This window comes from Strongylocentrotus purpuratus, unplaced genomic scaffold (genome assembly GCF_000002235.5).
Source record: "Strongylocentrotus purpuratus isolate Spur 01 unplaced genomic scaffold, Spur_5.0 spur5_scaffold_13, whole genome shotgun sequence".
In the NCBI taxonomy this organism is placed as follows: Eukaryota; Metazoa; Echinodermata; class Echinoidea; order Camarodonta; family Strongylocentrotidae; genus Strongylocentrotus; species Strongylocentrotus purpuratus.
The window spans coordinates 29,987,526-30,048,473 of NW_022145598.1; the positions used below are offsets into that span (position 1 = coordinate 29,987,526).

At 36.3% G+C, this 60,948-nt stretch overlaps 3 protein-coding genes across 6 annotated transcripts; 1 reads left to right on the forward strand and 2 right to left on the reverse strand.

Moving 5' to 3' along the window:
• Positions 1-3,787: 3,787 nt before the first annotated feature.
• On the reverse strand, positions 3,788-8,510 carry LOC575564 (retinol dehydrogenase 8). Of its 3 annotated transcripts, none has more exons than XM_003727039.3 (5): positions 8,430-8,510; positions 6,523-6,838; positions 5,518-5,697; positions 5,099-5,192; positions 3,788-4,301 (listed from the first exon to the last, which is right to left on the reverse strand). In XM_003727039.3, exons 2-5 carry the CDS (start codon positions 6,785-6,787, stop codon positions 3,974-3,976), a joined length of 867 nt encoding a protein of 288 aa, XP_003727087.2. In that variant the 5' UTR covers positions 6,788-6,838; positions 8,430-8,510; the 3' UTR covers positions 3,788-3,973. The 3 variants fall into 3 exon arrangements, with proteins under 3 accessions (XP_003727087.2, XP_781050.2, XP_030839173.1); XM_775957.5 differs by having other exon boundaries at positions 8,328-8,433; XM_030983313.1 differs by lacking the exon at positions 8,430-8,510 and adding an exon at positions 8,083-8,309.
• Positions 8,511-14,979: 6,469 nt separating this feature from the next.
• LOC755338 (protein SLG1) lies at positions 14,980-49,847 on the reverse strand. 2 transcript variants are annotated; one of them, XM_030983315.1, is made up of 7 exons: positions 49,533-49,846; positions 33,847-34,206; positions 32,192-32,566; positions 23,542-23,829; positions 22,364-22,448; positions 17,636-17,916; positions 14,980-15,305 (listed from the first exon to the last, which is right to left on the reverse strand). In XM_030983315.1, exons 1-7 carry the CDS (start codon positions 49,600-49,602, stop codon positions 15,289-15,291), a joined length of 1,476 nt encoding a protein of 491 aa, XP_030839175.1. In that variant the 5' UTR covers positions 49,603-49,846; the 3' UTR covers positions 14,980-15,288. The 2 variants fall into 2 exon arrangements, with proteins under 2 accessions (XP_030839175.1, XP_030839174.1); XM_030983314.1 differs by lacking the exon at positions 14,980-15,305 and having other exon boundaries at positions 16,539-17,916; positions 49,533-49,847.
• A 2,940-nt stretch (positions 49,848-52,787) lies between these two features.
• Positions 52,788-59,881, forward strand: LOC105444397. The gene is made up of 4 exons (XM_011678600.2): positions 52,788-53,314; positions 58,324-58,509; positions 58,692-58,779; positions 59,345-59,881. Exons 1-4 carry the CDS (start codon positions 53,248-53,250, stop codon positions 59,757-59,759), a joined length of 756 nt encoding a protein of 251 aa, XP_011676902.2. The 5' UTR covers positions 52,788-53,247; the 3' UTR covers positions 59,760-59,881.
• The last annotated feature ends 1,067 nt before the right edge of the window (positions 59,882-60,948 follow it).

Genomic DNA, 60,948 nt, shown 5'->3' on the forward strand with positions numbered 1-60,948 from the left:
GGGCAGGTTTGACCGATTCGAATAATACTTCAGTGGCGGATCCAGGATTCCTTGGTGGATGGGGGGGGGGGGGGGGGGGAAGAATGGGCACAAGTCCAAGATTTCTGTGGCAAGTTATTGGTAAACATCCCATCATCATTTTGTACCTATTAAAACCTTCTCAATAACGAACCGTACTTTCATAATTGGAATTCTATACATTCTATCTTTCAAGGTATCTTCTCCAACCTCGGACGTTGATTAGATAGATGAGATAGATAAATGGTATTTTATTGCATCTTTCATGAATGGCAGTTTCACAACTGAATTGCACATGAATTACACGAATTGGATATATACATTGTAAAAACTTACATAACATTTAGTTTAAAATTATTTAAACGTGTCACGTTACTAGTGCCTAAATACCATAAACAATTAATCAAAAAAGTTAATGATTGCAACATGTATCCACACATCTCTGTTTTCTGCCATCCTAGTACACCCTTGCAGTGTCATTTGAATATGATATGATATGATATGATATGATATGATTCTACTCCATGTCTTAATAATGTTTCCCTCTTGGGCTGGTACCTTCTACTTTTGCTGCCAAGAAATCTTTTAAGATTCATCGGAATTATGAATGCAATTTCATTTTAGGAATTACCAGCTTTTTGAATTTGAACCCTATTTCATTTTCCGAATCATGAACCTTTGGATAAACGTACCTTTTGAATGTAGGAAAAAAGTATGGAATTACGTAGTTTTAAAATCACGATTTTTTAAAAGGAATTATGGATCTTCGGAAAAACGACTTGTAACTTTTACAACTTGTGCTTTTGTTTGATTTTTCTCATCTGGATCGTTTTTTTTACAGGAACAAATGCAAGGTGGACAAAGCGTTTTCTAGGTCAAATTTTGAAGCATAGCTGGCTTTCAATTGAACGAAACTTGTATAATATGTTTATTTATCTCCATAATAGGTCCATATGATGGCTTTGCCTGACCCAAATATATTCCACAGTTCAATGCATTCCGAGAAATGGGAAGGTTTGACTGATTCGAATAATAATTCAGTGGCGGATCCAGGATTTCTTGGTGAGGGATGGGGGGGGGGGGGGGGGAGAATAGGCACAAGTCCAAAAATTCTGTGACAATTTAATCAAACAAAGCAAGATATAACAATAAAAATAGCTGTGGTCTATCAAATACACCAGGGCCCTGTCTTACAAACAGTTGCGATTGATCCAAATCAATCGCAAGTCCTCCAATCAATCGCAAGTTTGCAGTCTCCTATCTCTCATGTACATATTTGCTATTGATATCAATCGCAAATAAGTTGTGATTGATATCGACTCTTTGTAAGACGGGGCCCAGCGCTCAAAAACAATCCCGCCATCATGTTGTACCTATAAGTATATATGTCTAGATAATATTCAAAACACTTTATATCAAATTACAACTACATTCATTCAATCTCCTTATTAATTTCACTACTGGTCATTTGAATATGTTTTCTTTTTTAATTTAAAATGTGATATTATATCTTATGTAAGATATCGATAGATTACTGGATAATTTGTTCTGAATGGCTACATTCCATGAAACTGTCAATGACAGTTTAGCGGGCCTTCTGAAACAATTTTTGAGGGTACAAAGAACCAACGGCCAGCGAGTCCGACAGCCTACTAGACCAACAGCCCATGGGACCGACACTGTCGGTTTCGTGGGCCTTTTAGCCATTTTTAAGAGGTTTCATCAGACCGATTGACAACGAGACTAACATCATCCTGTTTACCCTTGTGTTTTTCTAGTGTTCTTTCGGTCCCATGGAAGTTTTGTCGATATCGTTCTCGTGGGCTGGCGGTCTAGCGGGTTGTCATACTTGTATGTTAAGTGAGCTTTATGTCAGTGTCTGTCTAGAGAGTTGTCGGTCTAATGGGATGTCGCTGTTATGAATATTTTGTTGTTTTATGGTATAAGAAAAAAACAAAGGGATTTTTAAAAACAGAACTTGTACATATATTATGTGGAACAATACAAATAAATTAAACTTTGAATTTTATTTGATTTAACTCATTTATTGGTTCCTCCATTCATAATTTTCAAACATATATTTTTATGAACACGTAAGTCGTCTGTTCGTAGCAGAAAGGGCATGAACTCATTTAAATCAACACAAAAATAACGCCCTTTGGCTCAGAACAGACAATGCATTAATTCGGAACAACGATTTTGCGGATACAAAGATGGAATGAAACAATCACGTTGAATACATACACAGGAGGGCTACAGCATATAAGTGGGTAGCTTGACGTCATAGAGATCTCTATTAGATCTCTATGCTTGACGTGCCTGCTGCCCCCAACGACATTGCATTCGTTCAAAATGCAATCAAATGACCAGTAGCCAATTTCGTATTAAAAACTTCCACAAAAAAAGCATCAAAACACCGACTAAAATATTTAAATCCACATGACTTATCGACGTATTCATGAACGATTTGAATTGATTATTTAACAACTCTTTCATTGATGACTGTACATTTCAAATTGATTATTTAAGCTATGTTGGATATGTAATACATTGTACAGCTTTTGGAGAGTTTGAATGACAGTTTGCATGAAGCTGGATCTCAGAAAACAGTCTGGAATATTTCATCAGCTCATGTATCAATTAGTATGATATTCGAAGAAGTGAAATTTAGTTGGGTCTAGCAAGTTTTTATTGTGTGATTTACATAATACAGTTTGTGAATATAAAGGGACCCTCTCAAGCGCAATGCAACTTTCTAGGGGAATTCCCGAGCGCTCTTATTTATGATCAATATATTTTCTCATTTTAATATGGAAATGACCTTCCTCATGTATACCATGCAATCTATAGGCCTACTTCAACTTATAATAACAATCTGGATTTATAAAGCTATAAATACATCTCTACGCGTCTTAACAGATATTAGTGATACATTTTTTTTTTTTTTTGGTGAAGTAATCCAGAATGATGTATACAATGAATAAAAACAATTGTCGTCTGTCATTGCTTTTAAGTTTGATTCAAAACAACCCCAGGGTGAAAACGAATATAGGCCACGTTCTGTGAAAGGACTACATTTCATTAGAAATTGTGGTATCCTTAAAATATTCTGATATTATTAAAATCATTGGAAAAGCAACCATCGTTGTCATGCAACTCTCTTAAAGCGTATCTGCAATATTTTATAGGAGGGATAAGACCGCGCTGGAAGGTTACTGGACAGGTGGTTATCTCATCAACTCAGCTCGCAATTAACATACGAAAAAGAGGATCATGGGGGACCAATGGTCACCGATTAGGCATTGTTTTCTATATAGAGGGAGCAAGTAGCTACAAGTAGGACAGTGTGGCTTCAATATGAGAACCTTGATAATCTCAATTTGACATTTTAACAACTTATGTGATGGGTATTATTCACACAGAATAATGTACGTCATTTGCTTGAAGTTGAATTGCGTCAATGACTAATGCGATCTCTGATGTGGCATGTGAGATTGATGTTGGTACAAAAAGTGCTTGCAAAAGAAACAGATCAAACAATGCGTTCATAACTTGTGCATCAGAGCCATCTTTACACAGAGTTTGGCCAACGCGGTTCGAGTTGGACACGGTGGCCCGAATTCACAAAGCAAGGTTTGAGCTCAAACCTCCTTTTGTTCCGCCAAACCAGGTTTGTAAATAACAAAAGGAGGTTTGGCGGAACAAAAGGAGGTTTGAGCTCAAACCTTGGTCTGAGCTCAAACCTTGCTTTGTGAATTCGGGCCAATATGGCGACTACTGTTTTGTTGGACAAGCACAACACAAAAGAATATACGCCATGTTGGGACACAGTGAAACCAAGTTGGCAAACTATGTGCATATATGGCTCTGATGTGCATGTGCTAATTGCGCCCTCATAGTATCGATTATCCCAGGCGATAACGCAATGGTACTGATCCTTTGTGTGCAGAGGGCATTAGTGTCCCAGTTGTTGGCGCATGAAGGCTACCCCGCGTTCTCCCGTCAGGTCCGCCAATACCTCGGTGGCTTCTTTCATAAATTTGTCTTCCAGAAGGAGGTGTCTAAGCACGGGTTCATCCACGTCCAAACACCGCGTGGTCAGGTCCGCTGCGACGTCATCCGCGCTTCGGGTTTTGTCCATGTCGGACACGTCACGATTGAGACCGACGAGTTGGCGATGGTCGATCTCGTTGACGGTTTCGTCGTTTATCAGCCTCTTCATGTCATTTTGGAGACCTCCTAAAAGCCCGGTAGCGATGGGACCTGGCTCGACTAGACACACCCTATAATAATATCATAATAGGAAAAGAAAAGACAAGGGAGGAGACCAGGCCTCATTCTACAAGACGAAGAATAAAAGGTGCCTATGAGAATAGATGATACACATAAAATGTGGGAAAAGATGATTTCGACAAGACATTTTGAAAACCTCTTGTTCAGTCATCCGGGAAAGGAAAGGTAGGAATAAGGTAGGAATAAGGCCTCGTACACATATATTACGCAGTAAAACTGCATCGTTTGAAACAAAACAAAAAATTTGTTGCGCGTAGTTGTCATTCATTTACACATTTAAAAAAAACCGCGGTGAATTTTTTGGAGCAGCAGTTTACCGCGTGATATCTGACCGAGCCTTTATTTTCTTTCTCCTTATTCTAAAATAGAGCTTAAGTTACAAGTTCCATTTATACATAGGTTTCAAAGTGGGGCCCTTTTTTTGGACGCACGTTGTAGAGCTCTTGCCTCTATACCGATTTTTGTTCTTCTTCATCATGAACTAAATGTCATGGGAAATATATACACGCTCCGTTTGTGTATCTTTTTTTAATTAAACTCCAATTCATGTATTTAGACTTGTTTGGTTTTTACTGAACGTCTGGTTAAATACAAACAAGTAATTACTTAAAACTCATCACTGTTGCATATGAGAGCGTCATTTTCGATCGTATTTTAACTTTCACTCATCGGTTCTAACTCAATATCACTATCACATGCCGCGGTATAGACCGCATTATAGTAACTGACGCAATCGGGCAAATGACGCCTCATGAGTATTAACGGGCTCTAGGTATATAGTTCTTACCTTATGCTGAAAGCTCTCACGCTGGCTGCTAGAGCTTCGAAAAAACCCTCTACGCCGAACTTTGTTGCACTGTAAATATCGAAGTATGGCCAAGCTGAGGACAAAGAGGGAAATAAAAAGGATTTTATTTTTAAAGAGTAAGGGGGAAAGAGAGGGAAATAGTGATAGAAAGGGAGTGCATGGCGAATGGAAGGAAGATGAGGGAAGAGAGTTAAAAAAAAACCCATAGGAGTCAAAGAAAAATGAGAGACAAAATAAAGTCCTGTTAGAGAAAGACAGAGCGAAAGAGAGAGAGAGAGAAGTAGAGACAGAGAGAGAGAAGCAGAGAGAGAGAGAGAGAGAGTGTGTGTGTGTGTGTGTGTGTGTGAGAGAGAGAGAGAGAGAGAGAGAAAGAGTGGGGGAGGGGGGGGGGGCGTTACCTTGCCTAGACATGTCGCTCGATACAGTCACAATTTTCCCAGCTTGTCTTTCTTTCATGTGAGGCAAGACCGCCTGCGCGAGTCTGATAGGTCCGATTGTATTCACATTGAACAATTTGTCGATCTGTTCCCGCGTGACTCTTTCGGGAATCTCGTTAAAAGCAAGTCCTGCAACGTTGACTGCAAAAAGGGGGAGAAAAGACAAGTTGCAGTTATTCTAAACTGTAAATTACTGGCCAAGTTTAAGTTCGTGTTATTCTATTTACTTCTACAGTCTACAGTCTATCAAATGTTTGGTTTTGATCGTACACGTGACCAGGCATTTATTTTTTCTAACACGTAATTTTATTAATTACCGGTCATTAGCCAATAGTAAAATCATGTTATAAAACATACTTTTTTATAAACATCATCTTATAAAACAAATAACACACACAATTTTGTTCGGGTATTAGTAAAATTACCCACATGCTGTACCTTGTGTGGGTAATTCGTACTTAAATGCTCCCACTGCTATGTATTATTTGTATATTATATACCTCTCTGCATAAATTTTGCTGAGATCCCCAATGTGTTACGTGTAAAAAGTTTCTTTGTGCGAGCGCGGATACCATACAGTGCTTTTTGTCTGCGATTCCCGAATGATCGAACTATTCAGGCAACTTTCCAGCGAAGATTTACTGACATTGTTTCATAATTTCTGTAATGTTTGAACCAGTCTTTATTAAGAAAAGGATAAGGTAAGAATTATTTGTAGATTTGATAGTGAATTTGGTATATAAAAGATACATCGACTGCTTTAATATTCAAAGCGTAGCTGTTTCTATTGTGGCTCTCGGGGACGTTGCATCCTGATATGACCCCGACGCGCGCCGGGGCGTCCCTTAAGCCTATAGAAAAAGCGATGCCTCTCATAGCAGTCAATATATATATATATATATATATATATACTAATAAATTGTGTGCATGCGCTAAATATCTTTAAATCCGAAAGAAATGACTTACTTAAGATGTCGATTCTTCCTTGCACTCTGATGACGTCACGAACCACATCTGAAATATTTTTATCGTTTGTGACGTCCAACTCCCTGATGAAAACTGTTTTGTCAAGGGCGTCGCCTACGGCAGCAACTAATTCTGCCTTTTCCGACATCACGATCACGGTGGCGATGACGATGTACCGCTGATCGACGTCGAAGGCGAGGCGTTTGGCCGTAGCGAGACCGATGCCCGCCGAACACCCAGTAATGAGTACGATTTGAGGAACCATGTTTCGTGCGGGAAATCGGTGATAACGGGAGACGTAGCCTAATTGTTAAGACTGCGGTAGAAAGGGAGAAAGGGAGAGAGAGAGAAAGAGAAAAGAATTTGACTTACAATCATTTTAAAACTCTAAATTGTTTTTGGTTCCCCTGAGAAAGAAAAGCATTTTAATTATAATTAATTTAAAATTCTAAATTGTTTTATGGTACCCCTGAGAAGAGTAAGTGTGTGTGAGAGAGAGAGAGAGAGAGAGATAGAAACAGAGAGGGTGTGCGTGTGGTTCGTGACGTCATCAGAGTGCATGGAAGGATTGACATCTTGTACTGCTAATAATTTATCAACGAAATTAAAATCAAATAAAACTGGTAATTTTTTTTGATTTTTTAGATATTTGTACATCAAACTGTAAACGTATTTTTTTTGAGAGATTAGAAATTTCTTCAATAAAACTGTAAATTATGGGTTGCTTCATTTAAACTCTTAATTAGCAACATATTGAAATCACAGTCATTGTGTTTATTTTTAACATAGACCTTAGCAGTACTAGAGTCCTAGAGGCTGTTCACACCGGCAGAGATAGCGCGCGCTAGACCGCGCTATCTCTGCGGTTTGGAAGGTACAACGTCGTTTCGGTCCGCCCAACAGCGAGCCACGGCGAGCCAAAACGGCGTGCCACTGGAGCACCTCTTGGGGGTGGTCCACGAGAGATAGCCCGGTCTATCGCGCGCTAGAAAAAAGGGGGTGCTACGATAGACCGCGCTATCTCATTGCGGTGTGAACAGCCTCCTAGACTATCCGCTGTGCCAATAGTCGACCAGATTATGCCGATATTTGAGAACTTTGAAAAGTAATTCGAGCAATCAATTTGAGAGGTTAACTTGTATGACAACGCACAGCAGATTCTCAGCGTAAGCTGGTTAAGACTGTCAAAAAGTTTTAAATGGGGGGTTAAAGTCCAATAAGAAGCTAGGTCACTGACAATTCCCAAGACAAATAACAAACAACATTAATGAGACCCGCTCAAGGTAAGAGCATGATAAACTCTCATCTTCCTGATAACACATCCCGTGATTTGCATCATACATGGAACGTATATACATGTATACAGTGCGTCCCAGAAAAAAACGAAACCGAGAATTATCGATGTTTAATCATAACTTAATCACAATTATAATAAATAAATGACACATATCTGTAAAACTTAGATCCCCCTCTTTCATTTGATGCCACTCATATTTCACGCGTGAGTGATTACAAACAATTTGAAGAAAGAATACCAAAAAGCCATTCGGCGAACAGTACCTGAATTTCAAAGAGAAAATCTCACTTCCAGAAAGTTCATTTTCTGCCGTTTCATATGACAACCTTTGGTCTACTGAGCAAGGCGGGAAGATTCGCCGGCAATTCGCTCTTTTCGCAAACAAACACCTCACCACTTATTTCTATTCAGAGCCAGAAAGGCGTTAATTAAATTAATTTAACTCAGATAACACCCCCTGGCTCGAAATAGAGGTTTTGCTACAGTATTTACATTAGAATATAGTTACCAAAGGATTCCAGTAACAAAGACAGCGTGTACTTGAACGTCAGTAGTATTAGTAGAAAAGACTTGTATGCGTTGGCTGTAGGTGTATCACGTATGAACTTACCGGTAGCCGATTCTATTATGGATGCATGATTCTACGTAGCGATACTGGTTGAACTCTGGCACACGTCTGAATAGTTGTATACATGGGTGTCGATCCTTACGTAATACCTATTCATCAGGGGGGGGGGGGGTGAATGAATAGATCATCCCCCCTGATGAATAGGTATCAGTTACGGATCGACACCCATGGTTGTATTATTATACCAAGGAGTTTTAAGAGCTGGAGATCCAACTGGCAACACATTTTTCAAAGCAGCTGCCGTTTTCTAAGATTGCACAATAGAATCTATTTTTGTTCTGTTACCTTTGATGTCCGAGGTTCGAATATCATTGAAAAGCTTGAGTAGTGATTTTTTTCAGAAAGAAATATCTTTAAATATTTCACTTCTTATTTGAACGAACAAGGGGAAAATCGAACAGATGAAAAAATATGAATACGAAAGCCAAATTGTGTCAAGAAATTTGCTTACATTGTATGATAACAGCCAGTGGCGTAATGAGCGAAAACCCGACTAGTTAACGCTAGTGATAGCAGCTTTCAATTGTGAAAATAGTAATATTTTACAATCCTAAAACCTGCAATTTGTCACTTTTCCGATTACTTTCGGCTCACGAAAAAAAAAAGTGAATTTGTTCATGTACAGTTCTTTACAATGTTATATGTCAGATTGGTGCCAACACGTGCCCAATCGAGTAATTTTGATTAATATTTCAGGAAATTTTCCTCCATTTCCTTTCGCTTGCCTCCTGTAAAGGTAGGCACTGTGTACTGCTCGTATTATCAGACGAGTGGTAGCGAAAGGTAATTATCATTACAAAAGCATATTTCCTTTTGAAAGTGGCCCCGTTAGTTTGCAGCTAGGCAGGAATCTTTTGTTACGTATCTGCAAGGAAGATCCAGTTAAAGGTACTATGTCCCATTTGCAGGCCAAAAAAATGAAAAAGTTAAATTCCAACTGCATTTGAAAGATAATACTAATTTAGAACTTCTCTAAAAAAGGTGGGGCTTGAAAATGTCTTCAAGTGGGAAAATAACGACTATTAGTTGTGAAGTTGACTTTAGGGCTATAGAGCCCAAACGTAATAGTCTTGATTTTCAGACAATTGTACCGAATGGTCATACGTTTTATGCTGCACAAAGATTCAATCAGTTTAATCTTGGCCATCACAAGAAGTGGGTTATTGATGTAGAAAAATGATGTACCCTTTACAACTCTTTTCATGTATGTTATTACCAAAGAAGAATCAAAGCCAGTCAGTCACTCAATAGTGTCTGACAGGGAAGTCTAGCAAATAAACAGATTTCCTTGCATAATTTGAATATGAGGACACTGCTCACGTTTAAATTTCACAGATAGGACATAGTTACATGACATATTCATAATTCCTGCAAAGTTCTACAGCATTTGAGGTTGGCTGCAAAAGGGACATAGTACCTTTAAGCACATGTATGCCTGCATATTTTCTCCTGGTGGCATCGAAGATGGTACAAAGCATGGGTATCAATCAGAGCTTGAGCATGGAGGAGTGGGGACACAATTACATGTCACCTTTACAGTACTGTTACTTTCTAACTTATACCACGTTATGTTGCTACACACACACACACACACGCACGCCAACTTTTTTTAATTTTTTTTTAACAATTTTGTTTTATTTCTCCAGATGTGTAATACAAACCATAACATACAATTGAATAAAATAAACGTGTTCAATATTGATGCTTTTACATAAACATAATTAAACACAAACTTATTTGCAGTATAATATAACTTAGCAACAAAGTAAACGTATAAGTACCTAAACATAATATGTCAATTGTAAATGTTATTTACTTATATATTACAAAAAAACAAACAAATCTGGAGATAATTTTACTGAAACAATCCTGCCCCCTCCCTGCCCCCTACATCACACAGACATACTCTCCCTCTATCACACAAACATACTCACCCACTCACACACATACTCACCCACCCACCCACCCACCCCCCCCACACACACACAGTACTCACTCAGTGGATGTCTGCCAACATTCTCAACTTAAGAAAAATATACTAAATAAGTTATCCAGGCCGCAAAATCGAGTTACGCTTTTAACAAGCTCACGGTGGAGAAGAAAGCAAATCTTAATTAATCTTAAGCTGCTCCCACTTTAAAAAATGTGATCCTAGCTTTCCCATTTTAATTGCTATTTTCTTTTCCTCATCCCTATACTTAAAAATGCTTTTTTTTCATCTTTTCTAAAGTTAGTACTCGCCCCCCCCCCCGATCTTGACATAAATGTAACATACTTCACCATGAAAATGATAGTATTACACATTTTTATTCTATATGAACTACCTACCAACCCAACAAATATATCTCGCCATTCTAAATCTTTAATTTCATCTAACTCAAAAAGTTGTATTAAAGTCTGCCATAACCTTTGAACGCTCCCACAAGATAAAAATAAATGTTTGTATGTTTCTATTTCCTGCTTACAAAACGAACATAAATTATCACCAACAAAACCAAATCTATGAAGATGCTCATTAGTGTATATGGCTCCATGCAATAATTTAAATTGAAATTCACGTTGTTTTCTAATGAGTATAGTAATTCTTGGTCTAACAAATATTTCTTTTAATTCTTTATCTATAAAATCATAATCATTTTGCCCATCCCTTACCTGCAAATCATACGTTCGTTGCAGTGCTTTTATGACACACACGCACGCACACACACACACACACTCACACACACACACACACACACACACACACACACACACACACTCTCTCTCTCTCTCTCTCTCTCTCTGTCATTATTCTGTTTCACGCAGTTTACTTTCATTGATGATCGGGTCATTTATTGTCCTTTTTTATCAGCATCTAGTCAAGGTTTATCGATCTTTAACTGCTACCATATTTTTTATTTGCATGTACGGCATCTGCTTATTTCTATCAAGAAATTATAACAATATATAAACATTGAGGCCCGAATTCACAAAGGAGGTTGGTCGACAAACTTAGGCTTGACGCGTTTCAAACCAAGGTTTATCGACAAACTTCATTTGTGAAGTTTGGCTTTTACCATTTAAATGTAATAACACAGGATAGACTTTGATGAACTTGAGGATTGTTGAATTTAGATTTTGGTTGCTTGTATTTGTATCAATATTAATAATATCTCTTATAAATGTAAATGGCCACTCCACTTATTTCAATGATTTTATATCATGATATTCCAGCTAATTTGCAGAGCCAACATCGATGGAAATTATTATATTTCTACACATCACTCCAAACATCCAAAATGAAATTTGATGTTTCACTTCATCACTTTGCACGTGCTGAAGGGACACAGAAAAGTTAAGATAGAGGCTGTAAGCAAAATTGTGATGATAAAAGCATTTAATTGTGTCATTTATTTCATATCTTATCAGGCACTTGCAGACGATAATACATTGATTACGTTAATTTTGCTTAGACAAACAAAATATACAACATCCATTACAAAATTTAGTTATGTAGCACATTTCAAAAGCTTTTTAAACGCCGTGATGACATCACGTATTTACATGATATAAATGCTGTCTCTATCAAGATGTATATATATAATTATACAAATTTCATCATCTTTCATTCTAAAAATATTAAACGTGCAGTATTTCATACCATATAGTATTTATGATAAACTATACAAGCAACATCGTTTGTATCTTAAAGGCAGGATATTCCACTGACACTACTTCATATTAACGTGTACTGCCATCTGCTGCTCACAATGTCCCGATGTATCGACATCCATGTCCAACAATGCATCGCCACCTGATGACGCGCGCATGATGATGCCTGGGTACAGGAACCGGAAATCGCTCCATGCACGCCATCGCCCTAAGATGGCGCAATTGAAAATACATTACACCAGTGGTAGCGAAGTCGGTAAAATACCCTGCTTTTAATCTTAGCAACATTGCTACACGTATTGACGATAGAACAAGGTGATGTCAATTGAAAGAACGAAAAGTAATTATTCAGCTATAATGACGTATAATTTCAGATCTAAAATCGAACAATGATACATAACATCCTGTTTCACCAAATCGTCTCGGCGTTATAATTAATTATGGCATTGAATTTTTATATGGCTAATACATACCTCATACAATATTTCTAAAGGTTGGACAATAAAAACAAATAAAATAAAAGGTTATAAAAATGATATTTCACTCAGATTGTACAAGGCGACAAATGGTAAAAAAAGAATGCACAGTCTTTTCAGTTGTTATTTTTTGTGTGCAAATACAGTTTTCAATTTACTTGAGGAGCCGAATTTGTTCGTTAAGACTTTAAAATTATTTAAAATAATTAGTTTTTTGGTAAAAAAAAAATTCGTTTAGAAAGTGACTAAATGAACATTATATAGTGAAAAGTTGAAAACAAACCAGCCCGGTTTTAAAAGAATTGTCATTAATTAATAACAAGTTCTGAAGCAAAATTTCAAACAGTCAGCTGTAATCCTAATATCATATGTATCAATAATAGTTTTCATGTATTGAGCCCCATATCTATACGATACCGAAACCCTTAATGCCTTACCAAGCATAAACAAAAATATTATACAGTTGTGGCGTCAAATAAAATATTCAATGAGCGTCGGATATTCCAGACATTCCGTTGTCAAAACATTTTTTAAAATGTCAAATTGTGCTAGTAGGTATAGATAGAAATCAATTTGATGATCCTTTCTGCTTGTCAGAGAAGGTTTTGCGTCTTCTAGATCCTCCCATCGATTACCAGGGTATGAGGATGTATCACCGTTTGCCGTAGAAAAGATGGAAACCTGAAATCGTTGACCTTTTTGGCAAATTTTATTGCCCATGCCCCCTCTTTCTACGTGCATAATAGTGATTTGGGGGGTTTTAATTTTAGTGGCATGTAGTACAGCTAATGTCACAACATTAAATGTAAACCCTTTAAGTTAAGTCTTTCTACTTGAAGTTAGCTTTTTAATTGCAATAACAACACTTTATTATATCCGTACATGACAACTATGACATCGGAATCTTCACTTCATCTGAAAATCTGCACTAAATGAAATGAATTAACGGTTAGTAAACCTGGTGTAGTTATGTTGAGAGCAATCGTACAAAATTGATACTCTATTCATAACCTGATTATCTTTTGATTGCTTTCTCCCTCATCTCCTTTGTTTGCGTTAATAAATAAAAGCAAAATGTGGAGCCATAAATCCCTCGTAGCTTAGATCCCACGCAGAGCACTATTTAATACATGAAATTAATCAAAGTGTCGCACCAGGCGAATTCATATGTATATATACAATGAGAAAGCCACACTATCATCATATCCAAACGCCTTACTAGAATATTTAAATGTGTATCTTTCCATGGTTACGTGTAAATCAATACAAGTCACTAAATACTACATTTATTTCAGTCCAGCTGCAATATTAATAATTTTTTCTTATTCGCAAGGTGATACATTACATATTTCTTGATGTTAGAATATATATATATCGTTCTAAATGAGCAATTAACCCATTGTTTACTGGAACCTGGTGGTCCCTGTGTTAAGTCTATGGGAATTAGATAATTCAGTAGTCAACGGGTTAAGATATGACGTATAAAGGCAAATAACAACAAATGTACATTGTACACTGCAAGCAGTCTCTAGTCTTAATGCATGAATAGTTGACCAATTGAGAAAGTGTTAAAGAAACAATGAAAATTAGCATAAGATATACGATTAATAATGAGTTGCGATAAGTATAATTAACAATTTCATTTCCAAAGACTAAACAAAAACACCCCCATATCAAATATCAAATCATATATGAAGTTGGAAACAAAGCATGTGTACATGTTCCTATATCATCATCCTTAGCCCTTTGTTAATGCAGTCGTAAATGTTATCATTATCTAAAGTCACAATTGGAAGGGTCATTCAAATGAACGCCAATAAAAAGGTAAGAGGGGTTATTAAAATGATCTTAATTACTAGGTCCCATTGTCTGTCAGATCGAAGTCAAAGGCCGAATTTGGGGTGGTTATATACATGTCAATGGAACATAAGAGGGGAAACAAATCGCCCTTTGGAATAATGATTGGAAATGATTAAAAACATAGATGATACAAAATGTATTAACATAAATATGTTAAGACCTAAGACAAATACAAACTGAAAAATAGTATCCAGAGAAATCCTTTAAAACATCTTTTTTTTCTGTGCAAGATTGGATACAAAACATAGTAATTGCAATTAGAAATTAGTTTCTATCAAAGAATGTAATCGAGTAGGGTGGGGGCTGTCGATGGGAAAGGATGCGGGAGAGGGAGAGAGAGAGGGAAGGGGGGAGGGGGGGGGGGGAGTAAGGTGGTAACATTGATATAGACTAATGGAAGGGGGTATGGAATCAATTACTGAATACATGCCTTGGCAGGGTGAGAGAGTGGAAGAGAGATAATACAGCTTGGAAGAGAAAGAGAGGGATAGATAAAGGTGGGGAAGGAAGAAAGAGAGAAAGATATAGAGAAAGAGAGCGAGGGAGAGAGAGAGAGAGAGAGAGAGAAAGAGAGAGAGAGAGAGAGAGAGAGAGAGAGAGAGAGAGAGAGAGAGGGAGAACGAAGGGGTCGTTAAACCTGATGAATGGCGAGGTGAATTAAAGATCATAGACTTCCCTTGACTATACAAGTACATGTATGTATTACATGGGCACAATGTCCATTGCCTGGTGTTAGAATGCTAAAGACAACCATGACAATTATATGACGCAAAGTCTAGGCCCCAGTAAGATAAATGGTGCTAAGAACTTGTATACTAGCATGTTACCATTTTGTTGGACTTTTCAATTTTTTTCTATGGTTCCTCTGAGTCTGCAAAGAAAAAAAATGGGATGACATTCATTTTATTCTCCTTATTTATTCTCATTCTTGCACTTCGAATCATTTCTTATTTAGACATCTTATTACTTCATTTCAACTAATGATAACTAGGCCTACTTTTTTGTCAATTTTTCTGTCAACAGTTATTCAGTCCTTAACCCTGCAAAGACTTTGAATATGAATCAACATTTAAAAGTGAAAATATAAATGATACTGCAAATTTTAAGATTAGCTTTAGGTTCAGGCTTAAAGGAGCAATGCCCATGCATTGTGTATTCTTCACATGGCCATTTTTGTCACGGAGATATTTTCTGTTTAATGTCTGAGGGCGTCTTGCAAGTAACTAAAAAACATTTTGAATGTTCACCAATCATACAATGCGTTTACATAAAAGCATTGCTGATTACGAACACGCTTATAATTATTCATGTCAATTCTAAGGCGGCTTGTGAATAAAGGCATGTCGGAGAGTATACAAAAAACTGATCTGACAGATAAAAATCCAAGTAATAAATGACCAGAGATATTGCAATTATCTAAATTGACAACCCCTCAATGAGTCAGATCATGTAAAGCAATCATATTTCATTTGAGGTTTATTTGCACTGGTTTGATTAACGGTTTGAAATTGAACCCACTTATGGGTTATCTATCGCAATTGTACAGTTAAAGTATCCTATCTTGGTTTGAAAAAAAGTATTTATAAATGTATAGGGACGAAAATATGTCTCATTGGAACACATTTCATAAAGGCGTGAGTGAAATCGGTCTACAGGCATAGTTAATTTGGTCACATCCGGCTAGTAAGAAAACCAATGGGGTGTGCCCAATAAGGCACAGAAGAGTTGACCACTATGAACAGGTTGTCTTTCAAGACAGATTTCTATAAAGAAAATTATTATAATCCTAGAATGAATTAAGTTATAAAAAGGTAGCCTCTACGTAGAATTTATCAAGTAAATTAAAAGATAGTAAATAGATAGATATTGAAATAAATAGATATTGCGATATTATACATTTCATTGGTAGAAATGAATTTCGCTACGATTTTAATTGAAATATGTACATTACTATATTGTTTTACGTTTTATATGAAATATAAACACTTTAAATGAGATATTCCACAACTTGACGATTACTAACTTGCATTTATATTTGTATTTAAATGTCTTGATTCTGTATAATCATATATATATATATATATATATATATATATATATATATTCTTTCCCCGTAACTGTACATTATTGTCTAGTTTTATATTTGTAAAACTATCGCATTTAGGCCTTCTGGAGGCAAAGATATGTTTTAAAAATATATATATATAATCAATCTCTTGTATCATCGTGACGACTGACAGAAATCACTATTTGAATGTTTAATCGTGTAAGACAATTTTTTACTCTGTGGACATTTGCTCTTTTTGCACTGGTTTGATTAACGGTTTGAAATTGAACCCACTTATGGGTTATCTATCGCAATTGTACAGTTAAAGTATCCTATCCTGGTTTGAAAAAAGTATTTATAAATGTATAGGGACGAAAATATGTCTCATTGGAACAAATTTCATAAAGGCGTAAGTGAAATCGGTCTACAGGCATAGTTAATTTGGTCACATCCGGCTAGTAAGAAAACCAATGGGGTGTGCCCAATAAGGCACAGAAGAGTTGACCACTATAAACAGGTTGTCTTTCAAGACAGATTTCTATAAAGAAAATTATTATAATCCTAGAATGAATTAAGTTATAAAAAGGTAGCCTATACGTAGAATTTATCAAGTAAATTAAAAGATAGGTAAATAAGAAAGGAATTACAAAATCAGTCAAAAGTATGTTGTTGTGCGGTTTTCATTGTCAATTATATCGTCTATTAAGAAATCAGGGAGGCTGCACCTTTTCCTATTTTCGTTTATAAACCCTAACTGATACAAATCATTTGTTTTGGCACTAATTCGATCGTCATTGTTTGTGAAAATATCAAAAGATTCATGGGAGGATTTTTTTAACGAAATACAAAAAGTTATTCATAATGTTATATTATTCACAAGAATATGATACATTTTGATCTCCTCTATATACATTTAGGCACCATTAAAAACGTTGAAACTTAAATCAATCAATGTCCCCCATGGCGTGACCATTACAGAGGTGTCGCCAGCTGGTTAGTTGGATCCGTGTAATATGCGTCACCGTACGCGTTCTCATTCACCAAAGGCGAATTGCTGTTGCCTTCATACATATTATTAATGCCATTGTTTTGATGCTGTGGTATGGAAGTGTGATTAACCCTTTGGTCATCAGGTTTGAAACTCGTTAGACTACCTTGGCGATTTTTATTCACGACCGCGTACGTCGCATCATCCGTCCCATCAGCCTCAGCGCCCGGTGAATCCTTCCCGTCAGGCGGATCCCTGTTATTCTCGTCGACGACCATGGCGTAGTCCGACACGCCGACGTCGTACGTCTGACTGTCGCCGTAATCGTTCTCCTGCACGAAGCCACGCCGTGACTGCTCAGCTTCGTCTTCCTCGAAAGCGGGGTTTCCGAAACTGGTTCCCAAGGCCGGGTTAAAGGGTATCTTCTTCGTCTTTTGCTTCCGCTTTCTGTGTTCACAATGAGGTTTCAATGATAAAACGGGTATGATTTATTAGCAATTCTAGAACTTCAGGACAAAAATAACCACATAAACAATTTAACAGAAGTTACAACAACAAAACTGGAAGGGGAACAAACAGAAAATAAGAAATTTGAATCCATTCGTCTCCACAAGCTATTCCGGGTATGGAATTCACAATGTCTTTTGTTCATTTAATTCAATAATTTAAATGCTCATATTGATCAAATTATACCCTGACAGTCCAAATTGTTCAACGAGCCAACAAATCGTTACTGTTTATATACGGAATACCCATGTCATTTCAAAACGTTTATGTATTCAAAGCGTTCCGGGAACTTTTGAATTCCATTTATACGTAAGGTCTTACATGATTGAACGTGGAAAGATAAACAAATTATATAATTTTACCTATTCACGAAATAGCGTGAAATTGAGAATACATTTTCCTAAAATGTTTAATAAAGTTCAAAATCAAAACAAATTTTGTGTTGGACTCGAACATAATTATGTACAATAATATTCAGCTCCCACAACACAAACCTTCACAGACTATGAAACATACGCAAAAAAGTATGGATGTAATAGAATGTAATCATATATAAGTATTAAGTATTGCGCGAACGATGTACCAACAGGTGACGAAAATACAGATAGCTAAGCAAAATAAATTAAGAAGGTTTCTAAACTATATGGCACAAGCAAAATTGCGATATTACGACTCGTGCAAATATACACAATTACTTTTATGCAACAAAAAATACAATAGCACAACAGCGATTACGTTTTCTATCCAGTGGACTAAAGGGGCGACTACAACATAATTATTATGTGCCATTTGAGATATTGCGATATTGTACATTTCATTGGTAGAAATGAATTTCGCTACGATTTGAATTGAAATATGTACATTACTTTATTGTTTTACGTTTTATATGAAATATAAACACTTTAAATGAGATATTCCACAACTTGACGATTACTATAACTCTGTGGACATTTGCTCTTTTGATTTCTTTGGAATTTGCCTTTTCTTTCGAAGTTTCATGCATATTAAAAACAACGCTGCTCTACAAAAAAGGACTTTTTGATAATTTGTATAATCTAGTTCCATCAATATCTTTTTTTCTAATATTTTCCTCATAAAATCACACAATAAATCACGTCATATATTTCCACCTCGATGGATCGAAGATGAAAAAAAAAACGGTACGACTACAGCATGTATATCACACAATGCATGCACAAATAATTTCAGGGGCGATATACGTATCATATGCACAGTAACATATTTTATTCATGAATAAGCAAATGAACATCGATTGCTAAAAATTCTTCATATCAAACGTGTCATTGCATGCATATTCACAAACATACTACATTCAGTATACATTAAGCAGAATATAATAGAAGATCACACACGGAAACGGTGAAGTGAAACAAGAAAGGCAGTTTCACTCTGAAAACGTACACATGTGCACGTACATGTAGACAGCATACATGTTGTGCAGATAAAGTGACTTCTAGTCGCGAAATTAAATCGAAAATAATGATAAATAACTAAGTGTGGTGTCTTTACATTCACGTTATTATTTTCTGCATACTTTTTCTCCTTGGCTGCTTTTCGTCTGCTTTTTGTCAATCGACGAAAGAAAAGTTAGAGGAAATGGAAACAAACATAATTTGATGTTTTAGTTTGCACATGCATAAACTACAAAGAAACCTGGGCTAGCTAGTTTACAATATAGCCCATTAATAACAATGATGATAATTATAATTCGATTTATTTAGCACCTTTTTTTTAAAGGAAACAAGGCAATGGCACTTTGTCTTTACACAAATATGCAAGAAGAATTGTAGAGGTACGTTTTAAGATGATTTTGAAGAAGTCAAATTAAGTACTATTTCACAGAAATGCGGGGGGGGGGGGGGGGAGGGGGTTATTCCATATGCGTTATGCAGCAGCAACGGATTGAAAGATTTTCAAGCCAGCCTGTTTTTATTTGGGGATTTCGGGGTTGAGAATGAAAAGAGCTGAAAAAGATTGAAGTAAATATGATTTCCCCTGCGGCTGAAAGAGTCAGGAGATCCATAAAGGAAGTGCTGTTGATATAATTATATTTGAAGGTTTCAACAAGTACCCGGTATTGTATTCCATCGGTAATTGGAAGCAAAATGTAGTTCATTGTAATTCCAATTGATGTGTTCATTTATTTAGTTCTGTGGAGGGGGATTGAGGCAACAGTGCTCGAAATGATTAATTAATATTTAAACGGGGGAAAAAAGATTAAAAGCTTGGACACAATTCAGCTTGTTAGATTCAATGAGAAAGATGAGGAAAGGACTATTGGACTCTTTTCAGCGCCCAAATGCACCGACTTCATTAATCACCATTTCATACATCTGCTAAAGTCGGTATACCAAGAAGGAGTTATTCTAGATGGGGGGGGGGGGGGAGGACTTGGGGGCTCAGTCCCCGCCAAATTTCCTCAAGACTCAAATTTTCTTGATTTTAAATAAATCTACGTGAGGTACATGTACACATGAATGCAAGACCACCATCCCCCAAACTCCAAATATTCTTCATTACAACCCATGCCTCACCCCTAGGATACCTGGGTTCCTAATTGGACCCTTGCTACGCCACTGCTACGACAATATGAAGAAGAAAAACAAACAAGACGAAACGAATTTTTTTCACAATCAAACCCACTGGCAACAAGCAGTCATAATTACGAACACCACCACCTGCGCCATCACCAGCCATTTCGGTTTCCATGGTTTCCAATCAGCCTGTAAACACCCCCCCCCCCCCCCCTCGCCACAAAAAACAAGCTTCCCACATTGGACAGAACCATGACTGCCATCAATATAGCTTTGGTAATACGTAACACTGATATTCAGAACAAAATGTCATATATTACTAATTTAAAAAAAAATAAAAAGTTCCAAAACGCTGACTATCACGAAGGTGCCATTAAAATCAGTAGCTTGTACTTTTTATCAGAATAAGCTGTCAAAGTTGAAATGATTTTCACCAAAATAGAAAAATAAAAATAGGAACGTCGCCAAAATAATAACTATCAACAGTATTGTCAAGATAATCCGGAACTTCTGCCGATATTCAGAACAAACTGCCAAATTTGACAGATTTTATAGGAAGGAACGTCCCAAAATACTTATCAAAAGCGCTGCCATTGTAATCAGCAATTTGTACAAATATATTCAGAACAAATTGTCACATCTGACTGATTTTGTAGAAAAGAACGTCTCCAAATACTGACTACCAATTATAGTGTTGCCACTTGCCAAGGTTATAAGCAATTTGTACAAATATTCAGAACAAATTGCCACATCTGACTGGTTTTGTTGAAAGGAACGTCTCAGAGCACCGACTACAAACAGTGTTGCCACTGTAATCGGGAATTTGTACAAATATTCAGAACAAGTTGCTACGTTTGAAGGATTTTCTGAAAAGGGACGTTCAAAGACACAAGCAATATATGTTCCCCTTCACATGCATCTGCGTTAGCGTAGTTTCGTTATAATCCCACATTTCTTGATCGATCTAACACACTACCATCATGCACGTTACACAAGAGGCGTTATTTTAGTGACGTTTCACTGCGTCAGCATCTAGCTGACGTTTTCATTGACGCACGCATGTAAACAGTGTAATCTTTCCATTGCATTACTGGCATATAAACTGACAAACCTTATGGGCTACATAAGGGGAGGTAACAACGCTTTTATATCGAGGCCTCGTATGCAAAGAGCATCCCACATTCTTCTATTAATTTCATCTAAGTTCCCTGATATAACGCATGCTGCTATTCATCTTGATGTCATGCCGTCAATGCTCCGCTTCTGTATGTTTCATTTACTTACGTCATAGATTATGCCACACCTACTCTTATTGATGACTTGCTTTTGGTGAAAGAGGATGCATGGATAAAAGAACTGTAACATAACCCGTTTCACACTACGGTAATTGTAATCGAATGAATTAATCATTTTAATTGTGCACAGTTATGGAGAGCCAATCAATCTTTGGAATAGGAAACTATAGATGGATAACAATGAAATTGTAATGTTACACAAAACATTAGTGCTGAATTAAGAAATGGAATAAAATGGGAATGTTTTAAAAGCAGCTCTTTGCCGTTCAAAGAATTTTCTTTTGACATGTCAGCTTTACGTCTGTAAAATGGCGACAAGCTGGAATGCTCACCAAAATGTGCACAAGAGTAATTCTGGGTAATAATGACAATAATACTGTGAGCGCTATAGGCACTTAATGGTACAGCGCTTTATAACAACCAGGTATTATTAATATTACTACTTTGAATCATTAACGTTAATAATGTATTCATAGTTAGAGAGATATATGGCCAACATTCGACGCAAGGGACGTAAAACGACGTCGGTTATCTTACCTTGAGCAGCAGACGGATACGATGATGATTAAGAGAATGACGACTAGTACTCCAGCTGCGGCACCGATGATAATCGGAAGCAAATCTAGAGTATGAAGTAGAAGTAGTGATGAAGATTGTTAGATAACGTATGTTTCATGTTACGGATAACTTTATAATAAATATATAATTTTGTATTTTATTAAGTAAATTCTAGCTGTAGTGTATTTTTTATAGCCCATTCTGTCTCAGTCAATAACATTTGGGACGAAATATGCAAAAATTAATAGGCGAGTACTCGTCAACTCGTGCGAAATTGTTTTTTCACCACATATATGATTATCAAGTATAATGTATACTGTATATACCAGACTATAGTATTTACAGATATCTACACTTCTAATCACCAGCGATTCAATCAAAACTTGATTTGAAACAGCGATAGCCCACTGATGCATGGGACGTATCATAAAGATGCTATAGATATCTGTCCCACCAACTGCATCGATTGTCTGTCGCGGGCAATTGTTTATACAGCGTCTTTCAATCGAAGAGGCATAGCTTCTTCTGTTTTGGTAGTCCAATTACAAAAGCACGATTGATATTACAATGCTAGTATAAGATAACATTCCTTTACGAGTGGCAATTAGAGGCGTTCACACCTACAGAAAAAAGTGAGATTTAAATATCGATTTTTGCATCGCGATCGAAAAATCGGCTTTTTATTTGGGTGTAGCAGAATAATTTCACTAAACTTTGCGATTCGCATCGTGATCCAATTTGCAGTAAGTCTTACGATTTTTCAGCGGATGGTATTGAGAATTAAAAAGAAAAAGAACAAAAGAAAAAAGAAAAACAAAAATCGATTTATTTAATCCCAGGATTCCAAGCGCGCATACTTCGCACGCGGAGTTCGACGCTCTTGCCGTCGAGCAAGTATTCTCCCTGTGTGCGAATGGTCGCCAAAAATAAAGTCAATCTTTGCATCGCGATCCAATTCGCACTAAATTGACATGTGTGAACGGGCCTATGTAGATCTGATTCATAAATGAATGAATAAAGGTGAGTCATAATGCCACAAAATTCAAAAAGATATTTACCACTATGGGAAATTGAAATTGCGCTTCAAAATCTTTGCGATTATTATTATTCTAGAAATAAGTAAATTAACACCAAAACCAAACCAAGTTATCTCATACCCATTTCGTCGCCCTGGTTTCTACCACTATCGGCGGTTGTCTTCTCCCCACCATCTGTAACAGCGGGTGTCGATGAGCCCTGTCCCCCCGGCGACGACGTCATCGTGACTGTCGGTCCCGACGTGCTCGAGTCACTGCTTGTCGATGATGACGGGCTCGATGACGGAACATTTGGTGACGATGACGACATCGACGCCATGTTATCTGTTGACTGGGACGGTGTCGTCTTGGATACTGTCGGTGGCATTGTGGACATCGTCACTGTGGACGGTACTAAGGTTGTAGGGCCTGGGAAAGGTAATGATAACAAAACAATTTGATAAAAAGGAAATTCCGTAACAATGGCTTAAAATGTCCCTTTTGCAGCCAACCTCAAATTCTGTAGAACTTTGCAGGAATTATGACTATGTCATGTATGTCCTATCTATGAAATTTAAACGTTAGCAGTGTTCTCATATATAAATTATGCAAGGAAACCCGCTTACTTGCTAGACTTCACTGTCAGACACTATTGAGTGACTGACTGGCTTTTTTTCCTTCTTTGGTAATAACATACATGAAAAGAGTTGTAAAGGGTACATGAGCATTTGTCTACATCAATAACCCACTTCTTGGGATGGCCAAGATTAAACTGATTGAATCTTTGCGCAGCATAAAACGTATGACCATTCAGTACAATTGTCTGAAAATCAAGACTATTACTTTTGGGCTCTATAGCCCTAAAGTCGATTTGACAACTAATAGTCGTTATTTTCCCACTTGAAGACATTTTCAAGCCCCACCTTTTTTAGGGAAGTTCTAAATTGAATTATCTTTCAAATGCAGTTAGAATTTAACTTTTTCATTTTTTGGCCTGCAAATGGGACATAGTACCTTTAAACAATCAGGAAGAATACATGTAGGAACACCAGTTGGAGTGATAGTGAGAGAGATATAGAAAGGGAGAGAGAGAGAGAGAGAGAGAGATAGAGAGAAAGGGGGTAAATAGAGTAAATACGGAAATAATAGAAGAAGGAGGATGAGAACTACAAGAAGAAAGTGATGGAAAAGGAGGATGAGAGGGAGAAGATGAAAAAGAAGAAGAAGAAGATGAAGAATAAGAAGTAGTAGAAGTTATAGTAGTAACACAATAAGATGAAGGAGAAGCACAAGATGAAGACGTCCGATCCGATTTGGTTCCCTAGTTATCCTGATTGTTCATATTCACTCCTTTTACGGTACAGGTATAACATCACACAAATAGAAGACAAGAAAAGTGAGATGAGAAAGATAAAATAGGAACGAAATAGAAATTTTGAATGAAGACAGAGAAAGAGGAAGATGAAACACAAGAAATAAACCATTAGATTTTCATGACGTAAAAGTATGCACATAAAAGCAGCTTCTAAGCATGTACATAAAAGCAAACACATAATATAACCATACAATCCACAAAAAAAAAGAAAAAAAAAAAGAACAATGGCTTTATTATAAAAGTATTGCAATACCTTTTGTTTAATCAATAGGAAGAACGGATATCTTATTCTTTGCAAGCGTAAAAAGGTGAACAACATTATTGGTGAAATGCTAAAAACAAATTCATTCTGGCAAAAGAAAAACGAGCTTTTGGCTACGTGTGAGTTTCCTGAAATAGCAAATAATAGACGTACATGTATATTAATATTTATTGTACCAACCAAGTATAATGTTTGTCGCTCTGCAAAGCCCAGGCTGCCAAAGAATGGAAGTGTTTTTTTTAATTCAAGAGACCACAGATGATTCTATAATTCGAAGGCATCGATGAACTTAAAAAAAAAAATAGGATAGGTCTTTATATTAATTTTATGGGAAATCTTAACTTTGGGGACAACGCACATCACCTAGTATATACCCGATCAAGATCGTTTTGTATAAAATGTGGCAAATCAATTACAATAAGTAATAAATGGCACACATGCATATTTCCTAGTTTCCTGTGACATTTTCGAAGGTTTTTTTTAATGAAAGAAAGAAATCGTTAGGGGGAGTCAAGAAATGTTCATTTCCGAATCGATAGAGACGCGAGGAAAAGGAATATCTAAACGACATTCACCATTTAGACGCCAGGTGATGGATATCTTTCTCAGTAAAATACAGTGAATAAAGATAAAATTAGAAAAAATCAACATAAATCTGTACTGGAAAATGAGTGAATAAATGAGAAGGCTTCACAAATGTAAAAAAAAAAAAAATCACTAATTTGATGCCATTTTTTTTCTTTGCTATTGTGCATGTTGATGAAATAGTGATGGTCAACAAACTTTTTGTGGGAAGGAACAGCTTTATTAGCAGAGCATGTTTTTTTAGACAGTACTGAGGCAAGATGAAAACAAATTCAATGGTCTGTATGCAAAATGAAAAACCATGCTGATATTTTTATCCAAAGAATTTCGTGATGAAAAGCGACATTCTTTTTCAACACTGAATGTAATGACTTTTATATAACTTGTGATGTCAATTCACTTTCCCTTTATTTCTTTATCTTTTTATGTCTACTCATCTTCATTTCCTTTTCATTATCTTAAAATTCCGAATTTACCTCCTTTTTCTCTCTCTTCTTTTCCTCATCAAGCGGTCTTTTGAAAATTACACAAATCTAAACATCTACACCATTACACACACGTGCGATCAAACATCATGCCAGGTTTTAGTGTGGGTTCGGCACAGAGAATGTTAATGTCAGGTTGCTTAACCTAATTCAGTCGGGTAGAAAGCTGGTAAAGCAGAATAATAGCACATTGGAAAACTTTAACCGGCAAGCGCACAACATAATGATTCAGAAAAACTGACAAGAGCATGAAATTGCAAATGACAAAATCATGGAAAGGCAGGAAAAAGGAGCAATGAAAAGAGTTGTTTTTAAATAACAAGTATCTGGGGAGGAATGGTACACGGCGAGGTGGAGGAAAGGCAGTAAATATTCTGATTAGACCGTCTTGTCGTCATGGAGACGGAGCTTGGCTGACGCGGATGCTAACAACACCAAACAGCCTATTAGGCAATCGGGCGTAAGATGGAGATGGAGACGATATATTGGGATGGGAGTGAGAATGCGAAGCAAAGGAGTGAGTGTATATATGCTTGAGAGAAAGCGATGAGAGAAGTATACCGGAAAGAAAAAGGAGGAGAGTATAGAAGTGAGGAATAAGAAGGAGGGGAGGTGAAAAAACTGCAGGGAGAAGAAGATAGTAAGAATATAAGTGAATTAAGACATGATAATTATTAGGCTGTATCATATCATAAAGAAAGAGAAAAATATAAAGGGGGGGGGAGAAGCAAAAGAGTCAGAGGGAGACAGAGAGAGAGAGAGGGGAGAGAGAGAGAGAGAGAGAGAGAGAGAGGAGAGAGAGAGAGAGAGAGAGAGGGAGAGAGAGAGAGAGAGAGAGAGAGAGAGGGAGGGGTAGAGAGAGTTTGATTATATTTGCGTTACAAATATACTCAAGGAGATGGAATTTTGTGAGATCCGAGGAGTAACTGAAAATGAGACCAAACGGAACTCTACCATCAAGCATTGCTAACAATTATATACGTATCGTGTGAAGGAGCACAGTGGGAAGTGGCACACACTTCTTAAACGAAAGTAAGAAAGAATATGCAGTGGAATACGAAATAGGAATGTACATTGGCAGAATAGTTTGCTTTTCAAATGGATATACATGTACATGTGTGTACTAACATACAATGTTTTAACAGCAGGAGCAGAATAGTAACTTATACTTCAGCAAAGACAGAATGAAATGAAATTGCTTCTTAAAAGAAACGAATGGGAAGCAGAATAACTACTAGTGAATATTTGAGCAAAGACAGAAAGCAAACAAAAATAATGCTTCAAGACAGAAGAAGCTAAGCTCTTAAAATAGATCATGGAAGAGCAGAATAAAGGTGATCGGAAGATCAACTGAAGTATTTTCGATATTGGCTAAAGATATATGAAGGTTGCTGTATTCGTTCCCTCTCAGTACAAAAACTTAAAGCCCTTCTGCACTGTTTTGGCCTGAAGGGATTAAAAATCCCTGCATGGTCACAGGGAGGTGGTTTTCTCATCAAATCAGCTCTCAATTAATGTAAGGAAAAGGGGACCATGGGGGATCAACGGACACCGCTTAGTCATTGTTGGCTATACAGAAAGCGCAAGTACCTACAGGTGGTGCAGTCCCGCTTAAAGCAAGCGTGGTATTAAACGGCTCACTATAAACTTGTAAACTGATGCTTCAGCCATGGTTTGATATATATTTTTTTCTAGTACCATCACAGCTTCATCCATTTAGATATTATTGTACAAGCTGGGTGCAAGCAAGCCACTCGGTCCTGAATACATTGCAAAGCTCATTATATTCAATACCTCCTGAAGTTGAACCTGTTGATGTTTCTGTTGTTACTGAATCATTTGTTGGAGTAGTTGTTGAGATCGGTGCTGTTTCTGGAGAAACCGTCGAATAAACGAATTGTTACGCCACAATGACGAATATGAAACATGTAATACAAATAATTATAATAACGATGATAATAATAATAATAATATCAATAATAATAATGATAATAAGTATAAAAATGATAATAATGATTGAAAAAATTATTTTCATTCTTTCATTCATTCATAATGGCTTATTAGATTTAAAAACAATTCAATGACAGCCATGCAAGGTTGAATTGACGAGGCGTACAGTATAACAAATTGTAAAAATTGACAACTGACAATACAAGTAATACAAAATCACAATCAATTATGGTAAAATAATCATGATAAAAACATGGAATATATAATTTATACTAATAACAGAAAAAGAACATGACCCACATGTAGTACTGAGGATGTTAGAGAGGGAAAGAGGAGGGTTAGTAATGTAGTATAGGGAGGGATGTTTATAATCAGAGTTATCGACTAGTGTTCAGAAGAGTGGTGAGAAAGGAAAAATATTAATTAATCATAGAGATCCTAATCAGAGAAAAAAATTATTGAAGAGGAGAAAACAAGAGAGAGAGAGAGAAAGAGAGAGAGAGAGAGAGAGAGAGGGAGAGAGTAGAAGAAGGAGGGGAGGACGAGGAGGTAAATAGTAGCCATTTTCTATTTAATGGTAATAATACTAATAATAACATGTCTTGTATAACCCGGGCAACATAATCATATCAATACTACATACATCACATTTAAATGGACATAAGGATGCATATCAAAACAATGAGAAACTGGGAAGGGTGGGTGGCAATACAGGTTTTTTTGTTGTAGGTTTTCAAACAGGGAGCCTACGCCGGCTCCATTTTATAACTAAATACGTAACTGGAATTTATTCGGGTATAACATGCAGGAGCGTATAAATTTCATCCATTGACGATGTTGAACATAGGAAAAAAAGAGATAATATTAGTCAGAATGAATAGATTAAGGTTACATGCTATATTTACACATGACAAAAGAATTTGAGGAATCAATAGTACCAGTACTATTAAGATTGAATAATTCAGATATTCTCAAATCTGACTACTACTACTGCCTTGATTGCTACTGATGTACTATTACATATATTTGAAAGGTTATGCACAATGTAGTAAACCACGGACAACGTAATTCACTATGATCGGTCAAGAAGAATGAAAACATTGACGTCATTAGCCAAGATATGCATTACGAAGTTAGTAAGGTTAGGACATATACTACAGACAAATGAAATGGTGGCGTGGGAATTATCTACAACCGTATACAGGCTTTTAATGTGTGGGTGTGTGGTGTGGGGATGGATGTTAACATTAACACAATCCAATAAATCAATCAGCAAGCTGATGATTTTGGATATCTTGTTTAGCTGTGCCAGACAGAAATCCTCGATAAGGAGGATCATTTTGTCTCGATCGTTTGACATTCCATGATTTTCAATTGATCAATCATTGGAATTATTGTCAAATTTCGTTACATGTTTTGTTCATCAGAAATTTTGCTTTAATTCTAATAACTATATGTTTATCGTTAATTGCCGCATAATTTAAGATCATAGTATATTGTTCAATCCACAATGTTTTCTGAAAAAAAATGGTATGACACGGAACTCTGCCTTTATTCGAAATGGTTAGTGTATTTTCCTTAGAGAAAACAGTTTCAACACACCCACGCGTCCCCACCCACACACACACCATTCCAAACATACAGCCATAGAAGCAGGTTGTGGAGAGGAAACAGATATTGTTAGTACCTGTCACCACAGTTGGAGTAGTAGTACTACCACTATCCCCACCTCCTGTTGTAGGAGTTATTCTTGAAGGGGTCGAAGGCAACGTTGTTGTGGGTTGTGGCGTGGTGGTTGGCTGTGTTGTTGTTGGCTGTGTTGTTGTAGGTTCTGGTTAGTTGAAGGGTTATCCAATATGTTATAAACAGAGTACATTGGTATAAGTGATTTGATGAAATTAGTTACATCGCCATGAGTGATAAAAAATGCTTTCAAAATATTGATGAAATGCATCGGAAATTTGAGCAAATACAAATTTAATGATAATAATAATAATGGTGGCTTCTTATATAGCGCACATGTCCGTCACGTTGTGACGCTCCTGGCGCTGCCCCGACCCTGGTTTTAGCAAGGCAGCCACTGCGGCGCACTAGCATTTCAAGGAATTAATTCCTGCCAGGTACCCATTTACATCACCTGGGTTGAGTGTGGCAAATGTAGATCAATGTCTTGCCAAAGGACATTAGTGCCGCGGCGGGACTCGAACCGCGGACCATAAGATCGACAGTCCGACGACGTATCCACTCGACCACGACATAAATCAGAAATGTATTATTTTTTAACCGCATGTTTTTGCAAACCGGATGTTCAGAACTCGAACGCACCCCTTTAATTTGTATGATTATAAAATAAATTACCTCATTTAAAGAAACCCTTCTCACGTTTACCCTTTTTGTCACACCAATCTTACGACCCTTCTAAAGGCCCGGTCACACAGAGGGGACGCATGGGGAACGCACGGCCAGCGCATTGGAAATGTGCAATTTTGGCCAGTGCGTTGTCGTGCGCCCAACTTTTGTCGAAGCTACAGCTAACTGACACCAAATGCATAGCGTGTTGCTAGCGCGCTGGACGCATACAAGGCGCACACAGGGCGCACACAGGGCGCACACAGGGCGCACACAGGGCGCACACAGAGCGCACATGATAACAACTTCCACGAATGCACAGCGTGTTGCTAGCGCGCTGGACGAATGGTCCACGCATACACCGCGTTCTACGACGCACGGCCAGCGCATTGGAAATCGGAAAAGAACGTGTGCCTAACTTTTGTCATAATTTTGGAAAAGCTAGCGAGCTGACACAAAATGCACGGCGTGTAGCTAGCGCGCTGTGCGTATACAGGGCGTGTGCTCCACGCATGTCTGGCGCTGGTCTAGCGCGCTCCACGCATGTCTGGCGTGCCTTTGGCGTGTATATTCATGCGTCGAGCTCGGCGCACGTTTTTGAGCATGCTCAAAAAATCCCGACGCACACAGCGAATGACGACGCATGCATAGCGCTGGTCCAGCGTTGGTCCAGCGCGCTCGACGAACGAGTAACGAATGATGACGCACGCCTAGCGAACGACAACGCACTGGCCCAAATTGCAAATTTCCAATGCGCTGGCCGTGCGTTCCCCATGCGTCCTCCCTGTGTGACCGGGCCTTTACTAAGGACATATTATACACTATATAAACAAAGAACATTAACACCCTTTCTTTCTCATCGTGTTTGATGAAAACATAGCTGATTCATGAATCGATTTAGAAATTGATACTAACGTGATACTTGTAATATTATATCAATACTCATGGTAGACACGGGACATTAGTTTACCAGTGAATAGGTCTTTAATATTATTACTGGCATATTTATTTATTTATTTACTTTACTCATTTCATTTCCAGGCAAGATGATAACAATACATTAAAAAACATCAAAGGGTTGACAAAATGATATTTAGAACCAGCCAATGCCTTGGGATCACCTAAAACAATTTAAATATTCTGTCGAGAGGCTCTCCACATTAGCTGGTGCATATATTTGCACATGGAGTGTTAATATGTTAAGATGATTATTATTTACTTTATTTATTTCATTTCCAGGCAAGATGATGACAATACATAAAAAACATCACAGGGTTGACAAAATGATATAACATTTAACAGTAGATATTTAGCACCAGCCAATGCCTGGGGATCACCTAAAAGAATTTAAAAATTCTGTCGAGAGGCTCTCCACATTGGCTGGTGCATATATTTCCACATGGAGTGTTAATATGTTAAGATGATTATTATATACTTTAATCACCAATGATATACGAATGATTGTGTAAGATTTACGTCAGATGGCTATTATGGTTAACATCATGTTATTTACAAGGAAACAGTTATGACTACATGAACTAAGAATATTTTTTTTACTTACGTATATTAAAGAAAAGATTGCGGTGACAATATGTTTAATTCTCAATGTATTTAAAGTATATATCTTCTCTGAACTTAATTGATCAATCTGAAAAAAACGTAGAGATTTATCAATAAAGTTTTTAGTAGATAGAAGACTTATCATCTTAAATGAATAATTGTAAAACTTGGGTCATGCAAAATTGACCCGGATTATTTATCAAACTTTTTTTGCAAGTAAATTACCTGGACAATCCGTCATGGGTTCCCAATCGCCATAGTAACCGCACGTCAATGCTTGATTCGTCTTCGTCGGGTCGTTGTCGCAATCAAAGAGAACTTCATCACCGACTGCGTAGTTGTTATCCAAAGTTTGCCCAGCGATGAAATTGGCGTACATGGGTGCGGTAGGTGTGTCACACCTGACTGTACAGGTTGGGGTAGGGTCTGTCCAGTTCCCGGACTCAGTACACGTGATGGATGCGACGCCATTCTTGATGCTCGGTGGCGGACATACGGCAGTGAAGTCGATGCTTTCACTTGCATTGTAAAATGAACTGTCCTGTTGTGACTGGTCTCCGTTTAGCACGTAACCTGGGTTGAAGCAGTCCGATGCTGATTCTGTAAAATTTAAATAAAAAGTGAATTTTCTTTGGCCTTCAATGTTTAGATCGTTTAAGTATGACACCCACATTTAGATATTTCAGACAATAAACTGAATATACAGGTGAAGAAGAAGGATAACATAATTCCTTCAGCTAAAGATATCTAACAATCACCATACTTCTTTTATCGGATTAAAAGAAAGGTTTAAACAAATCACAGTGAAGTATTTATGTTAGCACTTTTACCTTTCAAAAGGATTGCTCTTGAAGTTCTTTCGCATGCATGTTCATGATTAAAAGGGGACTCTATCAATGTGCATGTACCTTCTCCCATTTCGGAGGTTGATTTCAACATATGCCCACAAATCTCTGTTTTCTGCCACCCTAGAACACTCTTGCAGTGTCATTCCACTCCCTGTATTACTGTTACCCTTCGAGTTAGTTCATGGTTTCCGTCTTGGTCCGGTACTTTCTACTTTCCGTCCAATAAATCTTCCACGAGTTGGCCAAAGTATTTTCTTTGATGTCTGGAATTTCTTTCTTTCAGCATTCTTACCAGGATATTTTGCATAAGAACTGCCATATCCAGTATGTCTCTGTTATTTAAAAAAATATATATCCATGGTATATTGATGATTGGACATCGAAATGTCAAAAACCGTTTTCCTCATGGTTTTTATAGCACTACAGTCTACTGGGGAAAATGGGTATTGTAAAACCGGTCACTGAAAGATTTTTACTTTTTTGAGGCACTTCATGATAGTTTTGAAGCGCAAATTTTGTAGGGCTTCAGTATAACACCATTTCACAGACACTGACAACACGTATGGCCATGCATCTCAGAATAAACATTGTTAAACGATGCCTTTAAGAGCAACTTTGTTAAATGACTCATAGGACTATCAGTCCTCAAATCTGCACATATATTTATGTTAGGTTTCTTAGGGATTGGCACAAAACTGACTTTTTCAAATCATCGAGAATATGGCTATCAAGTTCTTCTTTTGTTATTCCATCTGGGCCTTCAGCTGTAGAAGCTCTCGGTGAATGTAGAGCATGTTAGTTTTTTGTTTTTGTTCACATTGTAATTTCATGACCAGTAGGCCGACGACATTTCATCGTTAATCGGAACAACATTGACATCACTCAGACAATATTTTTAGTGGCCCGAATTCCACATTCGTCATATGACGCACATAAACCTAGGTATGTCTACAAACCTCCTTTGTGAATTCGGGCCACAAAGTCCATGCTCAGACCGAGGAGATACTAGATAAGGACCCTATTTCGACTCACCATTGTATTGGTAAACGCTCAACTGGAAATCTGATCCACACATTTCACTCGAATTTCCCGTACATGGGCTGTTACAGGTATCATCTGGTCCTGTCGGTTGACCCAGAACATTATAAGGTGCAAAGAATCCGCCGCATAGGCACTGGCTACCCGCTTGGAGTCCGAAGTATTTCATGTTCTGATCGACACACATGTCTCTGCATAGTTCAACCGTCATCTGCTGCGATTGGCAGTATTGGGCTTTTGGTCCACATACATTCTGACACGTTTGATAGGGGTCCCTTAATCTGTCGCAAAAAATCAGATCTGGAAGTGCTTCTCTACGGTTGCTGTCATAAAAGCATCCCAGGTAAGTGTAATCTGGAGAGAAAAACAAGAACAGAAAGGAGAAACTGACATGAGATCCTGGTTTATCTGGTAGACCTAATGATTGGTAACAAATTCATGTAAATTAACAACCACTCATCACATCATACCTGCATAGAGAAGACATCTTAAATTGTTTGTCGACTGATATATCATATTAACACAGTTACTAATCAATGAAATGACATATCATAATTTGCCGAAGTTTGATACAACATTAAGTAATAACCTTAGAAATTTGATTTTTCTCTCTTAGTGCATCAGCGAATCTGTACTTAACTAAATGTTGTGGTAACACAAAACACGTCCGGCACGTAAATTGCATGACAAATTAGTGATGTTTATGAATTAAAAGTTTTTTTTTGACATATCTGAATGAAATTTTAGCTAACATTACGCCTCTTCGAATTGTATAATATGTATTTACAGTCTCAATGTCCGAACGATGTGGTTCTACCTCTGTGTGATAAAATTATGATTTTCAACAATCATGCAGTATGCGTTTGTCCCAATACATTGCTAAACAAATAAACTACCTAATTGGTCAAATTGGTATTCAGTTACCACAGTAACTTCCAACCACAGTAACTGCCTAATATGAATACTGCTCAGTTTATAAAAATGGAAACGACGTTGCTTTCTTTAACATATGTCAACCATAATCTCTCGCAGCCCCAAGATATTCAACAATCATGCAGTACGCGTTCGTGCCAATACATTGCCAACAAATAAGCTACGTAATTGGTCAAATTGGTATTCAGTTACCATGGTAACTACTTCATATGAATACTACTGAGTTTATATAATGGAAGCGACATTGCTTTCTTGAAGATATGTCAACCATAATCTCTCGCAGCCCCAAGAGCCAAGGTATTCTAAACGCTACGCCATATAATATGTTCATGTAAAAATGTCGGCCCAAAACTTTGGTCAACTTTGCATTCATGAGCTGCTGCTCTACCACAATGAAGTGACGCAGCTTCGCATCAACTTGCTGATATTAACGAATGGTTGCGAATGCGTTTCTAACAGCCCGTTACTTTAATGATTCAACCAGACAAAGCATCCTAAAAAAATCTAACCCGCTGATTTGGTCACACTATTAAAAAGGTGCGCCACTTTTGTGTCGATGCATATACAGGGAGGGAGAAAAAAACCATTCTGATCGTGAGAATTTTAGAATTCATAATGACATGTCTCAAAGGATGGGGCCCCAACCTCGCTAACTGTGACTAGGATTGAAGTATGTAGGTGATGATTCGACAGCATAATAATCTAGCGAACAGTGCTCCGAACTTTACCACGTCAAAGATGTAGGATTACGGTCAGGGTTAGGATTGGTTGTAATTTTGATAATAGGTATAGGGTTATGGTCAATACCAGGTATAGTGTCAGGTGACATTTTTTGCCGGAAGATGTGTCGCACAACCGTGATGAAGATGGTGCACATATTATTTTTTACGTTGTATAATAACAGTAACAACTTGTATCAAGGTCATAGGACAAAGTACAAACGGAGGCCTAATTACATAATTTAAATCACTGATTTGGGGAATAATCGCGTGACGCGGGTTCTACGACACTTTCTCCGGCGACAAATGCTCCGTGGTCGATTCCTGGGCTAATGAAATTTCTAACTTTTAACACTAGATCTAAACGGAACATAACCCCCAAATTGCAACGCTAAAAGCCTTAAAGTTTTGACGATATAAAGTAGCGAACAAATGTTGCCCGGGCCAATGTCGGCCATCCAGGGTCCTTGCTATGTATTAAACTGTTCATATAGACATGATAGCATATAACACGTGCCAATAAAAATGTTTGTATTCGAAACACAATTCCAACCGTGAAGAGACTTGAATTCCATCAAAACAACTTATCATAAAAACCAGCTATAGTACCATATAAAAGTTTGAATACAAAGGAGCAATCTCTAAAAATGGCGTTAAACTAAATTCTAAACCAGCATTTCTTTTTGTTGTGTCGGGGTCACGACCTTTGTCTCCTCTTTCCCTAGTGATAATAAGCTTCCCACAAAATTGTGATTAATCTCCACAACAAAATAAAAACCACCTCGCAGGTGAAGGCTATAGCGTGGTGCTATATATAGAATAATAATTGAATAAATATATTTCTATTCAGACCAGAAACGTCTCCTGCCGCTCCTTATTCATTGAGACATTCCAGCCTTGAAGGCATAGGACACACATAATTCACACATGGAAATGGATTTCTGTAGGTACCTAGCAACAGATAATGTATGGTCCCAAATGGTAAATGTGTTCTTTGGCGTTTTCAAAATTATCCATTTGTGAAGAAAATGCTATCATATAGAGACTTAATGCCGTTACTTCAGAGCTCATTATTTGCCATGAATTAATTTTCGTATTTTCCGAAGAAATCCTTATTAAGTAAAATCCCAGAGATTGCTAAATTATTTGAGTGCAATTTTACCAATTCAGGCATTTTTGGTGAGCCCACCTAGGATGCGAGCGGATAGGTGAGGGGGGGGGGGGAGGATAATTAATTGGAAGCATGTACACCCTAAAGGCTACACACTATTAACGTTCATGGAGTTAAAATCAAACATTGAAGTTGTATCAGATAAATGTAGCATGAATAAATCATTATTTTTCTTTCTTCACTAGGCCAAACGATTACAAAAGATGATGCAAAGTCGAACTAAAGACGTATCACTTATCTATATCTCTTCAGTACTGTGTTGATAATACCTGTTTTACCCCTATGTCAAGTCTGTTTCTATTTTTGTTTCTATCTTCTTCCTACTCTTTTCCTTGCATCTATGGTCGGCGCATATTAATCAGATTGTCCTCTCATCATGTATTCCGTTCGTGTAGCTATATTCTGAGAAGCTAAATGCCACCTTTACAAATCCTTCTCAGTTGTCATGGAAACATGTGATTCTGAATAAATGTTTCCCGGAGTGCAGCGTTACACCTATATCGACGTGTAAATAAGGTATACCTCCTCACGACTACTCACATTTTTCTTCCAATTTCTTGCATCAGAGTGAACTAAGTTCGCATTACCTGCAATCCATCTTACACTTTAAATATCACAACCGTAATCTACCTCATCATTTTCCTACATGTATGTTCTCATTACGACATTTCTGATAATTAAGTATGAAAAAAGATGTACATGTAATTTCCGAAGTACGTTCCAGTTTAACAGTTAAAAATACACAAGTGACCATTAATGATTAGCACCAAACCAAACGCTTCTGTTCTACTAACCCTTATACGCTAATTTAAGGATAAAATAATTATATAAACATGCATTTTTTAATTAATTTATGGTTAGTAAATTGATGTAGTGGCAGCTTAGTTGAAATTAAAATCTTGTATGTATATCATTATGCATGGAAAAATAGGGCATGAGTACATGTTGAACCTTTTCTAGATTTTGGTTTCATGATAATTCATCCACTACCCCGAATATGACTCTTAACACTATGCATTGGGCCAAACGTTGGTTATCATATCATTATTTCGTACAGACTCTAACACCATCTACAATGGAAGCATAGTGTGGTCATCTAGGGGCAGATAAAAGAAGTAAATATTTCAGTAGAGGTTTGGCAAACCAACGCATTTGTTAACAAGACGAAGAGAGCAAATATTCAATATTTGAGAAAGAAACCTATTATATCCCCAGATCATGGATGGAATTCGGCAACGAAAGAATCAATGGAATGCACAAAGTATTCAGACATACATTGCTTTCCAGACAAGGAACCTGACTATAAGTTACATTATCGTATTATCAGTTTGGTCATTTATCATGCCAGCAGCCATTTGTCCTCCAATACTTCATGCAAGGATTCGATCAACTAAAAAAAAGGGTCAGATATGTTATTAAAACATAACTACAGTGAAACCTGTATGTAAAACCCACTTAAGAGAAGTATGGGAAGTGGCCTTTGCATGCAGGTAAGTGGTATTGATGTAACATTCCCTTTAGTACATGTGTCAGTCTGATTTCTTTCCAAGGGAAACACTTCAATTATAGATAGACGGTTTTTTTTAATATACAGATGGTCGCTAAAGGAGGTTGCCCTGTATAAGCACCCAGCCAAATTATAAACGACTACTGCAACTGCTACTTTTACAACTTCTAATCATCCTCCTCATCGTCATCGTCATATCAAAAAAATATATAAACAGATTCTTGTAATGCGTTCACATGCTGCACGCACCAGATATTAAAAAAGTTGTGAAGACGAGTGAGGACGAGTGAAGACGTGGGGGAAATTAAACAAGAATGAAGGGAAACAAAGCACTTAAAGGAAGTCCAAGGACGTATCGAATGATATTGATTGAGATTGTGTGTGGACAAGTTATTTGTAGATGATAAACTGGTGGAGTTAGAACAAAAACCATACTACAGTAGAAAGTTAGTCCGAAAGAGGGAAAAGGCCATGCGGTCCAAATAAATTAGGAAGAGAGAGAGAGAGAGAGAGAGAGATAAAGAATTTGGATGCATGTGTTTGAATGGAAATTACCACAGTTACTTGAACCATGAATTTCATTCAAATACATCTCCATCTCCACATGTTAAAAAAAACTAAACAAGCCCAAGGCATGATTTCCTAACGGTTTTTATAACACTGCAGTCTACTGGGGAAATAAGTACGGTAAAACCGGTCACTCAAAGATTTTTTTTTTCGTTTTTGAGTCACATTATCATTTTCAAGCGCAATTTTTGTAGGGTTGGAATATTACACCATATCACAGACACTGATAACACGTAGGATCATGCATCTTAGATTTAACATTGTTAAACCATGGACCTACAACTCTTAGTAGGTCCATGGTTAAACGATGTCTTTAAGAAAGAAAGATGACCGACAGTCCTCTTTAGGATTCCCCAATCCTCCCCCTCTCCTACGTGGTGCAACTGTAAGCCTACTGTATAAGAAAAGAGTTATTTACCAGCAATAGAGAAACCATATCAATTTCATGCAAGCAAAGACTTGAGGAGAAATATCAATATCTTCAAGTCTTTCCTCTCTGTTATTAAACATGTATTCAATCAATCAAATCGAAATTATACCCAAACATCCTCGTTGAATGCCCGCATATCCTTGATCTTATGTCCATAAATATAACGATCAAAATATGTCCATTGATCATAAAAGCGCTTTTGTATTTTCGGGTCGATGGAGAAATATAAAATAAGTATTACATTGTAGAAGCTCTGTTTGAGGGGAATAGAAGGCGAAGAGCGCGTTTCCATACGGCAATATTATATTGAATAATGAAGCAAAGGCATAATTAAAATGCACGACTTATTAAATGACCTCTTGACCATCGACTTCCATAGGCTATATGATTTTTTTTTTCAGTTTAAGGTTATAGACCAGTTTTGGAAACGCCCCCCTCTCAAAAATGAAATGGAAGCTCCTAGTACCAATCATGTGAAAGAATATGTTTTGACTAATACGTGGTGATACAAATTTCGCCGGGAAACCGCCTACTAATTGATATATTTGGTAAATTATCATATCTATCCAGCCTGGATAGATATCGCGTAGTCCCAATTTACCAAGACTGTGCCAAATTTCTTATCATTTTGATGATTCCAGATCCTTGCAGTACACGCTAATACTTATATGCTAGATGATCAACCTTTCCTTATAACAATAACTTATAACTAACAATTCCTTATTCAAGAAAGCATAAATAATGTCAAAATAATGAAAGAAGAATGAGAATGCCAGAACGAGAACGCAACAAATTTTGTTCCAATTGCAAACTTAGCATTTTGTAATTCAAGTTAACGTAAGGGAAATACGTTTTCCGGGTCAATAGAGAAATATCGAAATGAAAAATCTACAAGCCCTGTTTGGAAGAAAAAGAAGACGATGGCTCACCCGCGAAAACCGTATATTAGATTAATAGGCGTTATTGGTTGTTGGTTGCTCTGCAAGAGGTGGTTCGAGGTTTTCTTGGATATTTCGAGCAGCGACTTCCCAGAGCCTATTGTACTTGGGGTCAGTTTCCTGTTCGTATTGGACATAATTATACGTATTTTTATCTCGTTCTTTTTTTCCTTCGTACTTGCAATGACTGGGGATTTCTATCATATCATTTTGTATTATGCAATGAACGTAAATTCAAATGATTCCATTATTCCTTAAAGATGTCGTGTTTTCTAAGAATAGAAATAGAAATAGAAAATCAAAATGCTGAATTTGATTGAATTGATTGATTCATCATACATCAAAAATTCTCTTTCTATTGCTTGAACAATAACAAGGATCATGTCACAGAAGAATTATACATAACAAAGAAGTATAAATAAGTGTACAGTGACAAATATACATTATGTGATCACAACACAGAAGACAATACAAAGAAGGATTTATGGAAAATTCAAAACCAATTAAATGCAGCTTTTGAGGTTTGAAAACGGCAGGTTTGACTGATGTGTTAATCACTACAACGCATTGTTCTTTTCACCAGGAGAAAAGGGCGAATACAGGCTCAATTTGTATCCCTTAATTTGCAGGTATCAATCACGTGAAAATAGACATCATATTAACGTAAGTAAATCAGGAACCGACTGTGATTTGAAACCAGAGGATCGGAACAAAATTATAATCATTTTATTTATTAGAAAAGTGCCTATTATACATCTTGGCCAAGTTTAAAACCCCCACTACGAAGCGATTTCGAGTTGATCCATCGATTTATAGATGGTCAAATGTAAACCTCCTTTCCAGTACACATTGTATATAACACTGTAACTATAAATATATACAAAGCTTTCCGTAATGATGCTCAAATATTCTTATGATTATTTTTTTTTCTACATAATTATCGTGATTTATATAAAATATATAAAGCTTAGCAGTTGACATCAATGGACTGAGTTAAGCTATCTTTAAGCGAAGCCGCTTGTAAGAACGGGCTCGTGTCTTCTGATCGCCGGAAACACAATTCAGGATAAACCTTTAATTGTTTGACCAATACAAAAGAATCGGCCCTCGGTGGAGTATTGTGTTCTATTCTTGAGAAGATGTAAGGGGATATGTTGAGAATCTGAGTCATGATGTTACGTAATAAATGCTTTGTACGTAGTATTCTCATAGACGTAATACATCTATGGTATTCTTCTACGACCGTGAACTGATGGATTAGGGACAATGTCACGAAAAAGGAAATCTCCTGGAAAAGAAACCCATTCAACCATTAGGGAAGTGATAGTGCGTATAGAATAAACTTCTAAACTTCTTGATACGTCATGCAGTTATATGGCTCCCTAAATTCAGCGAATAATTACAGAATAGTCTGGCTTTCAAAAGATTTATATTAAAACAAAAAAAAATCGCTAGAATGTATCATACTTTAGATTAAACACAACACAACTTTGTACTCGCTTTACCTATATTATTTTCCGTGGGGGGGGGGGGGGGGGGGGCTCGTCTTTTCATAACCGCCTCCATGTTCAGAGGTGTCGTAGACCAGCGGATAAGTTTTCGGACTGTGAACAACGAGGTACGGGGTTCGAATCCCTGTCGCAGCACTTACATCCTTAAACATTTGCCACACTACACCCAGGTGAGGTAAATGGGCGCCTGGCAGGAATAGATTCCTTCAAATACTCGAGCGCAGGAGCGCTGTAAAGGCAGCCGTGCTTAATTCAGGATTGCATTAAAGGGAAAGTCCACCCTGAAATTAAGTTAGTTTTAATAGGAGTAGAAAAATGAGAGAAACAAGTCAGTGAAAGTTTGAGCAAATTCCGATTAAAAATAAGGAAGTTAGGATTTTTGAAGTTGTGATCAATCAAACACAAATTGGCAACTCTATGACGTATCATGCGAGCTCAACTTCCATTTGCTCAGTACTAAAAAAATCTAAAATTTTCATTTTCCCTCAAGAAAAATTTCAACCATACATGCACCCTAAATATAATAATTGCAAATATGTTTCTATACTCCCCCTGCAAGGAACAAATATATATTCCGTCATCAATAACGAAGAAAACATGATTTTATGGAATATTATGCACACAGCAAAAGGAGGAGAGCTCGTATAATAAGTCACAGAGTTGCCAATTTGTATTTGATTGATCACAACTTCAATAATTCATAACTTTCTTATTTTCATTCAGAATTTGCTCAAACTTTCACTCACCTGATTTTCTTATTATTCTGCCTCTATCGAAACAAAATTATTTTTGGGGTGGACTTTCCCTTTAACGGAGCGCCAGGAATGGCAATGTGCCAGACATGAGCGCTATAAAAGACTCCACTGTTATCATTAGTATTAGATGTTAAGATGTTAAAAATTAATTCACACTTGTTTGCTGCTGTCTACATCGTTAAGAGTAACATTATCACCTTTTAGAGCCCATTCCTTCGTCACAAATAAAACATGATCGAAAGCATCAACCTTTTGAAGAACATCTGTTCGTAATGTGGATTCGCTTTAAATCTACAGTAGATAAAGGAGTAAACATTAAGGGTTCATTCAACATGTACTGACGCATAAAGAAAAGGAAAACCTAGCATGTTTTTACAAATCCCAATTGATTTTAGCCAGGATCTGAATGTAAATAGTACCAGTGAAATTGCCATTCGCTTTTGACAAATTTGGAGGTTGCTCTTTGTTTCGCTTGGGGCGATCACGCATGTCCATCAGGATTTCTGCTCATTCTTACTGCCAATGAACTGTTCCGCTTTTGCACCATGCCCACTAGTAGCTAAGGACTGGTAGTAAACCCAAGAGCGTATGCTCACTTTAATTTACTGCTCGTGTTTCCGCCTTGGGGAAAATTTCATAGCTATAAAACCTTAATGCATTAATTAATCGTGTATATTCATAAAATTTCTTTCGTTAATCGAGCGATTGACCATGAGGTTAATGACTATCATAATTAAATATAACATATAACAGAAAATGGTAAAACAACGCTCCTGACTTTGCGTTCATGGTTTTGTCACTGTTTTAAATATAGTTCCAACAACTAAATGGTCTTGAATGTGGCCTTTACCCTATTTCGTAACAATTGTGTATAAACTATCATGTAAATAATTGGATGTGTCAAAATAATGTTTTGTACTTCACTGTTACTTAAACATGAAATTGGTGCAATCTCTCATGATTTCCACGTATCACACTCTAACACACAGTAAATATTGGCATACATTAACATGTTACAATGTAAGGGGTGTTTTCACAACGGGATCATACGATTTATATTTGCTGTACACTTAATTATATGAAATGCATTCATAACATACTGCCCTGTGTCGCACAAAATTGGAATATTTTTTTTCTTGTACATATTCTCCGAGCTTCAGTGATAAATTCCCATAACCCTTTAGCTTGAGCAATACAGTTCTGAGACGATAAGAATTTTATCTATCAAGAATTAATCGTATTGTCATAATCATTTCATGAAAAGAGGTCAGAACTTTTGGGGCTATAGTGTAGGATTTATCACTGCTGTCGTGCGATTAATAAGCCAGTTTATAGATACAATCTGCGCATGGGCAGATAAAGGTCATTTGTACCAAAAAGGTAAAACCCACCAGAGATGAATACTGGATATGCGCTCATGAAAGTTATGTAACATTATTCATTTATGGACCAACGGTACATTCTAAGACACGCAGGTGGAAGTATTCTTTTCAAGAGGGCAAACTAAAGGTATTCATGAAGCACATCTAGGACCTTGGCAGTTATTGTTCAAAGATGCTCAAAGTGGAACTTCTCCATGTGTAAAAGATTTGTGGATATTTGGGGTCATTTGTACCATGTGCTATCTGTAAACTCCCTTACACGGTAACAAGAAAATACATGACCGCGATTACTCCCAACGATCGAAACGTCAGTACTGACATATAGCTGTGAACAAGAAATCGCTGTTTCTGTAACTAGGCCATGCACGGAATGGAATGAAATGAATGAATTTGAGTGAATCAATAACAATGTGCAAGCAAAATGAGTAATTGGTTTTCATCGGTATAGCTATTCCGGCTGTCCTGGAAACAGGCATCATAATACATCTATAGATCCGTGCTATATACTCAGGACTGTACAATACACCACTTCGTGTACAATGAGGATGAGGAAGGGTTTTGGTGGGAAAGACATCATTGTCCTAGTTTTTGTGATAGACAAAATGTATCATGGATAGCCGATTTATTCCATTGCTAATATTAATGTTTTCCCGCGCGATGGAAAAACCAGGGGAGAAAAGAAAATCCGTATAATGATTTTAAAGGGGCGAGGCTCGGTTTAGCAAGATGAGGGAAACAAAGTGCAGTTGTGGTGATGATGGCGGGTTGGTGAGTCGATGAGTGGGGGACCTGTTTAAGTAGATCGAGTGTGAAGGACCGTGGGAGGGAGAGGGGGAGACAAATTGAGAGAGAGAGAGAGAGAGAGAGAGAGAGCGGGAGATAGAGGGAGATAGAGAGAGAGAGAGAGAGAGAGATAGAGAGAGGGAGAGAGTGTGTGTATATGGGTGAGTGAGACATGTCAGACAGAATTGGAGGGGGACAGGCACATTACCATTTTTCATTCATTATTTTGTCATGATCGTTGCCTTAATGAAGTACTTTTGATGAGAACGTAGACAAAAATACCCAAATTCGTGTCAATTTGGCAAATTAATTGCACTCTTGGATGAATAACACCCGTAACATGTGAATTAATCCGCGCGTTCATGTACGTTTAAGGCAAAAAAAACCCAAACATAATTAGCATATATAGTTTTACAGTGAACAATGTTTGACTTTTTCATTGAGATGCCGACATTAAAAATACCTCAGACAGACTTTTTTACCCGCCCGACTATTTTGGTGATTCGGGGATAATTAAAGTGATTTTCGGTCTCACATGTCGGCCTCGTCCAATCTAAAAACTTAATTGTTTAATCACCATTTATTTATGACATTTTGAAAAACGTGCTTCCCCTCTGCCCTGATGATTTAACATTTAGGTTTTTAGCTAGTCGGTGTGACTGACTTAAATAGGCTATGATAAATAGCAACCGCCGCGTGAGCGGCAGGTTTGACATGCAATTACTAAAAGTGATTGCGTTCTTCAATCAAGAAAAATTGTCCACATTAAGTTAAGTGGCAAATTTAGGACAATTGATATAGCTTTGTATTACTATCATACAAAATACCTGTCAGATTCCAATTTATCTGACGCAAGTTTACTTAAATAGTCAACCCAATGGCATCCCGTTGCCATGACTACCGGGCATGTAACGAGGCGGTATATTGATTGCCCATTATAAATATCATAAACATAAATCGATCCATTTACATGTAACGCATGAAACTAGTCCCCTCGGTATGATTTCCAAGTACCTATAAAATATAGATGATGATAAAATACGGTTATCATCTAAATTATGCAGTCTACTATATTTAATGTTTATACTTTCAACGTTAATTTGTGGTTAACAACGAGAAAATATAACTTTGAAAATACACTTTTGACAGCAACCATAAATATGCCATGAATAGTAAACAAAAGATTGTTTAAGTGCAAATGAAGAACTGTCATTATGCAGTTAGAAAAATGTGACTTTACTATATTTTGCTTCAACTTGGTTGTTTTCGTATTAAAGATTTATTTGATATAAACCAGTACTAAATAATTTGATCAGGTTGAATACGATGAATTTCTATTCAATTCAATGAAAACAATAAATTATGTATTCGTATGACATTCGCCTTGTATCAATCAAATATTAAGATACATTTATATATTTCCCATTATTGTGATTGTTTATTCAAAGCACTAACATTATAAACATGGATTTCTTTATTGCGGATACCAGGTCTCATCAAAATATAAAAGAACTATTGCATTGGTTCCAATAAGGAACATGACAACGTTGATACTTAAATCCACACATAATTGTCTGTATTTTGTTTACTCGATTGCTATGGACATTTCTACCAGTACGGGGAACATAATTAATAAATTCAGCCTGGTTTCCACGCTTATGGATACCAATTCCTCATCCTCTACGAATACAATAGATTTTATGTCTATATTAAAATTGTATCCAACTGTTATGATTATGTAGCAGTGTGTCGTAATGATGCTACTCAATTTGGATGTAATGTTATTCCACACCCAAATTGGTAAATACAGGTACCTGTATAGAAATCGTTAATTGTTACTATTCAAGTGTGAATGATATATGTACTGATCCAAATCAGACTGGTGTCATTGTTTGTTCATACAAATTGGATTTAATGTTTGTTCATAGTTATTCCACACCCAAATTGATATACACGTACCTGTATATAAAATTCTTAATTGTTACTATTCAAGGGTAAATAACGTATGTACTGATCCGAATCAGAGTGGTTTCGATGTTTATTCATACTTAGTTCACAACCGGAATTTAAATTCATTCAGGTGTTTACATAGTGTAACGAACTGATCTAATCTGATTGAATGCTTGCTTTACCAAATCTTCATCCTAAATTTGCCATGTTGATATACAAGATTGTATACAATATTTATTATGTCGTTAATATTCAATGGTAAATAATGTAACTAACTAATCTATTCCAGATTGGTATTAACGAGTCTACACGCTAAATTGATACACGTGAAAATATCATCTATTCTCGTGTTACCATTCCATTTATTGCAAAGATTGTAAACCAACTGACTTAATTCAGAATAGCTTTGTTGTTAACAGGGCCCCATTTCACAAAAATTGTCATCAGTGACACATGACAGTTTTTGTTATGGGCTAGCGAAATCCTAGCTTCTGATTGGTTATCAGCAGGTTTGTCACTGGTTTTTTGTCCTTTGTCATTGTAAAAGGGCTTTGTGAAATGGGTCACAGGTCTACACTGAGCCTACACCTTAAATTGATATATGTGAAAATATAATCTACTTTCTTGTTATCATTCAATTTATTGTAAAGATTGCAGCTAACTGATGTAATTCAGAATTGTTTTATTAATTACCTACACAGAGTCTACATCGGAATTGATATATAGATGTGAAGAATATAAGTTGACACTTTTCAACGGTAAATAATCAAACGAAGTGATTCAAATTCAGATTGTCTTCAATGCTTAGTTGAAATGCATAACCATGGAAACACCTTTTTGTATATGTCAATTATTACCAGCATCTTTGGACTTATTATTATCACAATACAGGCTACATTGGTCGAGCATAGTGCGGATATCAACGCCTAAAGTGATATAATTATGTGTAGAAATGTTTTGTTATTGGGGAAAATATTTAATGTCACTATTATTTACCAGCAAATAGTATAACTACATTTTTGTAACTGATCTGCTTCAGATTAGTTCCAATGTTTAATTGAAATGTACACCAAGAGAAAAAAGCACATGTGATATATGTAGTTATGATGTTGATAATTTCGAGCAATCATCAGTAACATCTTTGCACTATTTTGCGGCTGTTATTAGTTTATATTAGTGGCTTAATTAATCGGGCGAAGTGAGGATGTCAACATCTGAATTTATTATGTGCAGAAGAACTCTTCTATTATTAAACTACTTATGAATAAAAGTTAATATTCAAAAGTAAACAGTGTAACTACATGTACCTGATCCAATTCATATTAGTTTCAATGTAAAATTGAAATGCATAACTATGAAGACATTATTTGTATAGTTATGCTGCTGACAATTTTCGAATGATTAACAGTATCAACGTGGGAATATTTTATGGCTGTTATTAGTTTATATTAAGGGCTAGATTGATCAAGCGTATTGAGGATATCAACGCCTCAAGCGTTAATATCAAAGGTTTTATATTTTCCTATGACGTAAATGATATATTTTTGTATTGCATTCAAGGACGTGCCGTACAAGCCAGTTGGATGGACCAGTAGGTATATTGTTCGGCTGCTAAATGGTAGCACATTTTAATTACTTCCAGATTCGCGCAAATGTGTATCGACACCAATTTTTAGTTCATATAGTGCCTGAAATGTTATGTTATGTCTGTGCTATAATTTTTTGGCTACACCTTTAACTTCAAAATTAAACGTAAAATATCAAAAGTTATCAATTAAAACGTATAGATGCACTTAATCGAAAATGACTTTCTGACACAGTATGGGCACAATACCAATATACATTCCCTTTCCTTTTAAAAGGAAATTATCCCTGTTTGATAAAACGTATAGGTTTTAAATCCTTTCCTCGAAATCATATTTCTTCTGGCTCATATAAAAATGATGTTTGTTCCATGTAAATATAAAAGTTGGGTGGAAAAAGTTCATAAAACCAAAAGGAATACAAGTAGACCTTTTGATCGCACATGTATTTTATGTACCATCTATAAACATGCATTTCAAAATTATTGTTTCACTTGCTCATTTCCCGCAATAATTTTGAATAAACCATATTCATATTCAAAATAATAAGACCAAATAGTGTATCATCATTTAGAAAATATCATTAGTATTTTGTTGAATTATTGACTCGCATCTGAAATGTAAATATTATGTATGATTTTGATTTTCATGTGTAACTTCCCTCTTATAACCACTATTGTGCTCATCCCATGTCTCTATCATTCGCAAATATATTCGATGCAAAAATTCTACTTTGGTTGGTAAACAATAAACATATATTCCAAGCGCCTGCCTACTTATACTTTGCAGTTTGCATCCAAGGATTTTTCCTTTTGTGTAATCTCTATTCTTTGTAGGATAGATTCTACGTCCAAATCCTTGCACTCCATGCACGTTACTCAGTTTGGATAATTCGTATTTCAGACATGTTTTTAGAGATTTTTGCCTTTGAATTCCTTTGTATTCAAACCTAAATTTGCGGCCAAAATGAATAGATGTTTATTTAAAGCGATTCTATTCATATGAAATGAGCGGAATTGATGAATAATCCATCAAATACATATATAACATAGAGCCCTGTTAGGGCACTTATATACTTTACCACAAGTACATATGGAAATAAGGCCCCTGTTAGTATAATGTATGCACTTTGTTGCAAGAGAGACGAGTATTATATACTATGTCTTTTAAACGCTTAAGGTACAGAGCAGTGCATGTTAGTAGAATTTAAAGGTTACGAATAAACTGACATTTTGTCGAATTGAGAAAATTACAACATATATATATTCCGTTTTTGTGTAAATACTATGCACAGTACATAACTTTGCGGGTCTTCGTAGTGAACCGAAAAGAGATAAGCAAGATAGCAATAATCGTATAAGCAAAGAGAGTAATTATAAAATAGGCGTATATGCTCTATTCATTGTAGTTATTTTGAAAAGACACAAAACCACAAAACAGAATGGACTTACCTTGGCCGAAAACTAATCTCAGTCGCAGGCTAAGAAATGTAAGCAGAATATGTATTATATACGAAGCCATCTTATATAGGAGTGCTTTGAACGTCGTCTCACGGAGCTGCTGGAATTGAGTAATGATGACTCTAAATGCATATCCTTGTGGTAGAGCTTGATGTTCCTTTACGAGTGGGCCGTCGCCTGTCTCAATGTACCGTTAGTTTGTTATTGTATTTTAGATGACCCTTTTCGATTCTTCACCCCATTCGTACTGACTCATCGTGCGTTTTCGAACCCGCTATAATCACTACTTCAAATACGAAACCTTATATCCTTTTCTTTTTATCCGCACAACTGAAACATTGAATAGTGGCTTATGCGTGACGTATCAGGCCCATTGTGGCGCACACAATAACCCGCCATGCACGGTTGTTTTTTTGGACCGTCTGGTCGCTTACGAGGTGCGGTCCCTTGCGTAGTCATTTATGTATGTTAATGGGGTGAGATTGAACGGAGAGTGGGTGGGTGTGTCGGTTGTTTCCAAAGTCATTTAATACGGCAATCAATGTGGAACAATGCAAGAGTGCGTTTGACTTCCATGACGATAAAAACCATTGTACGTGAACATGTGAGCGATACGCCCAGAAGGTGACGCAATGTTGTCAGCATTGTGAGAAAACATACATCTTCTTTCTCTCTGAACGCACGAAAAAACGAAGAAAAACATTATTTTTTAATGTAGCTGCATGTGCATACCCAATAGCAATATAATATTTGAAATTTAAGATCTAATAACTTTTCTAAAAAATGTTCTTGTTTTGTTCTGTTAGGGTGAATAAAAAAAAAAAGGACATCAGCATGACCAAGTTGAAAGTCGTTTACTTTAAGACTCTTTCATTTTTTACACAGTTTGTTTCGCAGCAATTGAGGACAATGATGGTCCTCCCTCAAAGTTTGACCATTTTATACATTTTAAATGTACGCCCTTTGATATCCAAAGCAACACAGAAATTATAGCATTTATCCTGTTACTACACCCCCTTGATTACATGTTATACAACGTGTATTTAATTGTATAACTATGAGTTTTTTATTAAAATGATTAGCGAACTACAATATTGAATTAACTTTATATACGTAAGTTACAGAAATCTGTTCATTTACATTCGATTATTTACGTCTGAGGATGAATTTTATCGTCGCCATCATCGAGAAGAAGTGATTCTAGATCGACTCTCCGGTCGTTGCATATTCAAATTAAAGAGCCCAACAAGACGGCAATTAACATCAGCCTAAAGTTTGGGCTTATTCTTACCCCCCCCCCCCATAACATAATTAGGGATCAACGTTAGCTGCCCAGCAATCAAAGTTCAGGAATTGTGTCAACTTGATTGTAGTACATGTAATACGTCATTTCATTTGCGATTAAAAGTTGCATACTGTTGGATGTGCTTTCGTTGCTTGGCGCATTGTAGATCGGTAGCTCTTAATCATTTTCGTCTCACGACCCCATATGAAACTCAAAATCACTGCCATGTTTTATTCGTACGTTTTTATCTCATATCGAAACCGATGCTAGACCGACAACAAACAGAACAAACAATTACATTACCAGGAATGGTCAGAATTGGTCGGTTTGGATTCAGTGTGGAGTCGATTCGGTAGTGTGATTGAGATATTAGCAATGATTGATTGGGACTTCTTTTGGATTTATTGTTATGGGATTTAAGTGAAATATTTAAATGCAAGTCATGCATAGAAGTGTGACAGACAGGGGCTGGATCAGGGGCATATTCAACACTTTATCTACATAATGTTATTAAAATCCTCGGAATATTATGCCATACATTACCGTCTACTTGGCAGAGTATTTCTGATGATTGCATTGGATCGAAGGAAATATCAAGGGAAATGTTACATTCTTCGATGAATAACATTATTTATTCATTCATTTTTCGGTTTATTGAATCGAAATTCCTTGTTAAAACAGTCGGGCGACTGATACAAACAAAGATTACAAAGTTGAAATGTTCAAATATTTAAAGAAAAAAAAACAAATACATCAATATGGAAAAGAATCAAAACTTAGTTCAAGGAAAGAATAACAATACTAATAATGGAAAATTTAATATAATGCACATCATACATTAAATAAATCTAAAATAAATACATGTATGAGTGGGAAAAAAAGAGAAAAGAGAACAAAAACAGATTGCCGGACAAGCGTTTCATTCGCTAAAAATACATCGGACCTTCCAATAGTGTGACATTTTCCGAAATAATTGAACAATACTAACTGCCCAAAATACGTTTCGTCTGACTCTAGATGGCGGTATAATGATTGTATTATAAAAGAAAAGTTGGAGGCGCTTGAACTTGAATCTGTAGAAATTCAGGACGAAAGAGTCCTATTCAAAAGTCAAATTTCGTTGATATCCCATTGTACGTGTGTTATAAGATTACCATGCGTGCAAATGAGATGTCGGTGAGCTTGTACTTTGGGTGATTTCATGAAACTATGCCTAGGATCAGTTTTTTAATCTTAGCTCAAAACTAAAACTATATATTTCATTTCAGCTACCTTTGTATGCTAACGGTATTGAAATTTAATTCATAAAATATCAGCGTTTGCTCCATATTGCAAACGAAGGCGGATTCAGGAATTTCTGTAATGTGCAGGGCCAAATGATTGAACTGCTGGATATTATACTGAAACTCCATAGTGTCAAAATGACACATTTTAATAGCGTCATCATATTTTGGAACTAATACCAATATGAACATTCAATATATCGGAGATTCGGAAGAGAGAAAAAGGAGAAAAAGGAGAAACGATGAGAGAGAGAGAGAGAGAGAGAGAGAGAGAAATAGAGGAAGAGAAAGAGAGAGAGAGAGAGAGAGAGCAAGAGAGAGAAAGATAGAAAGAGAGGTAGAAATAGAGATAGAAAGAATATGAGAGAGAGAGATATATATATATATATATATATATATATATATATATATATATATATATAGAGAGAGCTATAGAGAGATATATAAATAGATAAAGAGATAGATAGAAAGAGAGAGAGAGAGAGAGAGAGAGCGAGAATGCTGAATGATAGAGAATGGACCATAATAATGTGTTTTCATACTTTCAGGATAGAATGAAATAATCATAGTATTACTTTAAAGATGTTTCATTATATATTTCTGTTGTTTCTCATTTTCAAAACAAGTCATGAACCCTATAGTGTTTATTAGTCTAGTTCAACAATAGATAAGCGAAGGCGGCAGTCGCTATTCAACCGACAATACCAAATATTTGCCTCAAACTGAGCTAGTTATTTGCCCAACCCTGAAGAAAAGAAAAAAAAATCCGCTATTCAGTTGTGGCATCACAAATAAATATTCTATCGGTGGAAAATGTATTGTCTCCTTGTAGGATAAGGTTTGGCGATCCCATCTACACGTGAAGTGCATGAGTACATTCAATTTTTAGCTCATAGTAGAAGGCCACATAGTTCTTAAATTACGTGTAAAAAAAGGTGTATCCTTTTAGGGTGTTAGCTATTGGTAGTGCACTAGAGATTGACATATTTGAATATTGCTATTCTGCACTAAAGGGATTCTCTAGTCTACATAGCTTTTCTATACCAGCAGACTGCATTTGATCAATGAGTTTAAGAATGGAGTAGGATATGTGAATAAAAACTCTTCTTGTTACGGTTTTGGATCGTTGGATAGGACAATGGCTGGAGTTTACAAGTTGGTGCATTATGTATCTCTGCTGATTATATCTGAACTTGGATTGAGAGGTAAGAAATAGCGATTTTAGAGCTTGATTTTTCGCCTTATTTATATCATTGTGGCTTTTGTGAGTGTTGTTAATACTCGTCTCGTTTTTATGGCTCGATTGATACTAATAATAGTAAAAGTGGGTTTTTGTATAGCGCTCATATGTCTGTCAGACTTGACACTCCCGGCCCTCCATAATTACCCTGGCTTTGGCATGACTGCCATTATGGCGATCTAGCATTTCATGCAATTAATTGCTGCTATTGTACTACATCGGCTTAACTTGACTCACCTAATTTCGTTAGGGGAGGTCTCACTCTCCACATTAGGGACTTTTAGATTTGCGTGGACTGATATGTGTGACGTCCATTCAAGGCAGTGTATTAAAAGGACGTCGATCGTAGCAATCCACGTAGTCGTTGTGCAAATCTAAAAGTCCCTAATGTCTACAGTGATACGCCCAATTCCAAACAAACGTTTCTTCAGGTTAACACGAAAAGGTGCTGTGGGCGAAATATTGGTTAAATGTGCCAACGGAGTTCTTTACTCTTTTTTTCAGTCTAATCAAACAATATCGTCCGTCTCAGAACTCCATATAATATGAATATACATATTATGTACTAAGTAAACTACAAATCGGGCTGACAATATACAGACGGTTGCGAACAGCTGCAGTATTTACAATAATCATAATAATTACAATAATACTAATACTAATATTAATAATGATAATATTTCCTCTTTCCCTGTTTGTTACTCTCTCACCCTTATTTTCTACCATCCTTATCTTGTCATCCTTCCACTGTTCCTATTTGTTTTGTTTCGTTTTTGTGTGTCCGTCATGTTTATTTGACTCCGTAATATTTCGAAATTCAGCTATGAATGTATCAAGTTTAAATTATTCTTGTGTGAGCCTCAACCTAACAAGCATTGCTTCCAAGTAGGTTCGTTTGTCATTACTTGTAACTAAATCATTTCGCATTACACGACTTACAAAAGCAATGTCAAATATATTTCTATACAAATGTTCTGTTATAATAATGATAATAATAATAATAAATTACATTTATAAAGCGCTTAATGCAATGTTTCTAACCGCTTAACATAACAAGGTACAACGTAAAATAAACATACAGCAGTAATAATACATAATTCTTACAATAACACTACAGATATATAACTATAATGTTACATCATTACGTTTATTATTTTGGTTATCTTGTTTAATATTGTTTGTATTATGTGGAAAATAAAATAAATTCGCTCTGCATAGAGCGAATACTACTTCTGATATTAATATTATGAATAATAATGATATTGATATCAATAATACTATTTATAATATCTATAAGGATAGTCATTACTATATAGATAATATTAATAATAATCAGGTCAGTTCAGTTCAGTTTATTTTATTTGTGCACGGCACCCACTTCAGCCAAAGGCTGTTATTCCGCAGGTCCGTGTAGAATAAAAATACATGTACATTTATAAGATAACACATATCATAAAATACACATATTAAATATTTTGACAATAATAATAACATAACAATAACAGTAATAATAATGATAATAATAATGATATTAATAATAGTAAAAACACCTATATAGTAATAATGATTATTACATAACAACCACCTTTAAAATACCAGCTGAAATTCACCGCCCATAGCGGCAGTACAATTACTTCCCAAGCCTGTGAAAATCTCATTAATATTGTTAATATTATAGTCAATATACTGACTATGCAAAAGGTCTTCTAGTATTGAGTTTATTGCTTGTCTGTGTCGTATCCATTTTACCATGTTTACAGGTCAGTAACTTTAATCCAGTCTGAAAAACCTGGTGAAGATTTATTATCTGTCAGCTTTGAAAACAAAAAATATTTCAGAAGGTCGTGTGGTTTTTTTTGTTTGTATTTACTGATTTCTTGAAATGAATTGGAATGCAGGCCTTTGGGGAATTTTCTTCTCCATTGCGGGGTCAAAGCTGTAGAGAAAATAAAACAGCAACCATAAACAAACAAACAAGCAAAGAAAAAATCCCACATATTACCAAGTTCAAGTGAGCTTCTTTTAACAGTAAGAATTATGAGAAGTTACGTACAGTATAACGTACAGTGATTATATTGAACATTAAAAACATATTTTAGCTATACAAGTTCCTACAGGTAATACAGGTAACAGGTAACCAAACTTACAAATGAAATGTCGCATCCGTATAACATAACGAGTGCCAAAGGTTGCAATTAAATACCATAATGCAGCAAGCTCGTCACGTACAAAAGATCATATTGATAGCAAGACGGAAATCCTTTACTCTTCTCTCTCGTCTCTCCCTTCAGTTTAACTGGTAGTATCCTTGTATAAGTGCTTGTTTATGTTGTGGGTGGGGTTCATTAATTAATTTGAGTCTACCCCTTAAAGGTACTATGTCCCATTTGCAGGCCAAAAAAAAAAAAAAAAAGTTAAATTCCAACCGCATTTGAAAGATAATACTAATTTAGAACTTCCCTAAAAAGGTGAGGCTTGAAAATGTCTTCAAGTGGGGGAAACAACGACTATTAGTTGTCAAATCGACTCTAGGGCTATAGAGCCAAAAAGTAATAGTCTTGATTTTCAGACAATTGTACTGAATGGTCATAAGTTTCATGCTGCGCAAAGATTCAATCTGTTTAATCTTGGCCATCACAAGAAGTGGGTTATTGATGTAGACAAATGCTTATGTACCCTTTACAACTCTTTTCATGTATGTTATTACCAAAGAAGAAAAAAGCCAGTCAGTCACTCAATAGTGTCTGACAGTGAAGTCTAGCAAGTAAACGGGTTTCCTTGCATAATTTGAATATGAGGACACTGCTAACGTTTAAATGTCACAGATAGGACATACATGACATATTCATAATTCCTGCAAAGTTCTACGGCATTTGAGGTTGGCTGCAAAAGGGACATAGTACCTTTAATATTTCTTCATGATTAAATATTTTTGTTTTAAATGTTTTTTTTTTCTTCTTGTATATATGACTCGTTTTTTTTTGTAATTTAAATGGCATTGTTCACGCGATAGTAGCTACTTTCCAAAAATCAACCTGAGTCGATTAGCCTTGTGCTTCAGTTATTGGATCTTTTGCGTTTGAAACTTTCACAATGAAGTATTACATTATTTGATTATGATTTCTATGGAAAACACGAAAGGGTATTGAATTTGCCCTGAAGTTATTTTATCGAAAACAGTTCGGATAGTACCTGTTATGGCATATATATTGTAATTGTTGTCATATATATTTTCACATATTATTCATGTTTTACTGTAGTTGTTTCAAGCAAGGGGAGGGTAATGTGTGAAAATTGTTGCATGTTCCTCCATTGCTCGCTTGTATAAGAATATCTACAATGTGTCAGTCAGTATGACTGTATGTTCCGCCCTTAATCTGCTATTTGTAGGGCTATTTACGGTCCATTTACCCTTTTCATCCATCGGATTCCAATCATTTTTATGACATTCAAAACTTTGAGTTGAGTCAGCGTACTTTATTGAAAAATGCATAGTGCAAAATTTCATCGTAACGAGCCTTTTGTTGGTCTTTTCATGGAGACAAAGTGTACCATGTGTTGACAATTGAACGATAAGCCGTTATCAAACAGCATACTCTTTGTTACTTTGTTTGTTTGCACCACTCTCCTTTTGGAAAAAGGAAAGCAAAGGTGAAAGATCCGTTTTTCTTTATTTTCCCTTTTTCATTCCGGTAATCAGTGATATATTTTCAATTTTCCACTCAGTTAAAGTTTCGTAGAAATTGCATGAGTTATTACATACTCGTAAAAGTATCTACCATTTTGAAAAGCCGGTAGCTTGAGATAACAGGGGTATCTATAGCACAAGAGGGAAACGAAGAGACAAAATCAACATACCGAAAATAATACTAAATACAACACTATAAACAATTACAATACATATGGTACATAACAAGGTCAGTTTTATCACAATCTAGTATCTGAAGGTTGCCATTAATAAATAGCCATACAAATTATATCAATTCATTTAGCGCAGCTACGAAAAGAAAATCCTAAAAGTGCTATTTTTCAGACACACAATAACAATAATTTAATAACACTATTTAATGAAGGAATTCCTATCGTATGTTTAATTTAATTAGCCTGTACTCATTTGTTTATTTATTTACTACCCATTGTTTCTTTTCTCTGTACTTTGTATTATTATCTGAGGACACTGGAGCCCAGCCTTTGAAATGGAAATAAAATGAACTTGAACAACAAATAAATAAAATCTTCTGAAAACAAGTCGTTAACAAAACTTTCTAGACAGCAACAGACGAGACTTTTATATGTCAAGTGATAGGTTTTTCCAAAGATTTGTACCATAGGCACGAGGCAAGAAAATGCAGCTTGATTTTTGTTTTCAAAAGAACAAGAGAAACTGAAATTTCAGATCTTATGATGGCAGGTTTGATACCAATGTCCTCTTTTCATTGTTCATTACCATTTTATCGGGGGCATCGTGATATATTAGGGTTAAAACGCCCTTGACTGTCATACGATAGGTCTCAGGTTTGATCCTGCTTGGAGCTTACATCCTTGGACTTGGTCTTTAGTTCACATTTGTCCCTCCAGACCCAAGTGTACTAAATGGGTACCGTGCAATGCTGTGGTAATAATAACTGCAGAGACCACACAAGAGAGCAGTATTGATCTTATTTATTTTCATGAACTAATTTTGACAACATGATTTATTCTTGATATATAGTGTTTATCACTGTCTCGGAAATGTAGTGATCTATCTAAATAGTCATATAGATTGACCTATAAAGTTCTGAGAAGATCCTCACGTCATCTATCAAAAATAAACCATGTTGTCACGATCATGTCATGAAAAGAGGTTATTATACCAACTTAATTGGCAGCAGTATGTACTCATTTATATATAATCTATGATGTGCTTCCAAAATAACTGGCAGGTATGAAATCGTATCCTCTTTGCATTCTTTTAAATGCTTCCACTTAATACAGTTCATGCTACCTGCAACGTCCCCGCCCCAGTATCAGGCACTCATCACAACGGCACCCTGGCGGTCTACCAGCCTGGAGCGGTCCTCTCCTTCTCCTGTGACACTGGCTACTCTGCAAACTTTAAACCACCTACAATTACCTGTCTGGACAACGGCTGGAATCCAGCGAATATCTATTGTGAACTAAGTAAGTAATTCCAAACAACCAAGAATAAGAAGAACAGGAGGAGAATGAAGGAAGCAAAGTTTCAAAAGTATATTTTATCGTAAAAGGGAGTACATCTTGGAGGTACATAAATGTTCAGTCGATTTTTCTACTTAATTTATACCATCATTGTCAAATTACGTGTATATGTTTATATCTTTTAGATACCACATCACTGGTCATCGCTATTATAGTTGCCTTTGTCGCCCTCTTTGTATTCGTGGTTATCATTATACTTTTGGTGAGAAGAAAGTAAGTCACTTTAATTGCTCGTTCCTGTTTTTGATATTGCTCTTTATCAATTATTCTGATACTTTTACAGGTAATGGTTTTTACCTCTTCATTTTCTTCTTCTTCTTCTACAGCAACAACAACAACAACAACAACAACTACTACTACTACTACTACTACTACTACTACTATTACTACTATTACTTCTACTACTATTGCTACTACTACTACTACTACTACTACTACTATTACTTCTACTACTACTACTACTACTACTACTACTACTACTACTACTACTACTACTTCTATTACTTCTACTCCTTAAACTACTATCATTTGATTATGATACTTGTCCAATGGAAACGTGCTTTATTGATGTATAAAGAATATTGAAAATCGATTAATAGCATAGCCATTATATTTTGGTAATACAAAGTAATCGGCAATCCATTGATAACGATAGATCCAAGGAGCAGTGGTAATCCAATTTTGTGAGACTTTCTAAAAGACCTCTTCACTTGAAATAACACATGGCAGATACTATTAATTAACTTAAAAAAATATATATATATTTGTTTTCCTTCAGGCGACGTCAAACACAGGCTGCATCCCCGAAGATAATCAGAAGAAGTCCCAAGTTTCCAGAGCACCCTCCAGAAAACATCGAAATGTCCAGACCAGGATCGTTGTACGACTCTGTCAAACTCATCCCCGAAAGGACAGACCAACGCGGTATTTACGACTCCCTCACCGGCCTGGATGGAATCAAGGAACAAGCCTTTGATGATGCCTCCAGAGGACTGGAGAATCCTGGTCTTGTTGACAACAGCGGTATCGATATCATCAATGCTGGCGGACTCAATATGACAGGAGCACGCGCGGCTGATAGTAGTCGGTCACACGATTATGAAAATACGAAGATCGACAGTGAGAAGGCCGGAGTGGGAAGCCACCCCTATGAAAATACAGCATTACCGAACTCTAAAAAACTGTTTCACTAGATTTCAAGAATAAATCACTATGACTTAAACACGTATATTACAAGCAAAGTACACAGTGTTTCACTCAGGAGCGGTAGTTGGGTGCCGCCTGATGAAACCTTTCATAAATCCTTTCTGAACTCTCGAAGAAAGGTCAACGAGGTTTCAAATGTAAGCAAGAGTGAATATTCATGAATCATGGACGCATTTTATATGCAAAGTATACAGTTTTTTTTCGTAGGTTACCCTCCTCAACAAAGCGCCATGAGGCCGGCGTGGGGAGCCGTAAATACAGTCTTATCGAACTCTAAAACAATGATTGTACTCGGAATATCTGAAAGATGGTCGCATAGACTTTCAAGTTATTACATCTTAGGACGACCTATTTAAAGTAACATATAGCATAACTTGTATATGTAATATCGTTAAAAGAAGTATTCATGGCAGCATAGAACATCAATTATATAAATATGTCAATATATATATATATAAAGATAAAAAACAAGATGATTCAACCCCTTGTAAAGTTGATGCTTTTTCGGGTTTTCGTAACTTAATAGTGAAATGTGGACTAGTTGAATTAGCAGCTTTGTTTTATACTTTTAGTTGTAAGCTTTGATATGTCGCATTCTCAAGAAACGGTGGTCGTGATGAGACCAAAACTTGGAAGCATGTTTGGAATGTCATCATGATACTTATGACAGAGTCAGGTGCATGAATATATTATGGTACCGTTCAGTAGTAGGTCCATGGTACAACATATGTTTGAATATATATGTACAGTTAACAACTGAATTATTCATACTCCTTGAAAATTGTATGTTTTTAATGTGTTTCGTTACTCAAGAATGAAAGGTGAGCTTGTAGATTTAGCTCCTCTGTTGAATACTTTTAGGTTTAATATGCCATATTCTCAAGAAACGTCAATCGGGAGAGATCACTTTCACATACATGTACGTAATGGTGACAAAACTTGGTATGGATTTTAATGATTTGGTTGTTAAATGTGCATGTATATTTTTTTAAAGATGCAAGGGCGATCCAACTTCACAGGTTTTCGCAACCTTCATGGAAAGCCCCGCATATAACCTTTGTAAACATAGTTAAAATTTACTGTTACTTTGTATATTTTGATTTTTATATTGCGAAATAAAATTGAATTGAATTGAATTACCAAAGCCGATTGTAAGCAACTCGCTAATCTGTGGTT

Excerpts from the sequence above, each read along its gene's own strand:
- LOC575564 (XM_003727039.3), bottom strand. The coding sequence starts at position 6,787 with ATGGTTCCTCAAATCGTACTCATTACTGGGTGTTCGGCGGGCATCGGT. Across the intron at positions 5,698-6,522 it reads AGGAAGAATCGACATCTTAA|TCAACGTTGCAGGACTTGCT; the intron begins GTAAGTCATTTC and ends CCCTTTTTGCAG. Across the intron at positions 5,193-5,517 it reads GAGCGACATGTCTAGGCAAG|CTTGGCCATACTTCGATATT; the intron begins GTAACGCCCCCC and ends CTTTGTCCTCAG.
- LOC755338 (XM_030983314.1), bottom strand. The coding sequence starts at position 49,602 with ATGGCTTCGTATATAATACATATTCTGCTTACATTTCTTAGCCTGCGA. Across the intron at positions 32,567-33,846 it reads GAGCGTTTACCAATACAATG|AATCAGCATCGGACTGCTTC; the intron begins GTGAGTCGAAAT and ends TAAATTTTACAG. Across the intron at positions 17,917-22,363 it reads GTATCCGTCTGCTGCTCAAG|AAAGCGGAAGCAAAAGACGA; the intron begins GTAAGATAACCG and ends TTGTGAACACAG.
- LOC105444397 (XM_011678600.2), top strand. The coding sequence starts at position 53,248 with ATGGCTGGAGTTTACAAGTTGGTGCATTATGTATCTCTGCTGATTATA. Across the intron at positions 53,315-58,323 it reads ATCTGAACTTGGATTGAGAG|TTCATGCTACCTGCAACGTC; the intron begins GTAAGAAATAGC and ends CACTTAATACAG. Across the intron at positions 58,780-59,344 it reads ATACTTTTGGTGAGAAGAAA|GCGACGTCAAACACAGGCTG; the intron begins GTAAGTCACTTT and ends GTTTTCCTTCAG.